The sequence below is a fragment of the Rosa rugosa genome, chromosome 6, assembly GCF_958449725.1.
Source record: "Rosa rugosa chromosome 6, drRosRugo1.1, whole genome shotgun sequence".
Classification (NCBI taxonomy): Eukaryota; Viridiplantae; Streptophyta; class Magnoliopsida; order Rosales; family Rosaceae; genus Rosa; species Rosa rugosa.
The window spans coordinates 27,886,169-27,957,550 of record NC_084825.1 but is presented as its reverse complement, the minus strand read 5'-3'; the positions used below and the strand labels follow the sequence as shown (position 1 = coordinate 27,957,550).

The 71,382-nt window shown below is 37.4% G+C and overlaps 6 protein-coding genes and 1 pseudogene across 6 annotated transcripts in view; 4 read left to right on the top strand and 3 right to left on the bottom strand.

The window, feature by feature from the left end:
* Positions 1–158, bottom strand: part of LOC133715638 (cytochrome P450 714C2-like) — a 3,691-nt gene extending 3,533 nt beyond the window's left edge. The window contains exon 1 of the mRNA XM_062142226.1: positions 1–158. This exon is cut by the window's left edge and continues 260 nt beyond it. Within this exon, the coding sequence (XP_061998210.1) occupies positions 1–44 (44 nt within the window). The 5' untranslated portion in view covers positions 45–158.
* A 430-nt stretch (positions 159–588) lies between these two features.
* On the bottom strand, positions 589–5,133 carry LOC133718043 (cytochrome P450 714C2-like; annotated as a pseudogene).
* A 15,366-nt stretch (positions 5,134–20,499) lies between these two features.
* Positions 20,500–24,967, top strand: LOC133715367 (putative casein kinase II subunit beta-4). Its single transcript, XM_062141847.1, has 5 exons — positions 20,500–20,986; positions 21,541–21,759; positions 23,364–23,473; positions 23,559–23,724; positions 24,502–24,967. The coding sequence occupies exons 1-5, from the start codon at positions 20,737–20,739 to the stop codon at positions 24,630–24,632; spliced, it is 876 nt and encodes a 291-aa protein (XP_061997831.1). The 5' UTR covers positions 20,500–20,736; the 3' UTR covers positions 24,633–24,967.
* A 4,013-nt stretch (positions 24,968–28,980) lies between these two features.
* On the top strand, positions 28,981–32,374 carry LOC133715816 (uncharacterized). The gene is made up of 3 exons (XM_062142480.1): positions 28,981–30,282; positions 31,007–31,268; positions 31,800–32,374. The coding sequence occupies exons 1-3, from the start codon at positions 29,303–29,305 to the stop codon at positions 31,977–31,979; spliced, it is 1,422 nt and encodes a 473-aa protein (XP_061998464.1). The 5' UTR covers positions 28,981–29,302; the 3' UTR covers positions 31,980–32,374.
* Positions 32,375–32,781: 407 nt separating this feature from the next.
* LOC133715576 (large ribosomal subunit protein eL43) lies at positions 32,782–34,736 on the bottom strand. The gene is made up of 5 exons (XM_062142113.1): positions 34,630–34,736; positions 33,950–33,989; positions 33,329–33,417; positions 33,118–33,200; positions 32,782–33,029 (listed from the first exon to the last, which is right to left on the bottom strand). The coding sequence occupies exons 1-5, from the start codon at positions 34,630–34,632 to the stop codon at positions 32,966–32,968; spliced, it is 279 nt and encodes a 92-aa protein (XP_061998097.1). The 5' UTR covers positions 34,633–34,736; the 3' UTR covers positions 32,782–32,965.
* A 3,628-nt stretch (positions 34,737–38,364) lies between these two features.
* Positions 38,365–44,832, top strand: LOC133713491 (metacaspase-1-like). The gene is made up of 5 exons (XM_062139530.1): positions 38,365–38,945; positions 41,748–42,078; positions 42,192–42,312; positions 42,405–42,647; positions 44,649–44,832. Exons 1-5 carry the CDS (start codon positions 38,459–38,461, stop codon positions 44,706–44,708), a joined length of 1,242 nt encoding a protein of 413 aa, XP_061995514.1. The 5' UTR covers positions 38,365–38,458; the 3' UTR covers positions 44,709–44,832.
* A 12,040-nt stretch (positions 44,833–56,872) lies between these two features.
* LOC133718094 (uncharacterized) lies at positions 56,873–61,583 on the top strand. The gene is made up of 5 exons (XM_062144901.1): positions 56,873–57,192; positions 57,826–59,148; positions 59,242–60,830; positions 60,907–60,987; positions 61,080–61,583. The coding sequence occupies exons 1-3, from the start codon at positions 57,120–57,122 to the stop codon at positions 60,015–60,017; spliced, it is 2,172 nt and encodes a 723-aa protein (XP_062000885.1). The 5' UTR covers positions 56,873–57,119; the 3' UTR covers positions 60,018–60,830; positions 60,907–60,987; positions 61,080–61,583.
* The last annotated feature ends 9,799 nt before the right edge of the window (positions 61,584–71,382 follow it).

The window sequence follows — 71,382 nt, the reverse complement described above, 5'->3', positions numbered from 1 at the left end:
ACAAACCCACCCAACAACACTGATAGTATCACCTCTGCTGCCATTGATACTTTCCAGTTTTTTGCCTCTACTCTTCCTTCTCTAATCCTTCCTCCTCTGTTTTAAAGGCCAAGTTTGGCCGTCACCATTATTATACAATGAATGTGTAGAGAAGAGTTGCTATAATTAATAGAATTAACTGGTTTTTTAAGCATGCAGTGGCGGTAATAAGGTGCTCTTTTGGCCTCTTCTGGTTTTCTTGTTCCATATGTCTGCCATTCACTGGGTATTGGATTATTATTAATCTGGGTGGGGACTGGGTATTAATCTGGTTTTTTTCTTTGTTTTTTGGACTAGGGTAATATTTGTTTTTTTTTATAATCTATTACTTATTTACTTTGCTGCATTAGATCAATCGTTGCAAAATATTGTTTTATCTATTTTTGTTTGGTCTTACTGACCTTTTAAGGTAGTTGAACAATACATGAAAGTTATGGATTCTTAGTACCATCCTAACAAACCAAAAAGATAATAAGAATAATTAATAATTTTGTACAAACAAAAAATAAAAAATGAAGATGCTCTAAAGTAAACTTTAATTCCCTGAAATCCAAGGAGAATATCGAAATGGTATGATTTAATCCCACATGAGGAAGAGTTGCCAATCCACATGCTTTGTGATACTGTTACCATCTATGACATACTATTACACCTTCAGCAAGAAAAGAAAAGAGAGAGGTTCACAATCTCCGAATATGGAGACTTACTCAATGTTCAGGTTCAATAACTAGCTTAAAAGCTGGGCAGTGTTGGTAAGTAGGAGAGAGTGAGAAAGAAAACTTGGACAAAATGAGAGACAGAATCACCTTCAACTCTGTCATGGCTAGGTGTTGGCCAACACAAATGCGAGCGCCAACTCCAAATGGCATATAAGTCTGAGGAACCTTGCAAGCCCCAAGAATTCCATGCTCGAAATCTTTTCAGATTGAACTCAAAGGCATCAGGGCCCCAAAGTTCATGTTGTTGCTGGAGTATTGAGATTGGAATCTGAAGATTCATTCCTTTTGGGTTGCCTTATGAGTTATGACATATGTTGCTGGGGGATAGAGGCGCAATGTTTCTTGAATCACCATATTCAACTGCCAACATATATATAGGATCAGTCTAGAGTGAAATTCCATTTTGGTGTAGAAAGGAAGCTAATGAATTGTTCACTAATGCATCAATCATAACTATCAGACTCCAAATTACATGTTTAGAATTCATTAGCAGAATAGTGTGCAAATGTGAAAAAAAAGATGGCAGAGTAACGTACTGTTTTCATGTTTCGAAGCATATCAGCATCGGGAACAGCAACCCGGCAAATTTCAAGCACTTCAGCACGAGCACGAGTTTGCCACTCAGGATATGCAGCCAATAACATCAAGCTCCATGATGCTCTTATTGCAGTGGTCTCATGGCCAGCAAAGTATATACTCTTGCAATTATCCACTATGAAATTATCCTTGGAGACACCTGAAAATAGACTATCTGCGTCACCATAGTTTTTGGCTCCCTCAAGGATCATTTGTAGAAGGTCTTTCTCATAAGTACTTTCAGAACTGCGTTGTTTTGCAACCCCTAATATCATCGAGTGGATCTTTTTCTCTAATCACCTTATCGCTCTATTCCTTTTTGTTGGTAAGTGTCTATCATGGTTTCGACAATAAATTAATGAACCATTAGTCAAAATATGTAGAATATACCATGAGATATGATTCATATATATAATTATATATAGTTATATACCTCCTATAATTTTATCAAGCTCATCAAAAAAGAATAATATTGTATATTTAACATTACTGATCATATTTCTCACAGAACATAGTTATGCAACTGGTTTCCACCTCTGTTAGAGATATTATCAGCAATCTGAACAGAGAAGATCCACCACAAGATACCTATTTTGATTAAATGCATACCTTAAGCCAGGAACTCCAATGTTACCCTGGGACATCACCTTTTGAAGACTTCTTAACTTTAAGAATATATCTTTCCCCTCTGAATAATTACTTCCAAAGGATGATCTAGATATTATATCTGCTGACAAGCTTCTCAAATCATCATCAATTCTAAAGACTGCAAGTTCTCCCTCCCAAGATCATAGCATCAAGTTGTAGAGTCCACCATTAATTTCACCATGTCCTTGAAAGAGAGCTTACACGCATCATCTTTTGCTGGATTGAATGCAAAACACTTTTTGTGTGTGTGTGTGTTATTAATCATTTAGTGTTGCACCTTAGACTTAAAACAAACCAAGCCTGCTTTCACATAACCAGCAAAAAGAAGCATCCTTTTGTTAACTCAGGCGATATAATACTGCTAAACAGTGAATTCTGGACCCTGGATTGAAAGGCATGCATAACAATGACAACTACTTAAAATTAAATGTTACTTAAAAGACAATTAATGATTCTTGTAAAGAGACAGTCATCTACCTTAACCTTATCAAAATAGAATTGAGGAGCAATAATCTTCCTCTGGTGAGACCAAACTGAGCCATTCGAAGCTAGAATGCCTTGGCCTAACGGTGGCCTCCAGTCCTTAGAAAGTTAAGAAGGCTTCCCTAAGCTCAAAGATCTACACAGGCAAATTTCTTTTACTCTCTATATCTGTAACGAGTACATGCTGTATGCTTCCAGTTGAATAGATAAATATTGGTCCTGCCACCAATATACATTATTTAGATAAGCCCAGCTTAAATAGCAGAAAAATGTCCAAAAGAAAAAAGGGAAAGAAGGATCAACGTGATCAGCAAGAAAAAGCTCCTGCATTCAGTTATGAAATCTATGATTTTTAATTAAGAAGGGCATAAGAACATGTAGTGTGCATTGAAATTGAAAAGGTATTTGATACTATTCTATGATCTCTTGTCGTATATCTAGCATGTTACTACTACCTGGTTCAATCTGGACTAAATATCTAACAAGAATCAACATGAGCAACAGTTCAGATTGACAATGAGAAAACATCAGTACAAGACATTCCGGAAAAAGAATATTACCATGTAATGCTACAACTTTGTTGACTGCATTTCTTTCCCAAGTGAGACCCATTATTCATGGGTAAGTTCAACAGGCATGGCAAATGAGAAATACACCAAGTCTTCAATAAATGTACGATTAAGATACATTAAATTTTTAGGGAAAGTATTATATTTCAAATTTCAGTAAAAACAAGTATGAGAGAAGAAAGGTAATCTGGCCCCTTCACAACCACTACTATGAAAGCACGTACTCGGCAAAAGTATGCCCTACTTAACTACAACTTCCTTGCATAAGCTGAAAGGAAACAAACGGAAAGACTTAATAAAGGCTTAACATCCTCAACTAGCACCAGATCCACAGAAAAACTATGATTACAGTTTGCCAAATTAACTACTGATAAACTCCAAGATCCAGATTCAAGAGGGAATTATCAGAAAACTTATAGCAATAGCTATATAAAATTTCAGTTTCCTTGGGAGCATAGAAGCATGTCAATTGTTTTGCCCCAACCCCCTCACCACATTCATTTAGTAGGAGGTTCCTCCTCTCTACCAGGTGAACCACTGTCCAAACAAGCTGTATGTACAGTTCATGTGGCTAACAGCACAAAGTGCTTTGATCAGCTAGCTCAAGTATACTACCATACAGTTGCTAGCAATAATAGTTTTTCCTTGGATTAAGATACTTTGAGTTTAGAACTTTAGATATATAAATATATCATACATTTCTTTTTGCTCTTCCTAAGTCTCAATGTAAGCTGACTTATCCTTGGCTCTCCATCTGACTCTGAACTGACTAGACCAGAAACACATTTAGAAGAGCACAACTCAACTAAACCATATTCAACCTCCCTTATAGTTCAATCACATGGTAAGCAACTAAAACAATGAAGAAGGATAATCCTAGTAGCTTACAGCGGCACGCCATGCTCAATTTTAGTAACTATGTTCATTACTTCATTTATAAGAACAACAGTAGATAACAAGATTCTCCAAGCGAAAACAGAGAAAGTAGAAATGGCATACCGTATTCATTTTGCCATTGCACCAGATGAGGAAAAATAGTTGAACGCCAATGATGAGCAATAGAAAAATGGTGGTGGTTCATTGAGGTAGTAGTAGTATTTGTTGTTTCTGTAGCTGTCGACTCCATCACCTTGACTTTGATCCTCTTCATTTCTGTGATATTGCCCAACATAAATACAGGACAAGGCCCTTTGATCCCTTGATCTTCAAGCTTTGATCTTAGCCTCTTTGACTTTAGCAACAAAACCTCATAGAGATATAACAGAAATAGTACAAACCCACCCAACAACACCGATAATATGATCTTCACTGCCATTCCTAACCCTGCTTTCAGTTTTTTGCCTCCTCTTCCTTCTTCCTTCTCCCATATCAATAAGTAATCACCATTATTGTTATTATATGGGGTGAATCACCGAAGCATTATCATTATATTATGTATTCACGAAAAATGGAATGACCAACACGTTGCTGTCTGTTTCGTCCTCTTCTGATAGATTCTCCTCCATGCTCCAAACACAGGTTCTTTGATTCTCTGTTGTACAATTTGTCAATTGGGTACTGTATTATCTATTTGTAATCTAATACTAATGTATACATCATCTTTGTAAACTTTGGAATACAACAAAACAAGCCAGAGTAGTCAATTTGGATTCTTGCAGAGAAGAGAAAAGCGAAAATGCTTCAACTCCAAGATAGTGCCCACAGCATAAAAGAAGCTAGAGAAAATGCGTCACTCAGTGAACAAATTCATGTCCTGTTTTGGATGAGCCCAATGCCATAAATGCTAGCTCAGGCATACTATCAAACATTATGACATGGACAAGTTGGTTTGAGCTTAGTTATAGACAAAACTAGTTTCATAATTGACAGATGTTTTAGACAAGTCCTGTACAATCTACATATTCCATAATTTTCTCGGCAGATCAATGGTTAGATAGAAAATAAACAAGTAAGTTTGCAAAAATTGTGTACCATATTGATTTCGCCACAACAACGTATAAGGGAAGATGGTTAAAGGCCAAGCATGGGGAAAAGAAGATATTAGACGGTGGTCCTTTGTGGACCTCATCACCTTCACTTTGATCCTCTCTTGATTTGCCCAGAACAAATGAAGGAAAAGGGCATTTGATCCCTTGCTTACAAGTTTTGATCTTAGCTAAGGATTAAAATATAGATTTTTAAACATGCATAGGAAATGTCCAGATTTGCTCACTTAAGGAACAGTTTTAAGGGACTGTAAGGGACAAATGTATCTAAACCACATGTATTAAATATAAAAGCAGAAATTATAACAACTTAAAACTGTGCATTTATTTTCAGCCGTCAGATTCACTTGTCCCTCACATTCCCTTAAAAACTGTCCCTTAGGTGAGCAAGCCTTAGGAAATGTAGGGGATACTTTGAAAAAGAATTTTTTATTATTTTTTTTTTTTTTTGTGAAAGAGTCAATTTATTGGATTTACATATAAATATATATGATTATCAACTTCATCTACATCCAAAAAGAGACTCTAGGTGGTTGAAAAGTCGCTGGCTGGTCCACAAAAGTACAATAATCAATTTAAGACATATGACCCATATAGTACGAATTGTAGTGATGAACATGAAGTTATAGATCTCTTTGGAGTTGTCGACTGTTTCTTCTATTAGGGGATAATGAGGATGAATCCAACTGGATGACTGATCATGTACTTCTCCACATTGATTATATTCATAAGCGTCATAGCCAAATTAATTGTTTCCTTCATGAGATTCATTTGAGGTCTCACTGCACTCTGTGCCTAAACAGATAGAGTCAAAATTTAAGGCAACTGAAACAACATCAAATGGGCTGATGGGGTACTTTGATCATCAGTTGCACCTTTAGTCCTCCTCCCATAAACAATCTTTTCTTGAGCACCATGACCAACTGTTCTGGCTCCGTGTTCTTCATCTTGGTGGCATGATCAAAATTACTTTCGAAGGTAAATTGGTTCGATCCTCCAGCCATAGAAGATTGTCCATATTCATACCTTTCACCTCTACCACATTTTCCACTTCCACCATCTTCATCATCATCAAAACTATCCGGTGTTGTTGTACCACTATCACACCACGCATCATCACTATCTGAATTATCTCCTAAGTTTTTGACAACTTCTTCAGATAAGACCCTCTCTACATTGATTCCATCGTTAGGGAATTACTTCTCACCTAGATTTGCCTTGAGGGGATTTCTCCTCACCCAGATTCGCCTTAAAGGAATTTCGCTGCACCCAAATCCGCCTTGAGAGGTTTCATCTCGAGCCATTTTTCCCAAACAGGGTGCGATGCCTCTCTATTAGGAACTACTTTTAAAATTTTACACCCTCACATAACCTCTATATTCCATAATGTAAGTTTCACTATGAATAATTGAGTAACATTCTTATTTTTAGTTTCTCTTGTTAGATTTTACAGATATTTCTTCATTTTATCGGCCACTCGATGAAACGGTCAAAAGATAAGATATTTTTCCTCTATGATATTGTACTTATATGAGCATTTGCCTAACCATAATTAGTTATAATGAGCCATGCTCATACTATCGCCAGCGGTACCAACAACTATCAAGGGTGTGACATACGGAAACACCGCCAAACAGGCTATCACCTGAGCTCCGGCTCAGCCCAAGATCACCGTTGATGTGCCGTCACGTGCCGCGCCAAGATCACCTCGCTGAAGCATCAAAAGCTGGGAATTGAAGCACATCAGTCCCACATCGATAACAAGGAAGAGACCAGTTTCTTCCTCACCTATAAAAGGTCCATTCCTCTCTCCTCATTAACTACGCATTTATTACTTACCTAACGTTATGCAGTTCTTGGTTTAGTTTTTAAAACAAGTTTATCAAAATCGAACAAAATAGAATCGATAAAATTAATTTTAAAATATTAAATTGAGTAACTATTTAATTGTTTTGGTAAAGTTCCGAAACATTGGATCATTTTTCAATTTAAGATTTTATTGGTGTTTAGTTTTTCATTGTCTGTTTGTGATGTTGAAGTTTGATTTGAACCATAGAACAAGGTTTATCGTCACCACCACTAACCACAATATCAATACTGTCATCGTCATTTGTAGTCCAACATGGAAGCAAGTCTAGCTACCTGTGTAGAAACTTGAAACCTAAAAACTCTACGCCTTGGGGCATCTCTAATCCCTTTAGTTAAAAGCCATAATCATTTCAAAATTTGACACCTCTAGGAAGGTGTATTGTATATGGAATTAGTAGAAGTTTTAAAGAAATCCATAAAATTTAAAAGTCTAAGTGTATTCAATATAGACTTTTAGCAGTCCATGAAAGTCTTGGGGTATTCAATTAGGATATGTAAAGACTTCATGAAATTTCCACCAAAATCTAGGGGTATTCAATTAGGATTTTTAAAAATGAATGAAAGTACAAATGTATTCAAAATATCATTCATACTTATGGAATTAGAAAATCATGGATAATTATAGACTTTGTAGTGTTAACTATACATACCAAACTCCAATAATTTTCCAGCCACCAGACCAAAGATTTCAAAAAGTCCATCAAAGTACCATTTCTTTAAAAAAAATAAAATAAATAAAATCTATCAAAGTTCTTCTTTCTATGCGCGAAGAGGTTGGTCCTCCATCATCTCTCTTTCTTGGTTTTTGTCACGCCCCGAATTTTGAATAAAGAAATTCGAATCCGAAACGCGATAACTTAATAAGCACAAGAAAACACTTAGAAAATTTTTCATTTAAACTAAGCAACAAATGTCAATACCGACTCATTTTTTAGAGTCACATATTACATTACAGAGAGTTTACAAATTAAACTGAACAACAATTCAAAATGTAAACACACCACCACTCTCACTACACAGCGGCAGATTAAAACTAAGAGTATCCTTCTAAGTCCACGCTACTGAAAGTACACCTCAGCTTCGATGATGATTACTCGATATTCTAACCTGCACAATAACCCATACATCATGGATTAGTGCACCGGGTTGAAACAACAAATCCGGTAAGCTTTTGCAAGCTCGTATGAGTAAATCAAAATAACCGCAAAACTCCTTTCCGACTCAAGGACAACAAAACAACATAATGATTAATTTCAACAATAAATCCTTTTCTTTTTCAGGAAACACATGTCACCACCATGACAAATCAATCATTCGTAACCTCGACATCAAACCAAGAAATCACTTTTCTTTCCTCTCGACCGAAAGCATTATCACGACGACGACATGATAAAACATTTCTCAACTCACTACAAGTCTCAACCACAAATGCATTCACGATTTAAAATAAATAAAACAGTAATCCCTGCATAGAAAATTTAGTTCAGGAGATCACAAAAAAACACACAATCCAAAAACGTAGTAATCCCTGCATATAGATATTGATGAGAGGAGCAACTTTCATACCTGGACCTAAGACCAATTCGGTCTAGATCAAGCCTGAACAAGCCCGAGAAATCTGGACTGTTGAACTTCAAATCGTGATTCCGGCCACCGCACTTCGAATCGTGCTTCAAGGCTGCCATATATGGTTGTGATCTAGAGGAGGAGAGTGTCACAATATGACTTGTTTGTAGCTCAGCCGCCGCTGACGGAGGCACCACCTCCGCCGCTCGATCTCTGTTTGCGGTGCTCTCCGGGAGAAGCCGTTGCCAGGGGTCAGAAGAGAATCACCGGGTGAGTCGGTCTGGGTCGGGTTCGCCACCATAGGTCACGGGAAAATGGCGTTCCGACCGGGTCGGGTCGGATGCTTGCTCGCGGGTTGGTGGTTGGCTGAGAGAGTTTCCGGAATTTTCCGAAAAGTTTCCCTTTTGGAAACTTATGAATTTTTCTGGATTTTTTTCCTATTTATACTAAAATGGAAACTTTTTCCGACGCCCATAACTTCTTCATACGAACTCCGATTTTTGCGTTCCGCATATCCACGAACTCGTATCAACACGCTCTACGACTTAATTTTTCTGGATTTTTTCCTATTTATACTAAAATGTAAACTTTTTCCGATGGCCATAACTTCTTCATATGAACTCCGATTTTTGCGTTCCGCATATCCACGAACTCGTATCGACACGCTCTACGACTTTTGTGAAGGAAGTTTTTGGAGAAACTCAAGGAATAAAAGTCAACTCTTTGACCGCTCAAAAATAAAACGTTTCGAGTAATTATTGGTCCGAAACACTTTCACTCCACCCTCGAACCATGAAATTGTACTAAAGAACACTTTATTAGTTCCCGAAAATTTGAAGAAATTAATAACGAATTTTCAGGGTATTACAGTTTTTTGTCTTTTCTTTAATCTTTTATGATATCAACATTTTTTGATACTCAATATGTTCATTCTTGTTGTTGAATGTGATTTTTTGTTTTTGTTTTTAAGTAGTGATACTTGGAACCCTGATAGCAATAAAAATGATTTATGAAACCCTAAAACCCAAATATTGTGATCTATCCCTAAAATCTTTAATAGTGTTGCTATGAAATACTAAATTTAATTAATTATTCTCATTGATTTGAATTTATATTATGGTTCAAAGAAAACTTGAACAATTGAATTTCAATGGGTCCGGATCAAGGGACACTTTTTTTACACAAATTTTGACACACATTGTGAGCCATTAGATTTTAAAATATTCAATGGTTCAGATTTATTATTTGAATGATGTCAACATACCTTGTGGTGACGTGGCAAATGACATGGCATTACAATTTTCAAATATAAAATTAAACTTTTCTCAAATAAAAGAGAAAACAAAATTACTATTTGGAAAATCAAAATCAAACAAAAACTAAAAAGAAATAAAAGAGGAAGTTGACACGCAAACATTTACTTCTGCATGTGTAAAGTGGATTATAAATTGAGAGCTTTGGAGACTCATTTTGCTTCAATTATTGTGCCAATATGGGAGAGTTCAATCACTTGGTGATAGTTAATTTTAGGGCTGGGCTCGGGTCGGGTCGGGCCCGAAATTTGGTAAAACCGAGACCGAGCCCGAAACAATTGGTTCGGGCTTTTTCAAAAATGAAAACCGACAGAAACCGATCCCAAATGAGTCGGCTCGGTCCTCGGGCTTTTCGGGCCCAAAATTCAGTTTCCCAGCTTTGCCTGTAAATCCACAACCATTTTTCTTCTTCTTTATCTCTCCCCATTCTCTCCTCTCATTCTCTCCAATGGAGGCAGTAAACGCTTGGGGGAACACCAACCTGGAGACCATGGACCCATAGATCCACGACCTGATCGAGAAGGAGAAGCGTCGCCACTGCCGCGGCATCGAGCTCATCGCCTCCAAGAACTTCACCTCCTTCGCCGTCATCGACCAGATCGAGAACCTCTGCCTCTCCCCGGCCAACTTCGCCACCTACACCGCTTTGCTCCAGCCCCACGACCGCATCATGGGCTTGGACCTCCCCTCCGGACGGGGAGAGAGAGAGAGAGAGAGAAAAAAAAGGGTGAGGGAGCGACTGAGAGGGAGATTTGAGGGATTGAGTCTTTGAACTGGGTTCGAGAGAGGGGATTAAGGGAGGCTGAGATCGGGTTTAAGGTTAGTGTCACTGGGTTTTAATCTGGGAAGCACATTAACTGGGTTTTCAGAAATTGGGGAAGAACACGAGTGTTTTCAATTTCTGAAACGGGGTTGAGAGGCTGAGATCGGGAAAATGGGTTGTGGTGAGCTCAATAATTAGAGAAACAAAGTGTTGCATATATATTATAATAGTGGGAGACAAAGTGCTGTGCAGCAGACAAAGTGGAGTGCTGCATGTGCCAATAATATATTATAATATCACCACAGAGGGAGACAAAGTGAAGTGCTGCATGTGCTAATAATATATTTATATATTATAATATCACCGGGACAAGTAGGAAATGATGGGAAATCGGGCCATTCGGGCTTTCGGTCTCATAAAATGTGAAGCCCGAGACCGAACCGATACAATGCATTCGGGTCGGGCTTTGCACCGAACCGAGTATTTTCATATCAAAACCGAACCGAATCGGGCTTTTTTTCTCGGTCCGGGTCGGGCTTTCGGTCTTTCGGGTCCAGACGCCCAGGCCTAGTTAATTTCAAGGAAGATGTGGTGATGGAGGAGATCCTCACAGGACTGGAGAAGTTGGTTGCCGAGATTGATGTTGTTAAGTCCTATCAATGGTAAGTCTTGCTCGATTAGATCTCAATTTTTTCATACTTGGACTTAATCATAAACTTTGATAAAGTATAACTGCATATATTACTGGCCATAAGAACTAAAAATGTTAACAGATGAATTGATTCTCGTTTGAAAGTGTAAATGTAGTCTAGATTGAAAGTTTCACAACATAACGTGCGATCGAGAGTATTTGACATGACCAACTTTATCATGTAACATAATCTAATAGGAAGCAGATTTAGCACCCCAAAGGCCTATGAGGCTGTACCAGCTGGGAATATCTTCTCTAAAGTTCAACACTCTTAAATTTCCCAAAGAGACCAATGTTAGCATTGAAGCCACCCTCAAGTGCAAGAGGTACAAGTTATAGAATAGGGGATTAAGTAAGGATGTCGAACCCACGAGGATTGGTAGATCCTTTCCTAGATAGGGAAAACCTAAGGAAAAACTAGAAGAATATGCAAATGTACAATCACAAACAAAGGCTCACAAGTGAACCAAAGTTCATGGTGAGTATGTGCAAGATGGTGTGTAGAGATTTGATTTTGATTTTGAGATTGGTTTCTATTCAAATTGAAACAATGAAAGCAAGTAAAATAAACTAAGCTAAACTAAACAAGTTGTTATCAAATAGATGGGAGTTAGGGCATCGGGTTTCACCTTTTGCCTCCCTTGCAAGCATTAAAGCAATTGAATATGAATGATGCAAAGCTAATTGTCCAACTACCCTCTTAGCATTCGGATAGGACTACTAAGGCTTAAACCGCTTTCATTTTATTAACTCTAACCGGATAAGTCTAGAGCTAACTACCTAGAGACAAATTCAATTACCGGATAGGTCTCAATCCTTTGCCCCTAAATGCATAAAGCTTAGAGTTTAGGTAACCAAGCAAGCAAACCAATCCTATCTCTAGGTGATTTTAGCTCACTACCCTCACATGCACACATGGTGTGCGTTCATGCTCCCTTTTTGCCTAAAGGTAATCAATCTCTAGGAAAAACTTCATGTCATGGCAAACACATAACTCAAATTGATTAGGTCTAAGTAATGCATTCAACTATTGACTTAGCATGTAAGAATGACAACATGAATTTGCATCAATTTATAAACAAAAGCATCAATACAAGCAAGTTTGGCTAGGGCTTTCAACCCTAGCCCCAACTAGTTCACTACTCACACATAGCATGATACACAAGCTTTAACATTCTATTAAACATCATGTAACGTCCCGAACCTAAATTTACCAGTTTACAAGTCTTTCGATGGGTAAACGACATTTACATTTACTTTTTGGCTCCGTTTCGACATTTTAGGGGGCCCTAAAAGTTGACTTTTTGTTCGGGTCAAAATTTGAGAAAATTTCCTTCATGAAAGTTGTAGAGGACATTATTAAACCGAACGTGTGCATATGTGGTACGTAAAAATCGGAGCTCATATGCGAAAGCTATAAGCAAAAATGTGAAAGTTACTGTTCACGGTAAGTAGTATATATTTGAATTTCTACTGTTGGCCGGTAACTTTTCTTTTCTCTCTCTCTCTCCTCTTCCCCCGCATTTTTCTCTCTCCCTTCGGCGATCTGCAGCTCCGGCACTTCCTCCTTTTCCGGCCACTTGGTGGTGCAAGGTTGGTATCAGTAGACTCGTCTCCTCCTCCTCTCGACGCTGGCAGTGGTAACTCACGGCGGTTTGGCCGGAAAACGACGCATCGAGCGTTGGAAGTTTATTGTAGCAGTTTAAGTCAACGCCGTTTTCTTCCGATTCCGGCCACCCCAGACGATAAAGTTCAGTTCTTTGGAAGCGCCTTGGGATGTAGATGCTACCCCCTGAATCTTGTGCAGCGATTTGAAGCATGGAGGAAGAACTGACGGCTGGAAGATTACGATCACTATTCACGGTTCGAGTTCAAGCTTCTCCTTAATTGTTGAGGTACTTCTACTCATTTTCTGACTTTGTCTCAGTTGAGAAAGTTGTTGGGTCTGTTGAGTAGGTGCTGCTACCAAAGTTTGGTGGCCATCGGAGTTGGTGGCGGTAGCGGCGGCGCCGCCACTGTGGGCGGCGGCTGCAGCGTGTAGGGCAGTGTTTTGATTCTAGTTTTTAGCCCATTAAATCCTATAAATGTTGTAGAGCTTGTATGTGAAGTTTGGTGAATTTTGGAGGAATTTGGAATTGTTTGTGATTTTCCGAAGTTTGGAGTTTTGTGATTGAATTGTGGGAAATTCCCTCGTTTTCGTTGTGGTATATGTAAATCGAGGAATTGGTGTTATGGGTGTGATTTGGGTTGAATCCGAGAAGTAATGGAGATAGGGATTTTCGGGTTTCGTTTAGGTTCGTAATTATTTATTCGAATTATCGTTTACGGAAGTGTACTTGTGTACAGGGCGACGTGCCGAGCTACTGCTTGACGTAGGAAACCGGTAGCGTGGTCGCCTAAATAGTACTGTGAGTGGACATTTATTTTAAATTAAATGTGCATGCAGTATATTATTATTTTCCGATTGAAGTTTATTATTTATATTATTGAGTATTATGATTTTATGAGCTTGATTTCTTGAGATTTATTATGCTCTATGAGTTACGGGATTTTTAGTGGATTTCCTTCCCGAAGGCTTTCAATAGATTTTTCAAGCTATTTATTTATGAGTTATTGAGTTGGGAAACGATTTTCGGGAAGTGACTGATTAAGAAAATATTATGAGAATTATTGTTTTCGAATAGCAGTTTTTATGAGGATTTACGAGTACAAAGGATTTAGCAAATATTTGAGCATGATTGAATTATTGAGATTTCTTTCCAAAATCATTTATTGATTTACAGAGTATTTGATTTATGCTTTCGAGGATTTATTGAGATATTGAGGTTTGAGTTAGCGGGATAATCCTGAGTTATGCTTTCAGTGGATTATTAATGATTTATTGAAGTATTATCGAGTTTATTTCCGAAAGCAGGTAATTGTAAGAGGCCGTTTCCAGTTTATCAAGGAGGCTATCTTTGGCGCATGCGTATATTACCTAGTTGGCAGTCCCTTCTAAGTAATAGTCTGGTTGGCAGTCCCTTCCAGACTATATTCCGGTTGGCAGTCCCTTCCAATGCGTCATCTGGGTGGCAGTCCCTTCCAGATGACATGAGGTAAAGATGTTGATTAAAAGTATTTTTCAAGATTGTTACTGCATGCGAGATTTTAGAGAATAACTTGGGAAAGCATTAAGTTTTACTTATTCATTCGAAATTACTTATTTTTCGTCCACTCACTCTAACGGTTTTTAAATGTTTTTCCCTGGGCCCTTCGTTTTCAAATGCCCAATTTGCAGGCCAGTTTAGCTTGTGGTCGAGCATACTTGGGGTTGAGGCATAGCTGTCATAGCTTCCGCATTATAAAAGTATTGGTCCTTTATCTTATATTTTACCATCTTGTACGCCTGTACAATAGATTGCTCTGATAACTCTTGAGATTAATATTCTTAAGTTCAGAATTGTTTGTGAAATTGGAAGGTGTTGTGATTTAGGGAGCATGGTGGCTCTAGAAGATTAAGGGTCGATTATTTTAGAAGTGTAAATGTCTTTCTACAGGTTTTTGGGTAGTCAACTTTTAGAGGGAGTTTCGCCAAATTTTTTGGTAGAATTTCTTCTAAGGTGGGCCCCGCAGGGCCACTTCGGATTTCAAGGTGAAATCCGGGGCAGGTCATGTCACATCAAATACATAAAGAGATAGAGAGTAAATGATGACTATTGATGATGCCGGAAGAGGTGGTGGAGATGGGTCTCCAAGAACATGATGTGGTGGTAGTCACCTCATTCTGCTTGCTCCAAGCTCTTGATATTTGTAAGAATAGTGAATTTTGGGATTTCTAAGGTGAGTTGTGGTGTTGAGTGGTGGAGGAAATGGAGGTTGTAATGGAGGAAAATGGAGGTTGTAGTGGTGAAAATGGTGGTTTTAGTGGTGGAAATGGTGGTGTCTTGTCTAGAGAGAAAAATGGATCTTGGATAGGATGAAGATGATTGAATGGAGTCAAGAATGCTGAAGAATTAGTCTTTGGCCTCTCTTTGATCAGCTATGTATGTCCTCTTTGGTCCCAAAGTGTGCAAGAGATGCTCTTACACCATTGTCCCCCAAATGGTCCCAAATTGGCAAGGTGACAAAAGGACAAGGTGTAGGGAGATATTTGAATTTCAAGTGATGGGAGATTCTCACAACCATGGTCCTCCTTTGCTGGAGAAAAGACCCTCCATGAGTGGCGGCTCGCCGGAAAACTTTGCCGGAAAAGTCGATTTGCAATTTTCTTCCAATCTCCGTGTCTTCTTCCCCTAGCTTCAAATCTCCGCATTTCAAGCCTCAAATAGTCGTTTTATTCTTAATGCAAGGTTTCCTACAAATAAAAGGAAATGGATTAAAAATGGTAAAATAGCACGGAAGACAAATCAATTTTCATAATTATGGGGCACAATTGCATAAGTAATTTGTGACTCAACAACCAATCTGAGAGAATGAGACCATTGTCGCCAAAGAGACCATTAGCAGCCCAGCTGTACGAGATTCAGAAGCAGAAGGGATAATTCCTATAGCATAAGATGAAGACAAATTGCGTGTTCTTGTGCTGTTTTTTTTTTCTTTTGATCGTGCACAGTCCTTATTCTGTTATTCTTCTTCCTCTTTTATTTCTTTTTAGTTTTTGTTTGATTTTGATTTTGCAAATAGTAATTTTGTTTTCTCTTTTATTTGAGAAAAGTTTAATTTTAGATCTGAAAATTGTAATGCCATGTCATTTGCCATGTCACCGCAAGGTATGTTGACATCATTCAAATAATAAATCTGAACCATTGAATATTTTAAAATCTAATGGCTCACAAGGTGTGTCAAAATTTATGTAAAACAAAGTGTCCCTTGATCCGGACCCATTGATTGATTATAGATCAAGACATTGACCAATATTGTTATGATTTATGTTAATCGGCGAAAACAAAATTGATGAGAATAAGTAACCAAAAACATCTATTGATCTATATTGTATCTTTATGTTGATTGGGAGATTAGGAATGAGAACAAACTAGTTAGACAAAATAATAATCATTCATTTGAGTCAATTTCTACTAGAAGATACTTGACCATTGAAGAGACAACGAGTTATTATCTTGTTTTGTGTTTCGGCTACATTAGTTTTGTTTTTTGTGTTTCATTTTTTTGTACTTGCTATGAAATCTATAGAAGTCATTCATAAAGTATATAGATTTTCATGAATCAATAAAAAGTCTGTTGCAAAAATCAATGGTTTTAAGAAACAAAAATGGTTTATTCAAAAAAAAAAAAAAAAAAACAAAAATGCTTGAGATCCCAAATAATTTTACCAAATATTAATGCCAAATGATGTGGCAGATGCCATATCATCAAACTATTTTTAGCATGTATTCTTATTTTATTTTTATTCTTTAAAATAAAAAGAGCAATAATTAAAAATTATTGTTGTTTAATTAGAAAAATGTATATGATAAACAACAGAAAAAAGAAGAAAGAACCCTAAACAATACCCTTCAATCATGGAGACTTTAACATGCAATTTTAGGAGAAGGCTATCAGTCAAAACATAAAAAATAGAATACGAAGTTGTGTGTGACTTAATTCATTAGTTGACCGGCAATTGAATAATGATCTATTACTATTAGTGGTGGTACGTAGTTTTCATTCTAGAAATCGAGATATGCAGTGATGGAGCAATGATGATTTTCAATTGATAACCGGATCTATCTGTACTGGGTTTCATGTTCTTACATTGTTAAAGGAAGATAGAAATAGATGTACTACTATATATATGTACAGTCTACTAGATTTGATGTAATTTCTTTGCGCTATTCTCCTCCAGATTTTTTGTTCTTTTGATTATGCATATTTGGTTGTTTTTTGGTTTAAGGAAGGGCGACAACAAATTTGGTTGTTTGGTGAACCACATTTTTTTTTTTTGCTGATTAATTAGTTTCTAAATAAAATCAATGAAATTTGTTGGAAATTATTAAATTGAATATCTTGACATGTAAGACGCCAACTCAGATGCCACATAATTTGGTATTGATTTTTGGTATAATTTTTTGGTGTCTATAGCACTGCTCTTTAAGAAATCAATAGCAATCTATCAACTTTTTAAAAAGTTTGTGAACTTTTTGAAAAGTCTGTCATTTAAAAAAAGTCTGTACAAATCCAAATACAATACACCCCCTAGTGTCATTACTATTCATTCAGATTTTGCATCTCCAACCCCTTTTAGTCAAAAACCATAGTCATTTCATAATTTTAATCACTTTAAACAATCATTTACAATATATATTTATATATCATATATAATTTATTTATATAATATATATTGTTATAATTACATTTATTTTTTTATTTTTTAGAAAATTTTCTTTTATTTTTTTCATGTGTTTTTGTATAAAAAAAAATTGTTACTTTATTAGCCATTGAATTTAGTCCATCACATTTTTATGGTCGTTTGATTAGAAATTAAGTAATTATATATTTACTTTTTTGTTTTTTGTACCAATTAATCAGGGCCCTTCATTTTGAATTGAATCAATGCAAAGTGAATATCGAACCTCCATTGTGTAGCTACCATTTGAGGCCGATCACGTGTCCCACCGAGTGAATATGGCTTTCGTCCTCTGTTTTTAATTAAGTCAAAATGACTCAAGTTTTGACTTGAGAGTCATTTTAACTCTACCAATTTTTGGGTTGGAGCAGCTGAAAAATAGCTAGGATAGCCATTTTGGCTTTTGGCATACCACGTATCTGGTAGGGCTGACCAATCAGTGCACATGCAATAGGATGTTTTGGGTATTCACATTAAAAAAGTAAGGATAGTTTTGGAACACACTTAAATTTTTTAGAGTTTTGATTGGGTAGCCCCATCGCCACTTGGTACTTTGCCCTATGTAAGAATCGCTCTTTGACTGTACGTTTGCCACACCACCAAAGAGTTGGAGTTGCCCTTATGTCACTTGTATGTCTAAAACGCAAAATAACAAATTCTGCAAATAAAAGCTTGACAACATAGGAGTATAGGAGATTCCACCCAACCACACCACTAAAAAAAGAAAGAGAACAACATTGCCAAAACGTTGTGCAACTGCAAGGTGTAGAGTATGCAAAATAAAGCCTTGAAAATATCATCAAGAAGTCGGCGCTGTCATATGTTGAAGAGGAGAAGAGGATGGTATGGAAGAGATTTTATGGACCGAGGGTATGTGACAAAAGGAGGGTAAAAGTGTTTGGCCATGGTAAAAAGAGAGATATCTGATTGCGACAGCTAAAGAGAAGAAAGCAAAACCCTAGACTTGTAGGATTATTCTACGGTACATTAAAATGTACTAATACATCAATTAGACTAGTTTTAATATTAAGGTAGACTTGTTCAATCAAGCCAAACTAGTTTACTTATGCATCGATACATTAATGTACCGTAGAACTTTTCGAGTTTGCACTAAAAGAAAAAGAAAAGAGTCTACTAATGCATCTGCATTCTCTATAGCTTCAGTGTCGTTACAACTGTAGCATATTTTACAAAGACGTGGTTTTGAGCTTGATGTTTATCGTTTCTCTCTAGAAAAACCCTAGGCTTGGTCTTCTCAGCTTTTCTTCATGCCTTGTCCGGCGGCGCGTCCTTGGGACGTCGTCGTCGGACGGGCCAAAGAGGACTTCTTGTCTGGTGGTGGCTCCTTGTGGGACAGTGGTGGTCGAAACGGTGGCCGTACGTTGAAGGTATCAAACCTTCAGGCTCGAGCCTTGTCAATGCCGCTTGGAAGTGTTGGTGAGAGGGGTGAGCAGAGGCAGAGGGGTGGTGGAAGGCAAGCGGGGCTGCGGGATCTCCCCCATCTCTGGGAATCGACGACGACGAAAGGAGATCTCGGTTTGGCTAGGTGGGCGGCGAGGAATGCTGGGGTGGTGCGATCTGATCTGACCTCAGATCGATACCGCGTACGTAGGTGGAAGGGCTCTGGCGGTGACCAGTGGTTTTCATCGTTTTCAGGGCCTCTAAGATCTACATTTGGGTGGTCGGATGTCGGAATTTGGCAGCCAGGAGGTAGGAGTGGAAGGGGTTCTGATAGAGGTACGGCGGCGAGAACATTTCCGGCGGTGGCTGACTGCGTGCGGGCCTTCAGTTGGGCCTCATGGTTCTCGGGCCCAGAGTTTCTTCCTAGGCCCATTTTTTATGTTTTTGCTTTTATGCTTATTATTTTCCTTTTAGCTTTAGGTGGCTTTATGCCCATAATAATGTCCTACTCTAGGTTAGTAGGGCGAGGTGGACGCTATCCCGGTTTGTGCACCTTGAGTGCCGTGTCTGGCCTAGGACGGCGGCGAGTTTTTGGCATCGTCAAATGGTCGCAGCCTCCTAGTGGCAGGATGAAATCAAATGTCACCGGATTTATTTTTTGGTGGCAACATAGTGGGAAAGTTGATATTATTAGTGTATTATGGCTCATCGTGAGCTTTATCTTTCCGGTATGTCGCCAAAATTGTAAAGCAAACGGAGTAGCCAGTTGTGCACTCTTTGCTAATTGGTGCGTGTTAGAATACACACGATTAGTAGAGACTTCTGATATTATTTCGGAACGTTCTCTTAAGACTTATTGTAATTTGGGGTTTAGGTATTATGTCCCCCCCCCCAGTGTATTCTATGGTTTCATTAATGGTTAAGGCTTAAGAGCAGCCGTTATGGCCCTACCTCAAAAAAAAAAAAAAAACAAAGACGTGGTTTTGACTAGAGCTGTTTGAGCAATTCCTTAAAACACATAATATAAGCAAGGCAATGGAGTTGTGCATCGCTTGGCTCGGTGTATTTTGGACAACTCTCCTTGTAATAATTTTCCTCCACCTCTAGTAGAGGGTTTACATCAGATTGTAACTAGTTTGCTCAAGTAATAAATTTTATTGCCGATGAGCTGACGTGTTATTTGGAATAATCGATATCGTGGAGGTCGCAAGTGAACATGAGATAAAAAAGAAATAAAATTTCTTGTCGCCATGTTGTGTCTTCTAAATAAAAACAGAGAATCACTAATTTAAACGCTTTTGAATTTTCAAATTAACGGTTACATATTTTAAATTTAAAAGATTTAAACTATCAACTAAAATTTAAAACTCTAATTTAACAATATTCAAAAGTCATTATCGAGTCATAGTTGAATAAGCCGTATATTGTATTTGCTCAATTTTCTTTTATTTTTACAAAATTCACACACTATGTTAACAAAATAAATTTAATTAAAAAAAAAAAAAAGGTGGAAGGGTGAGAGGCACCAAGGACAAGAAAACAAAGAAGAGACAGAGGTTCCCTAAGAGCAATTTTGCTCAACAGCTCGTGTTACCCTCTCTCTCGCCCCCCCCATCTTTTCCCTCCTTCAAACCCTAACCGATCCCCACAACCCTAATTCCACCTCCCCCTCTTCACAAAATCAACCCTTTGAATCAAACCCACCACCACCCCATGTACATAGCTTGATTGCCCTCCTCATTTTCCCAAACCCCAGAGCCCAAAATCGAAAGGGGGGTTCGAATTCTAGACCATGTATAGGGAACGCGGAGGTGGGTCGTCGAAAACAGAGCTCGTCGGTGGGCCGCTGGACCGCAAGCGCATCAACGATGCGCTGGACAAGCACCTAGAGAAGTCCTCCCCATCCACATCCAGAGCTTTGGCCAATAGTAAAGACAAAGAGAGGCTCTCTGTGCCCTCCACTTCCGCCGGAAAGTCTCAGCTCGATCACCGCGCCGCCGCCGCCGCCGCCGCCTCGCTCGCCAAGAACAAGTGCTCCGATGGTGGGTCTCATTTTCGATGGTTTTCTGTTTTGAATTGTTGGGTTTGTGAAAATTTGGCTCGGTTGTTGTGGTTAGAGTGGATTTGGAGGATTTTAGTGTAATGGGTTTTGTTTCTTAGTAGCTGTAATGTGCTTTAGGACTCGGGGTTATTAGTACACGATTCGATTTTCGCTCTTTTGTGGTGTATGATGGTAAGCAAGCATGGTGTGTGTTTGGTAAAATGTGCTTAAACTGTGTAAAGAGATGTTAGTTTTAGTTGATTTAGTAAGGCTGAGAGATGGGAAAAGTTGAAAGCCCACGCTTTTATGGAACTTTTTGTGTTCGGGAACTTTTTATGTTCGGGAACTTCGGTGGCAGAGTGATGACTTGTATTAGAAAGAAGTTCAGCTCTTCAAAGTATTAAACTTACCAATTTCAATTGTTTTCCCACTTTAAGTCTACTAATCAGGACTAAACAGTTGTCTTGAAGGACTATGCTCGAAAATGTAGTATCTTTTTTCTTTTTTTGCATGTTGATAAAGTTGGTATCGCTTAATATTATGCATTAATTGCAGAGGAATCTGAGACGGACAGTGAAGAATCAGATGTCAGTGGTTCTGATGGAGACGACACATCTTGGATTTCATGGTTCTGCAATTTGCGAGGAAACGAATTTTTTTGTGAAGTCGATGATGAATACATCCAAGATGATTTTAATCTCTGTGGTTTGAGCAGTCAAGTTCCATATTATGATTATGCTCTTGATCTGATTTTAGATGTTGAATCTTCTCATGGTAAGAGTTTCTCTGAGCTAAGTGGTTCGTGGGTTGTGATTTTTAATAAGAAAGATATATATGTATTTGCTTTGAACCATCTTTGGTTATTCCGTATTTTGTGCAACCATGGCATAAAATTAATTGTTAAACTTAGGCCACTGTCTTTTTTCCCCTTAACTTTCCTTTGAATGAAAGACTACGACACTGTATGGAAAAGAATCTATGCTCAGTGCACAAGAATCACTTGTTAGTTTGTTTACATGTGTTTAATTTCATATTCTTTTAATTTCTTGAATTGATTAAGAGCGTAACAAAGTATACAGTTTCTCAATATAGAAGCTGATTCTGTGATAAGCTAACAATACTGTTACGTAGGGAGGGGGTTTGTATGTGTTTCTTAGGTGGAATCTAGCTGCATCCTTGTATTCAAAAGTATACTTTCTGGCACATAGGCTGCAAAGTTGTACCCCCATTAGGGTTCTGAGCCTATTAATTTATGGTTTTAAACTTTTAAGATTATCTCCATCACCCATGATGATTCTCAGCCTTTGTTTTCTCTCTTAAGAATTTGACCGTGTGTTTTCTGAGCTGAGAAAAGTAGTCTGCTGAACCTCATAATGGCAAAAAGTACCAGCACATTGGTTGAAATATAACCTAAATCAATAATATAGGAAACTAGATATAAATATTATCCGTTATTGTTATTTTCTTAATTTGGTTCCCCGTTTACCACTCAATGAGAGTAATAAATTTTCCTTAATTTAGCTCTTAGCGTCATTTTAGGGACTAAGGGTATAGGTTTTTTCTATTGTTGGTTTTAAGCTCCAATTGTATGGTATTTTTCTTTTTCAAAGAAATAAGAATCAAGATTCTGATTTATGATAATTGAAGATTTCATGTGCCGCCAAAAGTTTATGAATAATTTTATTGAATGATGTTATTAGTCCAGTACATCTTGATACACAGGATTTCAGAGCTTAAAATGATGTTAGATATATCAAACGTAGTAATAAGAAACAATTAGCTAAGTTTACTGTTCACAATGTTAAGTACACTTGATAAAAATTGTTGGGAGTATCCATATAGGTACAGTACCTAGGAAGCCAGCACACACTTTACTTTTACAACTTCACTTTTGCCAAGAAAGGGGCTCATCTTGGGTAGAAACACTGGTATTGGATTAGATGAAATCAGTAACATCAGAGCTAATACATTTCCTACTCTCTCTCTCTTTCTCATTCTCTCCCTAAAATAATATTAAATTTAGGTAGCCTATGAAGTCTTCGATAATCATAGTTCAGAATCTTATTTCCATGAAAAGAAGTGTCATACAATTAGCTAAGTTACCATTCAAAATGGTTGAATACACACACTTGAACTTGATGATAAAAAAGTGTTGGCAGTATCCATATAGGTATTGGTGGTCCACACATACAGTACCTGAAAGCCGCCATACACTTCTAAAACTTTAATTTTCCCAAAAATGGGGCTCATTTTGGGTAGAAATATTGGTATGGTATTAGATAAAATCTAAAATATGAGAGCTAAAACTCCAACTCTCTCTCTTTCTCTCTCTCAGCCTTTTGTCATGGACGTACTTAATGGTTATGGATTCTGTCCAGGTGATATGTTCACTGAAGAGCAGAATGAGTTGGTTGAATCAGCAGCGGAGATGCTGTACGGTCTTATTCATGTTAGATACATATTGACAAGCAAAGGAATGTCTGCAATGGTAACATCCTGATTAATTTTTCTGTGTCCATTTTGTTTGTTATTCTATCATGCTTTTGTAGGATATTAATGTTAATGTTATACAGTTGGAGAAATACAAAAACTATGACTTTGGAAGATGTCCAAGAGTTTACTGCTGTGGACAACCCTGCCTTCCAGTTGGTCAATCTGACATTCCTCGATCAAGCACTGTAAAAATATACTGCCCCAAATGCGAAGATATATATTACCCTCGATCCAAGTACCAAGGCAGTATCCTTTTTTGCTTAGATGTTAACGTGTGCAATTAAGATTTAGCATTCTAACTGATTGATGCGTCCCTTTCTGAACTCTATCGTTTTGGTTCTTTGCAGTTTAAGTTACGGTCTTTCCATCTGCATGATTTTCTGTTCTGTTTTCCCTTTTAAATTTCATGTTAGTCTGGTTGCTTATGGTATAACGGATCTTCAGCAGATTTCTGGTCCCCTTGTTTGTGTGAGAATTAGTGCAATTGCTTGAAAATCTACTTCAACAGATAGTGAGCCCACTGTGTCAATCCATGTGTGTGGAAGCTAAGCTTTACTTTTGTTAGCAATCAGAACTGTAGCTAGAGAACAGGATGTGTTTGCCTGGGTTTGGGAATGGCCATATCTTTTATGGTAATAACATAGGCTGATCGAGAGTACTGAAATATTTGCAAGCCTACAAGAGGAACATGCAATGTGGAGAGTGATTTTCTTCACCATCACTGGGACATGTAACCGCTGGGTTTGTGGATGTGTGAATGTGTGTTGGTGGGTACAAGTGAGGTATAATAACTATATACTAAACACATAAGTGGATGTGGTTAGGATATGTGAACCCCTTGCTTATACAGTTAGACTGATTATAATTGAAAGTACAATGTGAAATGTCTATGTTTTTCCATCTTCAGTCTCTCTCTAGATGTATGGTTTCCTTTGCATCTAGAGATGCATGGTTGTTATTGGTCGTATTCTAGTTGTGTTTAGCACTTGGATTATATATTTCTGTTTCTTTAACGTTTTGAAGATATTGATGGAGCTTATTTCGGCACCACATTTCCGCACCTATTCTTGATGACGTATGGACACCTTAAACCACAAAAGGCTTCACAGAGTTATGTGCCAAGAGTTTTCGGCTTCAAGCTCCACAAACCATAGGCATGTTGCAAACTGCTAAACTTGTCATGAGATCTTCCATTGACCATCCTTGGTCCTTATCTTGCTTCATGCCTCCATTGATAAAGGCGTGGGTGTAAGAAGTGAGGTAGATGCTGTAGCTCCTAATGTACGAAGAGTGATCTACCATTGGAAATGTTTAAAGAGCAAATTGCCCTATTATAGGAGCAAACCTTGTCTTTGAATTTAATCGTGAAATTTACAGAGCACTTGTAAGATTATTTTGTATCGTTGATTGAGATTGACGTGCTTTACATTTGCACCTTCCTGGTTTTTCATTCCTTTTACTATGATTAATCATGCTTCAAATCTGTCCATTGAGTGCGTTCTTCTGCATTTTGCATTAGAGTACAGTCCGTCCCTGTTTACACAGCTTTCCCGTTCATAGATGTTGGACACTATCATTTGCTTCATAGATGCAGATATAGTGATATATGAATAGTGTGATGAACTTTGTAGTTTTACTACACTTGCAAGCATATATTTGCAATTGTGACATGAATGAGGTGTTTTTTTTTTTTCATATTACTCCAAGACATGCTACAAATCTAGTGCATCTGTTAAAATTAGGAAAAGATGAAAGCAATTTGATGAATTGTGGTTCTGAGTACAAAGCAGTCCGAGTATTTCTAGGTTTCACGACATTTTTCATCATCTATTTGCTTTGAATATGTAGCAGACTATGACCGTCTTTGTTCATGAGTAGAGGGCTATTCCAAAATTCCATTCAATTAAGATCTTTGAGTAGAGTATAGTTGCCCAACTGGCTTGTTTGTGTTGCAAATAGAGATCAAAACACAGGCATTAATTCGTTTGTCGTCGCGAGGATGAAAGAAAGGGGAATGGGAACAGAATATTTGTTGATCAAGTGATGGTTTGCAAGAAATCAGGGAGATCGAAAATTCTGAGGTTGTTGGAAGAAAGAAAAAAATTGTTTATGTTTTATGTTTCAAATGGATTTGTTTTATTTTTTGTTTATGTCCTGTGGTCCTGAATTTGTTTCAAATGGATTTGTTTAATGCTTTGTTTATGTTTAGAGAATAACGATGTTCATTTTAAAACGGCAGCAAGGGCTTTGTTTAATGTTCTGCAACCTTCCAACTAATTATTGGCCAAACCCTCCTTGGGAAAATCTGACTTTCAACGACGATATCGAAGTGGCCAAACTATTGCTGTGAACTCGGCTCTCCTGTTTGTTCTTCATTTAAACAAACAACATGATCTTTGTATTTCAACAACCATTTGTCACAAATCTTCCAAGGTTTGAACTTTGAACAAAAAATCCAATTCAATACAAACATTAGAATTTCATATCAAGACATGGGAAAGGAAAACAGAATCTGCTTTGTACAATGGCATATTACAGAAAGTTTTAAAAATTCGAGATTGAAACATTCTCTTTTCCTTTTAATTGCATAAATGCTAGTGGTCAAGCTGTATATAGCTTGAAGCTTTGACCTTTTAATGGGGAAAACAAATTCAAACAGATGTCTTAGTACAAATTTGAATTGGCATAGCACAACCTGCAGAAATTGCCTAGTCAAAACCTTAATGTAGAAGTATAGAAAGGAATTTTGCAATATATGCTCGGAAGGTTGCATGTACAAGTTTTCAAAAAATTGTGCAGATCTAATTTTTGGGTTAGAATTAAGCTAAGTTAAAGAGGCGAGTTTTCCGAATGTAACAAAACAAAATACTGACTTAATTCTTCTATTAACTTCTTAACTTGTTAGTTAAGTAAGTGGAATGCTTCAATGATATTATAGGTTCCAAGAGTGTGCTACACAATTTTGAATTTCATGAATTTGTTATAAACCTTTTGCATATCTTCTTTCATGTTGACATACACAGAATTTGATAACAACATTTTATTAATTATTGTTCAAAGAGTGTTCCACACAAGTTTGAAATCCATGAACATGTTACTATTCTATATGTGTAGGGTACAAAATTGAATTTAGCACCATAACGTTGAAATCTTTGACCAAACAGATGTCTAGTCATGTTGAGGTCTTCCAACACAGACAGATCATACTCGAAAATTTGTATGTTTTCATCAAAATTAACTGAAAAAGGAAAATGAGTATTTTTTTGGGTCAAACCAACTAGCTCTACACATTCTTCAAATTTGGACTACTAGCTTCTAAATTAGTGAGTTGAACTTGTCAAAATCATTAGAGTTCAGACAAGAAAACCATTAGAATTAATGCAGGGACAAAACCATGGGATGGGGAAACAAGAATATATGTCCTTCGTTTGTTTAAAATGAGAAGGCAAGCGTTGAAATGTGGTTGTACTTATGTTCAATAGTCTATTACTTATGTAAGTAATCACATTTTAAGCAGAATCCTAAATGCGCTATTTGTTTTTCTTTACATCAAACAACTAAGAATTGCAACAACTTTCTATGAGTCGAATTCACGATCTCTCACATATGAATGAAAGATTTAAGTCACTAAACTAAATATAATGAAATGTAGACGGAAGTATATATCTAGCTTATTTGTTTTCACAAGTTCATGTACCTATTTGATTGCTAGTTAAATTGAATTAGTGAGTTTGAAAAAGAGTCTTTTTTCCAATTTCATGAAAACAAAAATAAAGAATACGGGCCTATGGCCGAATTGAAGCTTTATTTTACCTCGCTTTGTATCTTTTTACAAACAAAAGCTGCTCAAATTGAGTGGAGCACTATGTGTCCATGGATCTTTTCTTGCCAAGAACTATGGGTCAAGCACAGGATGAGTTGGCTATTTTCCATATGTAGTGATGATTAGAAAAATCTGTAACCTCTTATCTGTAAATTTTCTATATGCAGTCGCTTTCCTTTGCCATCTCATGTCAAATTCTGGATAAGGGGGTAAGGATTTGCGTATTGCTAGCTAGGCTTCATATTATGGTGGGGAAGTCAACACTATGAAGGAGTAAATACATCTTTAATCTTACATTCCGAATCATACAAATATGTATTAAATAATTTTTTTTATTTTGCATGCTACATTAGTCACACGATGTACATTAACAATTTTCCATCAAAGTAGACTTAGATTATATGAAATCGGTAGGTTCATGATGCAATTTGAAGGAACTGAAAACACAAGTGCTTAATAAATACATGATGTAGAAGTACACCATGGAATAGTATGGCAAAAGAATTTAGATCAAAACACCAACTCTTATCCCCCATTTCCTCTCTCAACCCTATTCTCACTCTTCTTTGTTCCAACTCATACCCCTTTAAACTCACACTCCTATTCAACCTTCTTCCATCAGGGAAATAAAAAAACATTGACTATGGAGAGCATGTGAAAAGACTAGTATTATCTCTAACCGTTTTGTATGAATAAAACGGAGAAAAATTGAACTTATGAGCAAATCCCTATAACAAATGCCAAATGACAGTAAAATTAATTTTTTTGATAAGGTGCCTTATTTAAGTGATACTAACAAATCAACTCGTAATCTTTTCAAAAAAAAAAAAAAACAAATCAACACGTAATGTGTGTTGTTTTGTTTAAAGGTTGGTTCATAATTGTTATTAATAATGTCTCTATTTTTTTCTTCTATTTCAATTTCAGGTACTATAATAGGATGGAAATCATGTGGACAGTAAGATTATAAAGACTCTTTGATATTACCTAAAATAGGAGAAGAAAAAAAGTCATTATAAAAAACAATTAGGAATCAACATTTTCATAATTATATTGTACAATTCATCAACATGACAAGACTAGCATATATTGATGTAGCTTAATTCTGAATTGAATAAACTGATCCTCCTTCCTTGTTGACACATACAACCTCAAAACTATAAATCACAACCGTTTATTTTTTACTTTCTGATATGTTTAAGGTAAAAAGACATAAATCATATGGTTAGCAAACCCATTGTTAACTCTTAAGTTTCAACATCATCAACACAAACTTTAGACTTTATCAAACAATATTGACATCCATCATATCTTACTTTCCATTCACCTCATCACATACGTTAACCTAGTGATTCATCGTAAACATAATTCGTAAATATAAACACGGTAAATCAAAAAAATTACCCCTACGCGATTCTCCTAAATATGAACTCGTCAAGGTCAACAAGACAGTACCCTACACCAGTTCCCCTAAACCCAAAATAAGAACCCTCTTGTATATTTCCCATTTTAGAATCCCAAAAATAGTTTCGTTAACCTTGCAGAACACGCGTATTTACTTTCTTAGAAGTAAAAATATAAAAAGTAAAAAAAGAAAGTAAATTTACTCTTTCACCGAGTTATTTCTGTGGGGTCTGCCGCCTCTGTCTCTCTCTCGCTCCTCTCTCTGTCTGATACTTACCTCCCTTCCATTCCCTGATTTTTCAAAATTGGACAAGACGATCGTCATGATTGTATAACACTCCTCCACACTCTCTCTCTCTCTCTCTCGCTTTCAATCCAGCCATAAACTCAGCGCTTTCGTCTCCTCCATCGCCGACCCTCCAAAAAAAACCCAAACCAGAGAGAAACACTCGCCCAGCCACAAAAAAAACCAGAATTTCAAACCAAACCACAATCCCAGAATCTCAAGCTAGTTAAACCAACCTTAAAGTCTCAATCTTTGTTTCTCCTTCTTCCTCCTCGTTCGGTTTCACGTGTTGGGTCTGTTTCACATATGTAATGCATCAGAAGAAATCAGAAGCTCAGATCGGAAAAGAAAGCACCGGCCTCTCTTCCGATTTCAACCCCACCATAATCTCCGCCCCACCACCTTCATCTCTCGCTTCAATCTCCCACCAATTCTCCCATTTCGCTCACTACCCATCTCTAAATGACGCCCCGATTCCTCAGACCATACCCTACAAGCGTCCCCTTCTGACCCAAACTCACTCCTCTCTAGTCAAATCCCCGACCCTTTACAAACTCCAACCCGCTCCTCAAAACCCACCTCTCTTTTCTCCTTCCCTCGCCGCCAAGTCCGCCTTCTTCCGCCTCCTCCGCCGCGCCAACCGCCTCCGCCGCCTCTTCTTGCTCCTCTCCCTCCCCTTCTTCTACTTCCTCGTCTCTCACCCAAGTCATTCCTTCATTCTCGACTTCCTCTCAGCTTTCGCTTTCTCCTCCGCATTGCTCTTCTCCCTCAACCTCGCCCTTCCTCGGCTTCCGTCTATTCGGCTTTTTCTTGCCAGGTCGTTTCCGATCAAGCTTAAGTCCTCTGCTTCATTGTCCAGGCCGCCGCTGCCGGTGTTCTGGTCAATCGGGTCGCGGCAGAAGCCGGAGAAGGGAGGGATTTCGGGGTGTTGGGTGCAGGTTTACAGCAACGGGGACGTGTATGAGGGTGAGTTTCATAAGGGGAAGTGTTCCGGGAGCGGGGTTTATTACTATTATATGAGTGGGAGGTATGAGGGGGATTGGGTGGATGAGAAGTATGATGGATATGGTGTAGAGACTTGGGCTAGAGGGAGCCGGTACCGCGGGCAGTATAGGCAGGGGCTTAGGCATGGTTTCGGGGTGTATAGGTTTTACACCGGGGATGTTTATGCTGGGGAATGGTCTAATGGGCAGAGTCATGGGTGTGGAGTTCATACATGTGAGGATGGGAGTAGATATGTAGGGGAATTCAAGTGGGGTGTCAAGCATGGCCTTGGCCACTACCATTTCAGGTAATTTTTCGCAGCCTTTGGGATTCCTTGTTTTCGGATTTTCTGTTATGGTTTTGGTAATTTTATTTCAGTGTTATTGTAATGTTGTTAATGATGGATTTTGATGTGATGCTTATTGGTTGTTCATTATAAATTTGTGGTTTTGCAAGAATCATCAAGCATGCGTCTCATATTTCGTTAGCTATGATTCTTTTGATTGCCAAGGGTCTGTTGTGTGTGTAGTGGTAATAGGTTCTGGTGTTTGTTTACCGTTTTATGTTTTGGTTTCTCTGTATATTGTGTGTTTTGTCCGTAATGTAGGAGCTTCTTATGCTTGTAAGTCTTGCACAAGGAACAGTGTCTCTAGCACGGACTATAGAGCCTTGACAAATAAAATTGATGTCACATCGCATCAAAAGATGAATCACAAATATCAGTTTGCTTTCGCTTATATATTTTGAGTCAAGTTGTCCTGAGTAGCAAGTATGTTGGGGCTTTTGGTGCTTGGATTGTCAACTTAATGTTGGAAATGAGATTAAATGTGAACAGATATTGAACTGATATATACTGATCTTTCATTATATTGAAATATTGTGTTGTCTTGCCCTGCAATGAGTACACACACAAATATACACCCATGCATGTTTTGTTTATTTGCATCATTTGGTATGGTGGCTAAGGACACGCCCATGTATTAATGTTTGAGACTGTTCTGATAATTTGTTACTTGTTACTTTAAATTCAGAAACGGAGACACTTACGCTGGAGAGTATTTTGCGGACAAAATGCATGGGTTCGGGGTCTATCAATTTGCAAATGGGCATCGTTATGAGGGAGCCTGGCATGAGGGTAGAAGGCAAGGCCTCGGTATGTACTCGTTTAGAAATGGGGAGACTCAAGCTGGTCACTGGCAAAATGGAATTCTTGATGTTCCAAGCACACAGAATGCAAGTTTTCCTGTATCTCCTGTTGCTGTTAATCATTCCAAAGTCCTTAATGCAGTTCAGGTACTTAATATTACATAAAATCTTTCCACAAGATCTCTACTTATTTTTTATGGAAACTAATAGTTGTAGATGCATTTACAATTAAAAGACGCATAAAGAGATTAAGAATTTCCTTCTGTGGAGTAGCTTTGGAAATTTAACACTAGGATTACAGAGGAGTTGTTGGCTTGGATAAATCTTCCTTGACATGTGATTCCTTGAAGATATATGAGTCATCAGTGAAGACTCAACACATTTCTTGCTTTGTTTTCTGTGCTTGTCCTTCTCTAAAAATGTTTTACCTCTTTTTTGTCAAGCTGCAGCAACTTAGAAAAAAACTTGTAGTTAGTAGTTAGCACAGCTATTACAATACGTGTGCTTTTGGGGACATTGAATAAAATGGGAACTGATATTAATAGTACACATTTTTGTATCTGCAGATATTTGATGAATTTTCCCTGTTTACGAGTATTACTTGTTAGCCATGATAGTAAAACTTGTTAGCTAATAGAATTTGTTCTTAATTAGTTTTTGTTGTGTTGTTCTAATCAGGAAGCACGAATAGTGGTGGAGAAAGCCTATGATGTGGCCAAGGTGGATGAAAGAGTTAACAGGGCTGTTATTGCAGCCAACAGGGCAGCCAATGCAGCTAGAGTAGCAGCCGTGAAAGCTGTCCAAAAACAAATGCAGCATAATAGTAGCAGTGACAACATTCCAATTCCAGTTATCTGAAACTCCGCGGCGACAACTTATTTATTGTTGCAAGTTTCTGAGGTTAGGAGGGCGAAAATGACTTCTTTAAGTGGGGTCAAGTTTTATGTTCCATAGCGTTTTGTCTTGCCTCGAGAAGATGTTGCCTCTTTGAACTCATCTACTCTGGAGGATCAGCAAGTTACTTGTCATTGTTTATTAGGTTGTGTATACATAGAGCAGTGGGAATGCCAGAGAGCATTTGGGCGCTTTACTAATTTTCGGTTGCAATCTTAGTCCGGTTTTGTATAGATGAGATAGATGTAATATAAGTGCTGGTGCCTGGTGAAATCTTGACCCAGCCACTGTCTGTTGTATCTGAATTGACAGTTATTTAACAAGGTGAAAAGAAATCTAATAACCAATGAATATCTGCACTTGTCTATTTGCAGTCAGAATTATGAAAGCTTTCTTGGCGACTCGCAAATGAGTTGTTTTGTAGTCTTGTAGTTGCAAAACAATTTATAACTCTTAGCACACAGAAATTAAAGTAATGGAATGGACAAGCCACTCTTCTGAAGAAATACCATTTGGAAGGGTTTGCAGAACCACTAGGCGAGGTTTAAGCATAAAACCAAGTATAAGAATAAAGGCCTAAATAGTTGGTTTGACTTGCACAGATATGGCACCATGGAAGATCACATAAAAGCAGATGCATACTAGTAAAAACATGATATGTAAGAAATAAACAAACTATGAAACAAATCCGACCAATTTACCGGTGGTCAGAGCAAATAACCACCTCAATTAAGCAATTGAAATTCACAATGCCTGTATATAGAAATTCAAACCAAAGAACCACCTCAAGGGAAGCAATTATCATTTACTCAAAACCCACTATGCTTAATCAACGCTACAGCTCCGCATACAAGTACATAAGAGAATTCATCAAAACTTGATTAGGTTTTACATATCGCACCATGAAAGAAAAAGACAGATGGCTAAAAGAAAAACATAACACTGCAACTTCAACTCTCAGTCTGCTCCCTGAGCCTTCGGATGGTGCTCCTAACTGTCACGGCACTTGCAGTACTGCAATTTGATGACCAAATGGGAGGTTATAACATCAGCATAGAAAGACAATGGCATAAATAAAGCCAATTATTTGTAAAACACTTACTTGAGTGTGTAGGCACCTCCAGATTTCACTTTGCCGCAGTCTTTGCAACCCCAGATTCCAACAGCCTTTCTCTTCACCGCATACTGCAATTGGTCACTTTCATTAGGACTACATATAGAAAATCTAATTACTCTTTCCTCTTCTCACATAGTTTGCATGAATCTAAAGCAGACCCCTCATACAAAAAACCAAGACCAGTAGAATTAAATACCTTGCCGCAAAATTCACAGAAGTACTTGCTGTGCTGACTGACCTCCATCTTCTTAATCTGCTTCCTCAGACTAGCACCATATCGGGTTCCTGAATAGATGTAAAACAAGTACCACCAACTTTTAACCCACGTAAACATACTAAATACAAACTTATCATGAGTACGGAATTCAACTCTTCATGAGAAAAAAAAAATAGAATCAAGCAACAGAAAACAGAGGAACTAAAAGGGCCAATTAATGACACTGACACACCATCCCAACATAACAATTCCCCTGTAGCAACAGTTCTATCAAAGTGTGGTCCCTAGAAATAGCAGTCAAAACACTTCAACATCCACTTCTTTCCTCAAACTGCCAAGTGGTGTTACACAATTGTTCCACCAAAACCTGTAGCAGCATGGTTCTATCACTACATAATATCTAGCAATGCACTCCAACACCTATCCACTAATTTTTTTTCAGATTTCTATGTGGTGATTCACAATTATTCTGAGCCTCAATTAGCATTACCACTTAAGACTAGAGTTCCATGACTTCAACTATTCTAGTTAGATTCAAACAGAAGTTGAATGTTTCACCCATAGAATTAAAAGTACAGGAAAATTCCAGTGGGCACTTACCATACTTCCCGACAATACCAGCCTTCTTGGTTCTCTTTGTCTGTATAACATATCAGGAATCACCGCATTAGACCCAAGATCATCTCAACGGTTTAGCAAAATAAAAGCAAAAATAATAGCAGCATCGATATAAGCTGCTCCTATCCAGGATTCAGTTCGATTGAGATGTTATAATCACAGAACAAAAAACCGCCAACAGCAAAAACTAGGAGTCCACCTCCACTGTCTTTGAAGAAACCGAATAATAGAACGACAAGGCACTAATCACAGAAACTAAGAACAAATTTCAATATGCTAACCGAAAACAATAATACAGCACACACTCAAATGACAATAACAATACATCAAATTTCCCTTTTCAACTCCCTATACAAGATCTGAACTTAGTCTGAAATTACATAAAACTGAGAAAAGAACTAAAACCCTTTATAACCTACATGAAAGGACAGACAGCTCCATTTCTTAAGGTTTGCAGTAACCCAATACTTGTTTTTGCAATCCCTTTTGAACCCAAAAATCGAAAGAAACAAATGACAACTGAACAATACAGATTCGAATGTACAGCTATCAAAATCCGAAGGGAGAAAAACAGATCCATTTCGATGAAATTCGTAATCCAGAAAAAAAGCTAGAAAAGAGCTTATCAAACCAAGAGGTTTGACGCAATAGAGGAAACGTACCATCTTTTCGGGTTTGGAAGTGGAGAAGCTAAAACCCTAGAAACCTCCGTCTATCCTTCGACCTTCGTTTCGTTGGCTTTTATATGGTGGCTTCCCACGCCAGAACTTTTGGGTTTGGGCTTTTTGTTTCATTGGGCCTTTCGATTGGATCCATACTTCAGTCGTTTGTACCGGCCCATATATGAAAATGACAAATAAGGTAAAAAAAAAAAATTAATCAAAGATGAAAAATACATTACAGAAGAGAAGATTTTCCTCGGGCAACGCGTACTTAAGGCTTGGTCCTCGTACTGAGAGATATATTCGCAGCAGCCGACTAGGGTTGAAATTCTTGATCGGTAGACGGGTTTGTAGCAACCAATAATGGTAATGCATGTTCTAGTCGTGTTTGATATATTAAGAGAGAACCAAAACCTATTACAACCTAGGGTTTGCATTGAGTGGTGGCAGCGTCCGTCGTTCACGACTCAAATGACAGTTGTGTCATTATCTAGACAATAATTTTTTTTTTCATTTTCTATGTAGATCAAAAAAGTTTTCCATCTATCTTGGAAGTTTTATAAAATGTTGTGACATGTTCAAATGGCTCGAAGACGCAATTCTTTTGTAATATAATAATTTCAAGATTATCAATCAAAGAGCATGTTTCTCTCCAAAATGCATCTTATTTACTTATATGCATGAGGGACATAGACGCGTACAATGCTACATCTGGCTACAGCCCAACTCAATTTTTTTTCAAAAATATTTTATATATCATGAAATGTACCATACCTACATGATTTTCTCATAGACCAGTTGGTTAAAGCTTTGGGTTAATATAAATCAAGTCATTCGTTCAATCACCAATAGAATAGGTTTTTTTTTTTTTTTCTTTCTTTCTTTCTTCTTTTACTAATTTTCATTTTTTTTCTTTTTTGGGTCTATTCTTTTTTACTAATTATACATCAAAATATTTCTACCTTCATCTATTCTTTTTCATGATATGATTGAGTAATAATTCTCTAAATTCGTTTATTTACAGTTGTTACAATTATTGTTAATGGATAAAATGTATATCACATAGATATTAAAAATAAACTCAATCATTTTTTAAAATTTATATGCTTTTAGTAGGAAAAAAAAAAGGTTATTGTTCTAGCCCATCCGAACTTGACATCTTAGATCCGTCTCTAACTAAAATTAGCCTAACCTATTTTCAATTCCTGGCTACGTCCCTGTGCATGAGCGAAAGTAAATGCTACAAACAAGCACAGTACTGCTATATATGATGTATAATGGTCATATAGTAATTTGTCCACACATACATAAAAACAAACTATTGATCAAAATGGAAACATTTTTTTATATAGATTTATCAATATTGACAGCTTGACCATAGTAGCAATCATGAGACAACTTGACTAATCCACTTTAATGGTTCGAGATTCTTTTGGCAATGAGTAAATGTGTCATGCCCCGAATTTTGAAAAAATAAATTCAAATTCAAAACATGAAAATTTAACTAATCCATTTAATTGCTCAGAGGTTTTTCGAATAAATCACTCAACAACAAACTGAAATCCAAATCACAATTCAACTCAATCCCATAAGTCAATTATTACATCACCAAACAACCAAATCTAAATGTAAGGATCACAAGAGCATACATGAACTTCAATATAAAAACAAATAGGTATGAACCTAATACTGCTGCACTACACAACTCAATCTCCACCCTGAACGTCCTGACATGCAGGATTAACCCCTACACCATGGAATAGTGCATCGGGATTGCAAACAACAAACTCTGGTAAGCTTTTGAAGCTTGTATGAGTAAACTCAAAACAAAATAATACAACAACCTCTGCTTAATCATTTCTCAACACAACACAAAATTAAATTAAAGCATTCAACGTCAACTCCACAATTCATTCGAAATCAAAGTCCCATATGGGCGACCAAAGAAAGGACAACTGAAACTTTCTTTTATAAATATATACTCATGAGCACGATAACACAAATTATTCCCCAAGCAGTATATTGCACTTAAGAGCACGATAACTAAAAGTTATCCCCCCCAAGCAGTGCATTGGCAGACATACTAGAGCTTTAACTGAATCGTAGCATGTCACCTCGGCCAAGGTGTGAGCATACAATATAATTGCCTCGATCACCAATGTGATAAAAGATCCTCAAACCAAACATTTAAAAGTCCACGTGACTCAAAATATTTCACTCATCTCAAAATACTCTTCAGCACAATAAAATCAAACAACTTCATGATAAATTGTATTCTCGTAAGAGTTAATGCTCGAAATAACAATTCAATCAATTCTCAATCATTTCTTCATCCAATACCACACCATTCAAATGTATATTCCACGTAAATATATATACGTAGTCATCCACTCAAGGATGCCTACTAATACCAACTCTAGTTCAAACGCACCAAAAATCGAGAAATTCATTTTTATAATTAAGAGTAAATGCTCGAAATTTATTTTACTGTTGTGTAAATGACATATGGAGTTGGGCTGTCAAATTTGACAGAACACACTCAATCTGTCTTTTGTTTTTAATCATTATTTCTCTCTCCTCTCTCTCTCTCTCTCTCTCTCTCTCTCTCTCTCTCTCTCTCTCTCTCTCTCTCTCTCTCTCTCTCTCTCTCTCTCTCTCTCTCTCTCTCGCTTCTTTCCCCACAAAACTTCTTTCTCTTTCCTTCTCCAGTTCTGCATCTTCTCATCTTCTCAGGCAATTGACCCACAATAACATCGGCCGGTGTCGACTTGGACGTAGTCCTTCAAAGGGGTTTTGATTCCAAGCTTTGCGAAGGAGAGACCGACCTTGGAAGGGTGGCTGTTGCCGCCCAATTTCAGATCCACAACAGATGAAGAAACATAGAGGAGGCTCCAGCTAGCTATGGCACCGAGCGTCGTCGACTTTTAACCCTGAAGTTTGGGATTGGACCCAGAAGCAAGAAGGAGACTAAACCCCGAAGAAGAAGAATGAATGGTTTTCCAATTATGAATGGGTAGATGGGTGAGACTCGATCTTATTTGGGTGCTTTGGGTAGATGGAATAAGATTTGTTTGGGTGCTTTGGGATTGAAAAGTTATCTCATGCAATTGTTGGCTTGTTGCCCATCAAAGAAGAAAAAAGAAACAGAATGAAGAAGAAGAAAGAAGATCAGATCGAAGAAAAAAGAAACAGAAAGAAGATCAGATCGAAGAGATAATGAAGAAAGAGAAAAAAATAATTTTCTTTTTGTTATAAAAAATTTCAAAAAATAATATTTAAATATAACTACTCTATTGGACTAAAAATTTGTCAAAAATGACTACGACACGTCATCCTTCAAATTCGAATTTGACACAAGCTTTTTGACTAACCCGTTGGAGATGCTCTTACCGCTCTTAATTCTTAGCACAAAGCGATCAAATTAGGCTTTGCTACTCCCAATAACTTCTCAAAAAAAAAAAAAAACATTGAAACAAATTAACATATACAAAACAACTTCACTGAATATATTCTATCATTTTTATGCCTTGTAATGGAGCTTGATCAGTGTATAAAGAATCTCACAAGATCCAACTATTTTGGACAACCTTTGAGTAATCCAATGGTCAATATTCAAAGGTCCGCAATACAGATAAACCCCGAATCGCAGTTGTTGTCAGTTTCATTATCAAAATGAATTTGATACTTCATTATATGGAAGAATTTGATTCCCAGCACCACATACACCAGTTCAGGTCCCCAGCATCCACCTTTCTCTGTTGGTCTCAAACCTTTAATCAAATATTCACTCCCCTTCGACTCATGCATCCACTTATCCTCCAGATTCCAAATGAGCATTTATGGAGGCCAACGACAACTGGTGGTCGACTGTTGCTATTGCCAGACCCAAATCCAGCTGCCTTCTGTGAATCCGATATACCTCGTCGGCACATCCGTCCGCTGCGGCAGCTGCTATGCCAGTACCCGCGTCGCCTCTCCCGGCTCCACCCGCTCCCTCCATAGTGCTGTAGCCTACTATGTCGTCGACGTCTTATTTTCAGGTTGCACTATTGTTTCTGGTAATAAAGTTAGTGGGAACACTGGGGACCATAATGGAAGTTTTTCTGTTGGCAACACTCTCCCTCCCTCGCCCTACAACCACGCGCCGCCGGGACCTCCGCCGAACGTGCACGGCCGGAAGAAGGCTGTGATCTGCGGGATATCGTATAAATACTCGAGGCATGAGCTCAAGGGTTGCATCAATGACGCCAAATGCATGCGGTATCTCCTCATCAACAAGTTCAAGTTTCCAGATGATTCCATTCTCATGCTCACTGGTATGGAACTATGGATCATGTTGCATATGGCTTGTTATATATAATTATTATATTCAAGTTTTATATATAAGTGTTATATTGCATTGGAGTCTTTAGACCATATAAGGTTGAGACTTTTGAGAAATGGAGCTGTTTGAAGCATTTGGGGTAGTTTTTATGAGGAGAAAGTTTAGATGAGAAATATTGCAGTTGGATATAAATGTTGTATGTAGGAAGGCTAATCGGTTAGTTATCGGAGAAGATAAGAGTAGGAGTGTGATGAATTTTTGGGTGATTTTCATCATATTTGGCATGGTAAGCTAATTACCAAAGCTGACTACAGGTCATGAACTCATGATGGCTTGATTCAACCATCATTTTATACTTTTATGTCGTCTTTGAGGAAAATTAAAATACATCAGGTGATGGAAGTTTAACAGTTATATCTTCCAGCTTGTTAGATGAACGAGTTAGTTACCAATGATTAGCCTGACAGACGGTGTGGCATATGAAAATTTTGTTGGTGGTGATATATTTTGCTTGTTGATTAGATCGCAAATGGGGGTTTTCTTTATGCTGTTTGGACTCATAGGAACCTTACAGTCAAGGGTGGTCGGGTGGATCTAGAAACTTTATTGGCAAGACATATTAAATTCCATTGAAACTGCAGGGCAGCAGGGGTCAGTACTCTTTTTTTTTTTTTTTTTTTTTTTTTAGTGGAGTAGTTGTATCTGGGTCTGGGGACTGCCTGACTTCTTAATTCCATTTTTGTTCTGTTATGTTGAACTTCTACTCCCTTGTGAGGGCAATAGTCATTTCATGAACAAGACAAGGGGAATCGTTAAGCGTTGCGTACTATTGCAACAAATTATATTTGGCTTAATGCTCTCCTGCAAGGTAACTAATAGAAAAAAACTAAAGCTGGCCTAGTTTAAGTCAAGACTAGCTAGTAGGCACGCAGCTTCAGTACTTTCAGAGTTTCAGTTTCAGGATGATATTGCACCCTTGGTTATTGTCGTTTATAGTTGCAATTACTTTAATCACGATAATTAATTTTGTCTTGTTCTTCAGTCTGTCATCATCAGGAGTTGACAAAAAAGGGCTATCTTCTGTTGTGTCATTTCTTTCAAAATATGCCTTCACCTGGAAACAGAGAAGCTTCTTAATAACCTTTCCCCTTCTAGTATGAAATTATCCTTTTCTAGTAACCAAATGACACAGAAAAATTATATATCCATCTCAAAGCAAATGCTTGCAAATTTGTCTTGATGCAAATCATTTGGCAAATACGAAGCAAAAGTAAATAGCCTTTAGTGTTTAAGAACAAACATAAATTGACACAGAGAGAGAGAGAGAGAGTTTAGAGGCAGAGATTTGATGTTGTAATGTGTGTATTATTCTCCTCACATAAGAGGGTATTTATAGGAATACAAAGCTAGTGTGAATGCTCTAAGAGTGTGTTTGGATGAGGGAAAAAATGATGGAATTTAATTGAAAGTGAGGATTTCATAATTCCTACAAGCTAATTCTCTCGTTTGACATTATCAGATTGGAAATTTTAAATTTCTCTGTGGAAAAAACGAAGGAATTCATTGTTTAAATTCCCCACTTCAATTTCCACCAAAATAGGTGTCATTTACGAATTCCTTTGCAATATTCAATTTTCATTTCCAAAACAAGGTTTTTTTCTATTTTATTTATTTATTTATTTTAAACTTTCTTAATTTATTACACATTTCAAATCCTAAATAGATACAACCAAACAATAGAAATTGCAATTAATGGAATTTTAGATTGATGGAGTTAAAGATTCCATTATTTATAAATTCCTACGGATTTCATAATTTTCTCATCCAAACGCACCATAAGAGAAACTCAAAATGATAACTAAGCTCATCCTCAAACAACAGCTCATGGCTGCTTCAATTAGGGGTGGGCATTTTGCACCGAAAATGCGGTTACTGACCCGAACCGCACCGAAAAAAACGGTTCGACAACCGCACCGAACTAAAACGGTGACGTTTTATGATCACACCGCATCGAACCGTATAAAAGCGGTTCGGTTGCGGTTTCGGGTCATAACCGCCCGATTTAAACCGACCCACACCAAATTTATTTTAATTACATTTTATTTATTTATTATTTCTCTATTGATGGAAATGTTGGTTTTCAATATATAAGAAATCCATTTTTGATTAGGTTTTCAGTTTGTAATAAGTTGCTATGTTTGCTTGATCATTGATATATATATATATATATATAATAAGTTGCTATGGTCTTTCTGCAAGTTGCTTTATATTTGGGTGACATTGCCGATTTGTGTGGACTCTAAATGCATTCAAAATTTATTTATGCCTTATTGAAATTGTTAGGTAAAAATAAGCCTGATTTTGGCCCTCTCTTCCTAGTTGAAATTAATAAATCGCTCCAAACATAAACCGACCCGCACCGCACCGAAAAATGATGTAACCGAAATAATCGGTTCAGCCCTTTTGTAATGCGGTTGCGGTTTGATATATAGGCCAACCGAAAAAAGCGGTTTGGTTGCGGTTTGGGCCTCAAACCAAACCGAACCGCACCGCGCCCACCCCTAGCTTCAATGATGATATTTGCCATGCTTGTTATCTCTTTACAAGCTTTATGCCACACAAGTCTTCATACCTATGTTTATACACTCAAGTACTATGTTTATACACTCAAGTACCTATTACATGATATAGTCATCATACATTATACATTATACTACAACATTAGCAAATTGTATTTTGTATTCGTATTTTTTAACATGTATATTGTTAATTCTTTACATATTTTGTACTGCAGAAGAAGAAACTCAGCCAGCTAAGATTCCAAATAGATACAACATTAGAATGGCATTACATTGGCTTGTACAAGGATGCCAACCAGGTGACTCCCTTGTGTTTCACTACTCTGGTCATGGTTCACGGCAGAGGAATTATCATGGTGATGAAGTTGATGGATATGATGAAACCCTTTGTCCCCTTGACTTTGAAACCCAGGGTATGATTGTCGATGATGAGATAAATGCAACAATTGTTAGGCCTATTCCACATGGGGTCAAGCTTCATGCAATTATAGACTCTGGTCATAGTGGCACTGTACTGGATTTGCCATTCCTTTGCAGAATGGACAGGTTAGTGGGTGTAATATGAAGTTATGCATGTCTTGCTTCTCTTTCACCATGTTTACCTATAGTCCCTCTTCTAAAATAAGATTTGTATATGTGGATATCCCTTGTTGATTTAGGGGTGGAAAATATGTATGGGAGGATCATCGCCCTAGATCAGGCATATGGAAGGGAACTAGTGGTGGAGAAGTTATATCTATCAGTGGTTGTGATGACGATCAAACCTCTGCTGATATATCAGTAAGTTTGACAAGGAAAAAAAATGTCTCGAGTTCAGTAATGTTTATAGATTTAATTTCCACAACATCTGATTGATGCTTTTTGGGGTAAAGGCTCTATCCAAGATCACATCAACCAGTGCCATGACTTTCTGCTTCATCCAAGCAATCGAGCGTGGACAGGCAGCCACATATGGAATCATACTCAATTCTATGCGTAATACCATTCGAAGTACGGGCTCTGGTGGTGGTGGTAGTGCTGTTGCTTCTCTGCTTGGTGGTAGTGGAGGTGCTGTTACATCGCTTGTCAGCATGCTTCTAACAGGCGGAAGTGTTGGTGGTGGTGGGCTAAGACAGGTATATATTGGCTTGCACGACATTCTTTGTATTGGTATTGAAAGTTCAATGATAGTCGTTGTTATATCACTATAGGCTTTCTGTATGAAAACAAGGTTATTTTTTTTTTTTTGATAATCGAGCTAGTAGGGCGAATATATATTCATCAAAAGCCAGAATAAACCATTACATACCATTCCGCTGCCATTACATACTCTCCTGCAAATAAGGGGGCTGTGACCAGTTACCCATTTTTAGCCCAAAAAATGCCCACTTACTCCACCAAGAGTTTTTTAACCCCATTTACCCAATCTTACATCTATTGACATTTTAGCCCCTGTTAATTAAATTAAAACCCATCCATCTCTTAACAGTCTCTCTCTCCTTCCCAAACTCTCTCTCTCTCCCCCCGATCTCCACCTCCACTCTCTCTCTCTCTCTCTCTCTCTCTCTCTCTCTCTCTCTCTCTCTCTCTCTCTCTCTCTCTCTCTCTCTCTCTCTCTCTCTCTCTCTCTCTCTCTCTCTCTCCTCCCCATGATCTCCACCTCCGGTCTGTCTCTCTCTCTCTGATCGCCGCGCCGGAGATGCAGTCCAAATCTGAACACGACGATGAAGCTCCAGTCGGCGATCCAACGTTCTCGTCGCCGTTCGATTGATCGGCGATCCAGCCACTCCAACGTCCTCGTCGCAGTTCATCGGCAATGTGTCTACTGCCCCTAACGCTGCCCCTAAACCCTAAACTTAACACAAAGACATTATTTGGGGGCAGTAATGTGTCTACTGCCCCCCACTAAACCATTATTACTGCCCCCCACTAAACCATTAAAACTTGCCCCAGTTTTGTGAAGGGTTCTGACTTCGTATGAAGACATTATTTGGGGGCAGTAATGTGTCTACTGCCTCCCACTAAACCATTAAAACTTGCACCAGTTAAGTGAAGGGTTCTGACTTCGTATGAAGACATTATTTGGGGGCAGTAATGTGTCTACTGCCCCCCACTAAACCATTAAAACTTGCACCAGTTTCAAGGATTCACAGTGTATTACACTTTATCACAAACAAATCAACAAGAGATGATTACTGTCTCCTAAGAAAGACATTATTGGGTGGCACTAATGTGTCTACTGCCCCCCAATAGATCATCAAACATTACACCGCTTCCTATGTTTCGCAGATTATACAAGTTATTCACACTCAAAACAACAGATAATGTCTAAAAACCCACATTATGAGGGTCAATATTCTGTCTACTGCCCCCCACTAGACTGACACAAACAACACAATTTTTTTCATTTATCAACTACTGCAATTTAACACTACATTTACTTTGGAATAGCAGTTTTCAGTCCGTCAATAAATAAAGCAGTCATCATTGGCCCCCAATACAAAGTCTACTGGGGGGCACTAATGTTACAACTTTTATGGTTATGACTGCACAATAGCAGATAGCCATTTTCAGTCCGTCGTCGATTCCTTCAGAAGGTCAACCCCGGCCTCGCCGAGCTTCTCAGCGACGAGGACCGTCGGCTTGGCGTCGAGCCTGGCAGCGGAGAGCACGACGACGAGTTTCGGCGCGGCGATGGCTAGAGCAGGCGTCGTGGGCGACCTGCCGGAGGGATGGAGGGAGGGAGAGAGAGATCCGACGTCTTCTGGAGAGAGAGAGAGAGATAGAGAAATCGGTGAGGGGGGAGGAGAGAGAAATCGGTGAGGGGGAGAGAGAGAGAGAGAGAGAAACTGAGAGTAGAGAGATTGAAGGAGAGGGCAAAAAAGTCCCAAAAATTAATAAAAAGAATTAATTGGGTAAAGGGGAAATAATCCCTTAGAGTGTTTTGGGTAAATGGGGTTTAAAAACTCTTAGTCGGGCAAGTGGGCACATTTTAAGCTAAAATTGGGTAAATGAGCATTTTCCCTAAGTCTTATTAGTTTATAAGCATCAGGTTAAATTAAGTTCTCATATATTTATTTTAACTTAATATTGCAATTTATTGTCATTGATGTGCCGTTTTGTTTTGCTTGTTACAGGAGCCTCAATTAACTTCCTGTGAGCCGTTCGATGTGTACACGAAACCTTTCGCCCTATGATCTTTTCTGTCTACTCATATCAACACTTCATGTATTTTAGTCTCATAGATATTTGTGAAACAACTTGATGGGTAAAAAATATATTTTACATTCTTTAATGTATCCTATTGATAGGATACCCTTGTTTGTACTGCTCCTTACATTTGGTATAGTCGTCTTTTGTTCCTAAGATGTTTTTGTTGAAACAGGATATGCATCAGAAATCCCCAGTATATGAAATTGTGAAGTACCTTGTTTACTTGTTACTTTTCTTGTCTTAACAAAATGATAGAGTAGCTGACGGGGAACATACAAAGAAGAGCTTGAATGTGAAGTACATTGTTTACTTGTTACTTTTCTTGTCTTAACAAAATGATAGAGTAGCTGATGGGGAACATACAAGAAGAGCTTGAATGCTTGAAAATCCATGAAAACAAAAATTATAGTATGTTTACTTACAAATGAATGATTCTTTGAAGTGAGTTTGAACTCATTTTCACACTTTCATTCTCGAGTTGGGCCAAGTCCAATGATCAATTTACCGAGATTTGCTCATGTTTCATGTCTCTCTATTGAGTCTTTTCAGTTCAATGCCTCAATGAACCGGTAGTCTAGATTATCGATGTGGTTTCACATCGCTTTGGGAACTTTAGATTATATTGAGTTTTGAATATGTCTACTTGATCCTAAAAATATAAACTGCTCGTCAATCTTTTCTACTTGATCATGTGGTATTGGTTTTAGTGAGCTCGTCACGTCAACAATTTTGTGAAGAAATTGATGGATTAGATGAGAGTCGGCTACGATTGATTGGTTACGATTGATTAAATTAGAGTGTACAAGAGCACATATGATCCTATAAAAATTTCGGGGTACAAATGATTTTGTATTTAAGTTCGATGAACAGAATGAAGCAGAAAATGCTTATTGAGTTGATCCGACCCATCTTCAATGGACAAATACTTTCCATAAAGAAACGACTCTTGGCCGGCCATTAGTCTTGACAGCGACATATCTAATTGAACCAGGGAATTAGATGGAAGGGGATTAAAGCAATTGCCTAGAATTAAAGCCCTATAAACCCAGGAAAGAGGGCACTTGAGGCGTGTTCCCAAGGTAGACTCATTCTATAATCTGTACCAACTCACATTATTATACTATTAACTTTTTTCTTTTTTCATTTTCATTTTCCATGTAGACCAAAAAAGTTTTCAATTTTCCCTGTACCATAAGTTTCCCCTTTATAAGTGAGAGGTAGTGAGTTCAAGTCACAATAGACTACTTGTTGTGCCGGTGAGCTGTGACCTATTGGTAAATTATAATTCTAACATTGTAAAGGTCATGAGTCCGATTCTCACTAGCATATGTAAGGGTATGGTGGGCTAAGCATTTTTTTTGTTTGAAATTAAAAAAAAAAAGACCAGTTATTGTATATGAATTGTTTATTTGATAAAAAAAAATTTTCATTTAAATAAAGTTTCATAAAATATTGTGACAAGTTCAAATGGCTCGAACACGCAGTTTTTTTTAGGGGTGGGCATTTTGTACCGAAAATGCGGTTATCGACCCGAACTGCACCGAAAAAACGGTTTGGTAACCGCACAGAACTAAAACGGTTTTGTTTTATGATCACACAGCACCGAACTGTATAAAAGCGGTTCTGTTGCGGTTTCGGGACATAAACCGCCCCATTTAAACCGATCCACACCGAATTTATTTTAATTACATTTTATTTATTTATTATTTCTCTATTGATGGAAATGTTGGTTTTCAATATATAAGAAATCCATTTTTGATTAGGTTTTCAATTTGTAATAAGTTGCTATGTGATACGCTAAAAGCAAGCGCGCAATTTAACCCTGCAAAATGTAGTTGTTAGTATAGAATAAGTATGGATCATTCTAGCCGGCGATTGAGGGTACATCTGTAATTGCAAAAACAAATAAAGAATTAAAATAATAAAGTAAAAAGTATTATGTACAAAAATAAAACAAAGAATATATACAAGTTAATGTAAAAAGAGGGGATTAGGATTTTTAAAATCGAAAATTAAAATAAATAAAATAAAGAAAATCTAAAAACACATATACAAGAATGGAACGTAAGAAACAAAGATCAAAACCAATTCCATGTAATAAAATTAGATTCAAACCCTATCATTGATCATCCAAGTCATGAGAAAGATCGAAGTTGATCATGTGAAACATTCGAAGCAAATGATTTCCCATATTTTACTTTCCTTAACTAATTAATCCAAATGAAAGCACCTAGATCAATCCTATTAAACATGCAATCAAAGTCTAGAAAGCTAGCTAATCAAAACATGTTCAATGCAAGAAGCATAGAGAAATGTTATCAACTTAAGTGCACAACCTAGTTATGAATAAGTTCACCTATTTGCAATCCTCTTCAATTGAATTCGACCTTTGTCCAAAGCCTTTACTACTTGTGATTTAGGTTCACAAAACTATTAGGTGAATCGTTTACCAAAATCTAGCACCAATTATATGCAAATCCTATAAGTGTCGACCCAAATAAGATAAACATATAAAAGTTTTCTGTCAAGCAAATTCAATCGAACAAACTCACATAAGCAACTTAGAATCACAATTATGGAATTTGAAATCTTTATTTAAACATAGAAATTGGGCTTAAACTTTGCCCTAAACATTATTGTTAACTACAATTCATAGTTCTACAAATCTAAACAAAGAAAACCAAAAGAAGTTACAAAGAAAAAGATAGAATTACACCGTGAAGGGAGTGGATGATGAAGAGCTTGAGACGTTGATCTTGAATTTTGAAAGCAAGACTTCACTATCACGGCACAAGGTGGATGATGACGGCTAGGAGGCTTCATGACTTCTTCTTCTCCTTGCTTGAAAATGCAGAAACTTGAAACTAGAGGATGGAGAGGAAAATGGAAAGGAAATGGAGAGACAAAGAAGATGGAATGGATGAAGGAATGTTTAAAGGAAAGTGGAGAGAAAATGGAGAGGAAATGGAGAGACAAAGAAGATGAAATGGATGAAGGAATGTGTTTTTCTTCTTTGTTGTAGCCTCTATTTATAGGCTACCAAGCAAAACTATTTGGCCTTAAACAAATGATGATGGGTTAGGTTTGTGCATTTAAACATTAATGGAATTTGTTAGGTTTGAATATTTAAACACTAATGGAATTTGTTAGGTTTGAATACTTAAACACTTACTGGAATTTATTAGGTTTGAGTCACTTTTTGCTCATTTTTCCTTCAATTAATTCTCCACCAAGACTTCAGATTTTGCCTGTGACTTCTTCATATGAAATGATCCATCATGAGTTTAGATCATTTTATCAAATTTTCAGAATTTATTTCCATGCCATTGGGCCGAAATCGCTGCTGGACTCCTTACAGGTCCAGTTTTCCAGTTTTGCTTCTGCAGAAAATTGGGTTGACTGTTTGAAGGCCTTCCACTTCTATTTGTGTCACGCCCCGAATTTTGAATAATAAATTCAAATCCGAAACATGAATTAAACCACTTAATTAAATAAACGTTCTGAATTTTTTTCTCAAAACAACCTCACCACACGATACACAAACTCCAAATCTTGAAACCTCGAGTTCATTATTACAATTCACTCTCACAAGCAATATTGTAAAGCTCTAAATGAGCATAACACACCTCATAGGCTCACAAAGTAATTCAGATTGACACAATTGCAGCTATTCTACGCAGCTCGATCTCCGTCTTGATTCTCTTGACCTGTAGGATTACCCGCTACACAATTTGAATAGTGTACCGGGATTGCAACAACACAAACCCGGTAAGCTTTTGACAGCCCGTATGAGTAAACAAGGAATTGCACGACTTTTAAGAACAAATCAATTTAAGTAATTCTTAGCATAAAAATTGAAGTGCACAACGTCACTTCAAGCATCAATCAACTCACATCTTACCATGACCACCCAAAACAACTAAACTTTCCCTTTCCAATATATACTCAAGGGTATATGATAGTTATAATATCCCCTCCACGCAGCATGTCATACTCAAAGACACATAAAAACTTGAGGTTATCCCTCAAACAGTATGATGGCAGACATACTTGAGGTTATAACTGAATCGTAACCTGTCACCTTGGCCAAGGTTTAATCTTACGATAATACTTGTCATAATCATCGACACACGATGAAGACACCTGCCACTATCATCGACACACAATGAAAACACTTGCCACAATCATCGACACACGATGAAAATACTTGCCACTTTCATCGACACACTATGAGAACACTTGCCACAATCATCGACACACGATGAGAATACTTGGCACTTTCATCGACACACGATGAGAATACTTGGCACTTTCATCGACACACGATGAGAACACTTGCCACAATCATCGACACACGATGAGAATACTTGGCACCATCATCGACACACGATGAGAACACTTGACACCAACATATAATTCGTCTACACATTTTCAACTATCGCACTTTACTCAACTACTCTTTATCACGAACAACTCAATACATCACACAATGTCATAACTTTCAATATATATTTCACGTAAATATATATATACGTAATCACCTACACAAGAGTGACTACTAATACCATCTATAGTTCACATGCAATAAAAACAAGAAATTCATTTTTATACTTAAAATTCATTTTCCTTACCTGTGAGCAGTAGCCCTATGAACCGTAGTCGATCAAGTTCATATTATTTCAAAACAAATCTTTATTTTCTTAAAACAATTTCCACACCTTTATAATTCAATATAAATCACTAATTTCAATTCGTGAATGAACCATGTGCGATTTTACTCACCTCTAATCCAGCTGCGTCTTCTTAACAACTCAACAACAATTTCACAAATTGTCCGCCAAATCGATCCATCAATCACCTAGAACAGTTGAGGTGGCCGGAAAATTTCCAGAATCCGGCGAAAATTTGCAGAATCCGTCAAGGCTTGATTTCGACATCAAAACTTCAATTTCAGGCTTCGATCCCTTCTGGAGAGTTGTTAAGAAACTCAAGGCGAACTCACTGGTTCAAGAATCACAGAAAAATAGGGTCTGTAGCTCGAGATATACCGATCGAAAGCTTCGGTGGTCGGAAAAATTCCAGAATCCGGCGAGCTTGAGTTTCGACGTAAAAACTTCAATGAAACGCTTCGATTCCTTCTGGAGATTTGTTCAGAAACTCAAGGCGAGTTCTTCAAGCCAAGAATCATAAAGAATGGTGGTCTGTAACTCGAGATATTCGGATCAAAAGGTGATTTTCGATTTAAACTGAGGCGAGCTCCGACGAACGTGAAATCGTTCTACCCAGGTCCGGTCCTTCTTGGTGGTTGTTCAGAACGTGGAGGCGAGTCCAATGAGCCAAAAATCAAAAGAATTGGTGGCCTGTAGCTCAAGATATCGAGATTGAACCAAAACGAGCTCAAAACGGAACCGTGTCCTCCGCCGCCGCTGTCGGCCGTGTTGTGGTGCAAGGCTGACACTGGCGGCTACAGAAGGACGAGGCGAAGGCGTGGGATGTGGTCTGGTGCCTTGAGGTGGGAGAGGTGAGTTGATGATGATTTGCTCTGTTTTTGGTTCGGTTCGGCCGAGAGAGAGAGAGAGAGAGAGAGAGAGAGAGAGAGAGAGATTTTTGCTGTGTTGCACTGTTGCCTACCACCTTCCACTAAATTCATACTATATGAAAGAAATAAAGCAGAAGTATTGCTTTTCCCTTGTTGCTCAAAACACGGTTTGTACATTTTAATTAAAAGAAAACTCCACTACCATCCATAGTGCCATATAGAAAAAGAGGTTATTACAATTTGGCTCTTGCACTCTTCATAAGAAATGTTTATTAGGATGTCTAGAATGGATCTGGAAGATTTCAGCTCATTTGAAGTTCATTTGGTCAGGTGGTCGCTCCTTCTTCCTTGCTTGGCTTGGTTTCTCCTAGCCGGAGTAGGAAAATGTGTAAAGTTGACATTTTTAGTGCATTTCCATTTTTCTCCATCATTTTATGGACCTAACACTTATTTCATCATCATCTACTCCAATGTACCTAAAAAATAGAAATTGAGTTAAAAAACGATTCGTTAAAGAATTAACGAAGCAAAATATGAGGAATTAACTATTAAAATACCACATTAAAATGCTCCTATCAAATTCCCCCACACTTAGCTTTTGCTAGTCCCTTAGCAAAATCAAAACACAGACACAACTAAGACTCAATGAAATTTTAAAGAAAGAAAGAGTCAAACGTTATGACATACAAAGACTTTATTGCCCTTCAACATTTTGTCTCAGAAATCTCTTACTTTCACAATATCAAGATTAACACTCAACCAAGAATCAATGTTTAGGCATTCGAGAGTTAATTAAAACACATAATCCACACATACACAAGTAGGACTTGGTTGTAACAATGGTGATGGGGTGGAGCTCAGCATGTTTCAGATAAGTATGATTCATATCCTCACAAGGTATATCCACTCTTTCTTCTCTTAGATCAAGGCAATGCTTAAAAGCTTATAATCACTCAATTATATGTGAGAGAAAATATTTTGAGGCAACAAACAGCTTGCATATTTCATCAATAAAAGCATTTTGTGAAGAATTTTTAAAAACCTCAAGAAATGACTAAGTGCACAAATGGACCTAAACCATAAGCTTGACTTTGTACCTGACTCCACTAACCAAATGCTGCCCATCTCAAGGATCAAGTAAGGACTTGAAACAGGTTGTAATGGGGCTAAGCTAGGGTTTTCGAAATGAAGATTAAGGATACAAAAATCCTAAGGACCTAGCAGAGCATATATGGATCACTTTATATCACCATTTTTGTGAGCCAATTATCATTGTACGTTTTGGGCTCAACCTTCACTCTAACCAACATGAGAATGGACAAAGGCTTAATTTTCAACTTTGAGCCTTCTACAAATTTGAAAGTCCAAAACCACATTTAACAATTTCCCAAGAGTTTTCTTTTCAAATTTTCTTTCATTTTTTTTTTCTTTGCATTTTTTTTTCTTGGTTTTTCCCCACCCGACATTTGTCTTTCATTGTCACCCCTACACAATATGTCATGCTCTACTAAGTCCCTAGTACAAGGGTAAAGGTGTCATGTACTAAGCTCATGGTAGGGTAGTGAGGGTGATGAAACAAAGGTTTTCAACATAGGCTCAAAGGGGTTCATTCTAAAGAGTCCCACGATGGGCACAATTGGGGACACATGCTTGTTTGGTTATGGTGGTTACCCTAATGCCTTCTATCCTATCCAAGATCAGGGCATATTATGGCATACAAGTTTTGACAGTCACAAAAGTCGAGTTCTAGTATTCTCTAGTCCATTAAAATCTATGGCACATGATCATTGGATTTTCAAAGAATGATGAGGTTTTGCAAATACAACCATGAAATTGTGGACTTATCAATTAAGCACTCAAAAAGAATGTATTTTAGCTCAACAGCTCACTTAGGGTCAAATGAATTAGACTTAATCCTAGCATGCTTTATGAACCAAGTTACAATCCTAACTCAAATCTTCATACAAGTATCACAACGTCGATTAACCACAGAATTCAGTTAAGTCTTATTTCGATTGCGAAAACCTTCAGCCATGAATTCAGAGACATGTTCATCGTAGACGTTAGGAGCATCCTAAGACTCAAGCAAACAAAAAGATTCTATAAAACCAACGTAATATGTATAGTTTTTTTTTTAATTGAAAATATTCTGAAATAAAGGTGTAAACCCACCCCACACTTAGAATCTACATTGTCCGCAATGTAGGCAAAAAAAAAATGGTATATAGACCCTAAATATGGGGGGCTACGAAAATAAGGGTAAAAGAAACAATCAAACAAAGACACTACAAGTACAATTCAATTCAACCTAAGCAAGTGAAATGATAGAAATGTCAAACTCTCGTTGATGGTTCCTCCATAGCTTCGGTTGAAATGGGTTGCCTCCCATGCAGCGCTTAATATTTATAGTCCTTCAGCCTGGACTCTTCTCCTTGTATACACGTCTTGGGGTGCCTCCTGAAGGAATGGATGAATTTCAAAACTTTTTAATTAGTGCGGAATAAGTTTAACAATTAAACTACTAACTAAACATAAAATCAATTCCTTTAACCCATGATCTTGGCTTATTGTGATATGTATATAAACAAAGCATGCATAGTAAGGAAGAACAAAGAGGGAGTTTATGTTCTACTCACCCTTGGAGCGTGATTTTAATCCGATCCAAGTGAACTACCAAAGTTCCTCTCCTTGATCTCTCCTTGTGTGTGTTTCCTCCACCTTGAAGCACCTTGAATTAAGAACTCATTCTTGTACTCCTTCTTGTGCTTGTAATCTCCTCCTTGATGTAACAAGTAAAGCCACAAAAATATATGGCCTCTAAGGATCTTCACCAAGTGAATCAAGAGATGAAGAAAGATGAAAGAAAAGAAGAAATTATGCAAGTGTTCTTCTTTCCTTTAATTTCTGAAAAATGGACCAAGAGAGAACTCTCTTTCTCTCTCTCTAATCTAAAAATAATAGTGTGGAGACACACCATTATTATGTCTATGCTTTCACTTTTATATAATAGGAAATAACTCCAATTACTAAAAGAAAATATTGACTTTCATAAAGCCAATATTTTGGCTGGTCCATACATGTTATTGGGCACTAAAAATGTGTCTTGGGCTTTTATTTAAATCTCATTTAGTGAAGCCCAAGTCCACACCAAAATCAGACAATCGTTTAGGCCCAATAGGTTCGGGTTTTACCCGAAAATTCTAATTATGTCCAAATAATAAATCTAATTAATTATTTGCTCATAACCAACTCTTGTTTAATCTTCTTCATATACAATCTCAAGGATCCACTTATATGGTGTGCGATCTCTTAGGTTCTAATTAACAAGGCAGTGAAGTTTATAGAAACCATTCTATTTTGTTTACGAATCAAAAACTCCATTTTGATTCTCCCTTGTTATTAGGATAATAAATGTTTATTAATCATTGGGGACTTCACAAGTCATGAGTGACGTCTTGCAACATATCATGACTACCCTAGTTAATGTAGAATGACAAAGAACCTATTCAATTGGAATTACAATACAATACGGTCCTTCTCTAACACGATGTTCTAAATCGCATCATCGGGGTATGGAATTGATATGTCAATCCCCTAATGTGATTTTCATTCTTATGTGATTCTTAGAATGTGACTAAAAAATCCTTTTTAAATCTCATTCAATGCTTTGGCCAAAGACTCATTGAATCACATCTTTGAACATACACCTTATTTACTTAAGGATAGAGATTCCTTGTTGTACACTCACATGTCTTCATGACCGAATTGATTATACCAATGAATGCATCTATTATATCCATTAAGGGACACAATATTATTGCATCATCAAGAGATAATCCATTCACTCATAAGACAACTATGGTGTCTCAGGTCAAAGGACTAATTTGTATTATTGCAATTTAGAGTTCAAGTTTGACATGTAAGTAAGACTCCATACAAGAACTCTAATGATCGCGTTCAGTGTACTCTTTAAGTTAAGAGCACCCACATATATACTTGTATTAGTGTCTCTACACAAATGACAAGAGACATATCATCCTCCGTATTGAGCATACATAGTATGTGCTAGTCTTTCCGGATTATCAATGTCCAAGTGATAATCCTATGACTAGGAACCTTTTAGGATAAGAGTGTGAAAGAGTAAAGGTCTCACACATCTAACTCTTTAGATTACTTTCTCTTTAACTCATATTCCTTGGACCTTGTTCAATCAAATATTAAATATAAGCAATGAACAATAAACTTGCCCTTTTGGTTGGGCTTCTGCTACGCTAAAAGTAGCATGTGTCAATCCCCGGCAACGGCGCCAAAAATTGACACGCTAAAAGAAAACGCTCAATTTAACCCTGCAAAATGTAGTTGTTAGTATAGAATAAGTAGGGATCGTTCTAGCCGAGGATTGAAGGTACACCTGTAATTGCAAAAACAAATAAAGAATTAAATTAAGTAAAAAGTATAATATTTCCAGAAAATAAAACAAATGATATATACAAAGTAACAAACAAAGGGGGTTTAGGATTAGGGTTTCGAAAATTAAAATAAATAAAATAAAGAAAATACAAAAACACCTATACAAGAATGGAATGTAAGAAACAAAGATAAAAACCAATTCCATGTAATCAAATTCGATTCAAACCCTATAATTGATCATTCAAGTCATGAGAAAGAAGTTGATCATGTGAAACATTCGAAACAAATGATTTCCCATATTTTACTTTCCTTAACTAATTAATCCAAATGAAAACACCTAGATCAATCCTATTAAACATGAAATCAAAGTCTAGAAAGCTAGCTAATCAAAACATGTTCAACGCAAGAAGCATAGAGAAAGGTTATCAACTTAAGTGCACAACCTAGCTAGTTATTTGCAATCCTCTTCAATTGAATTCGACCTTTGTCCAAAGCCTTTACTACTTGTGATTTAGGTTCACAAAACTATTAGGTGAATCGTTTACCAAAATCTAGCACCAATTACATGCAAATCCTATAAGTGTCGACCCAAATAAGATAAACATATAAAAGTTTTCTGTCAAGCAAATTCAATCGAACAAACTCACATAAGCAACTTAGAATCACAATTATGGAATTCGAAATCTTTATTCAAATATAGAAATTGGGCTTAAACTTTTCCCTAAACGTTATTGTTAACTATAAACAAATTCCTACGAAATCAAACAAGGAAATCAAAAGATTACAAGGAAAAAGAATGAATTACACCGTGAGTTGGGGATGGAGATGGAGAGCTTGAAACGTTGGAATCTTGAATCTTGGAAGCAAGCCTTCAAGGTGGACGATGGAGGATATGATCTTCACGGCTCCTTCTTCTTCTTCCTCTCCTTGCTTGAAAACGCGGAATTTTGCAACTAGAAAATGGAGAGACAAAGAAGATGAAATGGATGAAGGAATGTGTAAAGGAAAATGGAAAGGAAATGGAGAGACAAAGAAGATGAAATGGATGAAGGAATGTCTTAGGAAAATGGAGAGAAAATGGAGAGGAAATGGAGAGACAAAGAAGATGGAATGGATGAAGGAATGTGTTTTTCTTCTTTGTTGTAGCCTCTATTTATAGGCTACCAAGCAAAACTATTTGGCCTTAAACAAATGATGATGGATTAGGTTTGAGCATTTAAACATTAATGGAATTTGTTAGGTTTGAATATTTAAACACTAATGGAATTTGTTAGGTTTGAATACTTAAACACTTAATGGAATTTGTTAGGTTTGAGTCACTTTTTGCTCATTTTTCCTTCAATTAATTCTCCACCAAGACTTACGATTTTGCCAGTGACTTCTTCATATGAAATGATCCACCGTGAGTTTAAATCATTGTGTCAAATTTTCAGAATTTATTTCCATGCCATTGGGCCGGAATCGCTGCTGGACTCCTTACAGGTCAAGTTTTCCAGTTTTGCTTCTGCATAAAATTGGGCTGACTGTTTGAATGCCTTCCACTTCTATTTGGCTCTTGCACTCTTCATAAGAAATGTTTCTTAGGATGTCTATAATGGATCTGGAAGGTTTCAGATCATTTGAAGTTCATTTGGTCAGGTGGTCGCTCCTTCTTCCTTGCTTGGCTTGGTTTCTCCTAGCCGGAGTAGGAAAATGTGTAAAGTTGACATTTTTAGTGCATTTCCATTTTTCTCCATCATTTTATGGACCTAACACTTATTTCATCATCATCTACTCCAATGTACCTAAAAAATAGAAATTGAGTTAAAAAAACGATTCGTTAAGGAATTAACTAAGCAAAATATGAGGAATTAACTATTAAAATACCACATTAAAATGCTCCTATCACCATGTTTGCTTGATCATTGATATATATATATATATAGGAAAAAATTCTGTTTACTACCCTGTACTTTTGGGGGTTCGTCAATTTAGTCCCTGCACTTCTAATTTAATCAGAAAAATCCTCACACTCTCCAATTTGATCAAATCGAGCCATTTCCTCACCATTCCGTCAATTTCCACTGTTTAGGTTGCTGACGTGTCCATACGCCGTGTGACATGTCAGATTTGTGGGACCTTCCCACATGCAAAATTCCCAGGGTACCCCTCTCATATATCTCCCTTCCTTTCCCACTCGAGTAGCCTAAATCCTCAGAACCCCGTTTTCAATCGCTGAAGAACCCAAAATTAGAACCCTAAATAGAAGCCGTCATCCCAAAACGAGACACCGTAATAGGGGTTGTGTGAAGCGCTAATCTGATTCCCGTTTCCAATCTCGCAGCCAAGAACCCTAGAATCCTAAATCTCTCAAACCCAGAAGCACGAAACCGGGAAACCCAAAGCTGAATCCTCTTCCATTGGAGTCGAAGTTTCGAATCGAAGCTTCGATTGAAGACGTGGCCTCATGGTAGGCAACGACCTTGACCTATGGATTCCAAGGGGAGCCGATATCGAAGCAGATGAGGTTCCCGATTATGGTGAGTTCTTTTTTAGGGTTTCGAAGCTTCACGGGTTTATGTGAACTGTTTAGGGGGGAAGCTATTTAAGCTTTCACGAGTTCAGGATCTACGGTTTCCATAAAAAATTTGGGTTATGGGTAAGGTTTTTCGATTTTGGGTTTAGGGCTTTGAAAATATAGCTTCTGGTGTTTGTTTATATGGTTTCATGCTTTTGAAATTGCTGAATTGTATGTGCTCTCAGTTGGGGACAAATAAAGAAATAAGTTTGGTCTGCCATGTGCAAGGTGGTAGTAAAGAAATAGGGTTGGTCTGCCATGTGCTTTCAAATTTGACATTACTTTCTGTGTTGTGGTCCTAATGGGACCTAATATGCAAAGGAGGATGACTGTTTTGGCTTTATTCTGTTAACTTTGGTTGTTGTCGAGTTTATGGCGATACAATGGTTGGTTAGGTTGTGTTTCTTTTTTTTTTTTTAATTTTTTTTTATTACTAGTTGGTTAGCTTTTGTAAAGGGACCTTTGCAGAGGAAATTGGTTGTTGTAGACTTTATGGTGATTACGTTGTAGACTTGATGGTGCTTACTAGTTGGTGTAATGCTTTTGTAAAGGGATGTTTGAAGCTAAATTGTTTTGCCCCTTGACTTTTTTGCAGGGCAGCCGGATTATTTTACAATAAAGGTGTTTCATGGGGGCTGTATAAGGGATAACAAGTATGTGGGAGGAAAGGTGAATTTTTTTGACTATGTGGATAAGGACAAGATGTCCCTCGTAGAGGTAGACAATATGGTGAGGCAATTGGATCCAACATATGAAGGGCAGAGAATAGATTATTGGTATAGGATTGGTTCCGAGGATCAAACATTGACGAAGCTAAGTACTGATCTGGATGCCATTACAATGTGTTGCTGTGTACCTTCAATTAGGTTGGTGTTACTGTATTTAGATCATATGGAGCTGCATGGTGTGTATGGGGACAGCTTGGATGAAGTGTATGAAATGGAGGTCATCTTTTTTAGCCAAGCAGAATCTGGTGGGGTAGTTATAGAGGAACTGCCAGATAGCCCAAGAGAAATACCTCCTAGACCAGCAAAGAGAAACGCTGGGATAGTTATAAGAGAAGTCCAGGATATTGTGCCATTTCAACAGATGAAGGCTGCTAGTATTGGTCCGAATGACAAGGGTAAAGAAAAGGTTGATGAAAGGAGCAACCAAAACTCTAGCGGTATCGACTTTGATGATCTGCACGATATAGACATCCTAGATTTCATGCAAAGTTATGGTGGACAAGGGTTTGAAGATAATGAAGAGGATGAAGAAGATGATGGATCTGATGGGAATAATGATGATGACTATAACCCTGAGTTGGATGATGAAGATTATGACCCTTATGGTATAGATGATGATGATGATGATGATGATGTTGAGGGTATGGAAGGAAGTCAAGGAGCAGATGGTGGAAAGCAAACTGAAGATGGTGTAGGAACAAGCAGTCAATTACTTGTATTGGGGAGCAGAAATGCATATGCTGATTTGGAAGACAATGAGGACATGTTTGCTAATGTGGATTCGGATGAAGAGAGAATGGGACCTGCCGTAAACTCTGATGGGGAGCCTGAAGATGAATTCCCAGAATTTAACCCGAAGACAGACATGAAGAAACCTGAGTTCTGCAAAGGGATGAAATTTGCTAATGTAAGGATATTAAGAGCTGCATTGAGGGAGAAAGCAATTCAAGGTGGCTGGGAATACGTGTACCTCAAAAATGACAAGCAAAGATTAAGAGTGATATGCAAGGAGGATGACTGCCCCTTCGAGCTTTATGCATCAAAAATGCAACATGAGAACACACTCATGATCAAGACATATGAAAGTGAGCACAAGTGCACAAGAAAGTGGAACAACACAATGGTAAGGTCTAGATACTTGACTGCAAAATTCAAGGACAAGATTCAGCTTAATGAAAACTGGAACACAGGTGACTGCAATTACATGTTTTTGAATTTGAATTGTAATGGTTTAATTGTGTACCAAACTGACTGCAATTATGTTTGGTGTGTTTGATATGCAGGTTCTCTTGCCCAGACCATGTCTACGAAGATCAAGGCAAGGGTATCAAAGCAAATGGCCTATCGGGCTAAAAGGGCAGCTTTGTTGGAATTGGAGGGCTCTATTAGGGAACAATTTGCAAGGCTGGCAGACTATGGCAAAGAGCTGCAGCGGGTTGACCCAGCAACCACGATAGATATCAAGTGTGATTTCTCACACTCAAGCAGCCAGCCCATTTTCAAGAGAATGTACATATGTCTGGGGGCCCTTAAGAATGGATTCAAGGCAGGTTGTAGGGCTGTTATAGGATTAGATGGTGCTCATCTAAAGAGTGCTTTTGGAGGGCAACTCTTGACAGCGGTTGGGATCGATGCCAACAACACCACATGGGTCATAGCATATGCAATGGTGGAGAATGAGACTAAAGATTCGTGGATTTGGTTTCTGCAGTTATTGGGAAAGGATTTGGATATGAATGATGGTGGAGCCGGGTGGACATTTATAAGTGACAAACAGAAGGGATTGATGCCTGCTTTTGATGAGGTGGTCCCCTTAGCACATATCAGATTCTGTGAGAGACATATGTGGACTAACTTCACAAAGTTATTTCCGGGGAAAGAGATGAAGGACCAGATGTGGAAGTGTGCTAAAGCAACCACAATGCCTTTCTATTTAAAAGAAATGGAAGATATGAAACAGTTGAATGAGAAGGCATATGATTGGATGAAAGGTATATGCAGTTTTGGCTTCTTATTTGTATTCAGCTTATGTATGCAGGAATGTTTATTGACACAATGACTTGCTAACTGTTTTGCAGAACCTGAAAGGCCCCCAAAACATTGGTGCATGGCTTTCTTTAACACTGCACAGCTGTGTGACATTCTAATCAATAACTTGTGCGAGAGTTTTAATGGATGGATAAGAGACGCTAGGGGTAAGCCACCTCTGTCCATGTTTGAAGAAATCCGGGTGAAGCTAATGACAAGGATTCAGCTTAGAAGGGAAAAAATGCAAGCTTACCATGGCAACATTTGCCCCAAGGCAAGGAAAACACTTGAAAAGAATAAGTTGAAAGCAGCTACAGACTGTATTTCTACCTTCAATGGAGGTCACCAAGCTGAAGTTGAGAACTTTGGTGGCTCTAAGAATACTGTGGACCTGAATCTAAGGACATGTTCTTGTCGAATGTGGGACTTGTTGGGAATTCCTTGCAAACATGCAGTCTCGGCTATTTTCCTGAAGAGGGAGGACCCGGATGATTACGTTGCTGAATGCTACCTCAAGAAGACCTATATGGCAATATACAGCAACCTCATAATGCCTGTTAATGGTATGGATCTTTGGTTAAGAGGTGAAGGACCAGCAATGTTACCTCCCCAATATACAAGACAGCCGGGCCGACCAAAAACAAAGAGGATTAAAGACTCTTCAGAGAAAGCTCAGGGATCTGGTACTAAACTAGGAAGAGTACAGAAATCACTAAAGTGTGGCAATTGTGGGGTCCTAGGTCACAATATTAAGACATGCCATCGGCATCTGCCACCAAAGGAGAAGAGTTCTGCCCTTAATAAAAGGAGGAAGCTAAACAACGGGGAGGGTTCTGAAACTCAGGTAATTGTATAACCTAAATGTTGTTTTCGATGATTTTGAAGTGTGAGATTATGCAAACACTTATTGTTACTTTCAGCAGACCAAGAAGGAAAAAAAAACAACCTTGACAAAGAATGAATTGAGGAAGAAAGCCAAAGAAACAGCCGAGTATCAAAGGGTATGATTAGCTCATTTTTTTCACTGTGTTTGTGTGTACTTGACTCATTTTAGCTTAACTCAATTACTTGCAATGAATTACCACATGTGTAGAAGAAGATGGCTTCCATGAAGGCCTCAAGAGCAGCAGGAACCAAATCTGCCCCATCAAGCTCAAGGAGTGTACCACCACCACCTGCCCCAACAAGGCCACCTGCCCCAACAAGGCCAGCAACATCAGCAACTGCCAGTTCAAGGCCTGTACAAAGTTCTCAAGCATCCAGCACCAAGGCTGCAAACTCAACTAGAACCTCGCAAAGAATTAGACAAAACTCAGGTAGAGGAGGTGGGAAATAGTTGAACTCCAATTTCACATTAGCAAGCCTTGCAATTCTATTTTGTACCCCCTTTTCGTGCAATCTGTTGGTATTTGCAAACTGATGACATCTTTTTGTTAGATATGGTGTTTGAACAGATTATGCGGATATATTGTTGTAAGGCTCTGTGTTTTTTTGCTTTTGTCAAGTTAGAGCTGCATTGTAGTGTTGTGTTCATGGGTTTGCTATTAGATAAAATTGGATGGAGGACTTGGATGTATCTTTTGGTTATATATGAACATCAGTGGATGCTTTTGAATCTATCAATCTATGAATTTATGTTGTTGTTTTTTTTTCTTTTGGCTGCCAAAATTTATGTTGTTATGACCTTTATGTTATGAACCCGTGCTTCTTGTTGTTAGGATGTCTTTTTCAAAACATGTTCAGGTTCAGACTAAGCTCAATGTCATGACTTAGTCCTTTTTGGCAACTTAATAATGTTGCCCAATCATGATGTGACACGTGGACCTTTGGGTTTTGTTAGAGGAAACTGATGTTCAAGAATTGGAGGGAAACTTTGGTCAGTTGGGTTCTAAGCGGGAAAGGAAGGGAGATATATGAGAGGGGTACCTTGGGAATTTTGCATGTGGGAAGGTCCCACAAATCTGACATGTCAAATGGCGTATGGACACGTCAGCAACCTAAACAGTGGAAATTGACGGAATGGTGAGGAAATGGCTCGATTTGATCAAATTGGAGAGTGTGAGGATTTTTTTTGATTAAATTAGAAGTGCAGGGACTAAATTGACGAACCCCTAAAAGTATAGGGTAGTAAACAGAATTTTTTCCATATATATATATGTGTGTGTGTGTAATAAGTTGCTATGGTCTTTCTGCAAGTTGCTTGATATTTGGGTGACATTTGCCGATTTGTGTGGACTCTAAATGCATTCAAAATTTATTTATGCCTTATTGAAATTGTTAGGTAAAAATAAGCTTGATTTTGGCCCTCTCTTTCTAATTGAAATTAATAAATCGCTCCAAACCGAAACCGACCCGCACCGCACCGAAAAATGGTGTAACCTAAATAATCGGTTTAGCCATTTTGTAATGCGGTTGCGGTTTGATATATAGGCCAACCGAAAAAAGCGGTTTGGACCTCAAACCGCACCGCGCCCACCCCTAGTTTTTTTTTGCAATATAATAATTTTAAGATTTCAATATCTTTTCCTTGAAGATGTATTAGTTTTTTGTCAAGTATTTTGTAAATTGAAAATGTGGATCCAATCGGCTCTCATATATGATGATGATTCACTAATGTGGCATACAAAATATATTGTATGTTACACTTACAATTTCATAATACATCACACAATGGTTAGAAAGAAAGCCAAGGGTTAGACAAGATTGATTAAAATTGGTAAGCACAGGGGGCACCCATGATGAAATTAAAAGTGCAGAAGCATAAATGATTTAGGGTGTAAAGATCAGGGAAATAAAATGAAATTTGCTCTTTTATTTACATAGATGCATGAGCCAAAGTAAATGCTACAAGCAAGTACTACTATGATGTATGATGATCATCTAGTAATTTGTCTGCACAGACATAACAATAAATTATTGATCAAAATGTGAACACTTTTTTTATATAGAATTATCAATATTGACCGGTAGCAGTCATGAGACAACTTGACTAATCCACTATATTAAACACGATTTAGTCATAAAATTGACACACTAATACACACACACACATAGCCCTTCTAGTGAGGGATCCATTTTTTTGGTCATTTTAAGGGATAGCTTATTAGACCCACTTTTCTATCACATATTCACATCTCCACCATTCAGTTTTTAGGTCTATATGAGTAGATTACCTCTGCGAATTTTCAGCCAAAATTGTGATTTACAATTATGAACACGAACGGTTCAAGTTAGACAGATTTGGTTCGTCTATTGATTTAAACTAGTTCGATACTGTAACGATCATCAATTTGGCTGAAAACTTGCATAAATGATCTGTACATTAGGACAAAAAAATTGAATGGTCGAGATGCCGAAAAGTGATCGAAAAGTGTTTCCCACAAGGGATCCCTTAAAATGGCCAAAGAAGGGATCCCTTAGTGGAAGTTTTTCGCTTCTTCTCGATCCATTTTTGGTCTGTTCTCTTTTCAGATTCTATGTTAGATGCTAGACCATTAAGAAGACCAGCAAAATGGAAATATCGCGCCTACAAAGAAGAAAAGCCAGGCAACATAGCATATAAGAAAACTAAGAGGGCATCCTTTCCCTAAACGTAGTTTTCCTTATTATAGAGACCTCAGCCAAGGGGTGAGTATGGCATATTTAAAGTGGGAGGTTGATGATGAAGACCACCTCATTTCAATCTTTACTGAAATTGGGCACAAGTCTGTATCTCATGCCAACTACACCTGTTATGTAGTTGGCTTCACTGCAATTGTACGTAGAAATATGAAAGAACAATGCCAAAGGTGCGATTTACATGAGTCTAGTTCGGACCATCAGTATCCAGTTAGAACTCAGGAAATTCTACAACATTCATTGGATGAAACTCATTTGTGATGCTAAATCAATAATTTTATTTGCATATGTATGAGTTTAGAAGACCTGTACGTATGATCAAAAAAGAAACATCTAATAGTTCATTTATCAGTGGTCCAATGTTCTTACAGTTTCTGTTTAAATAATGATCTTAAAAAAACTTCAATAATATTTTATTGTTCAAAAGCACGATAAATGTTGCTGTGACGTGATGAATTTTGAGTTTTGATATATGCTGGTAATTTGATGTTCTCTATGAACCTTCATATAGGGATAGCTTCATTATGTGTTTCATTACTCATATTCATAAACTCTTTTCTGTAATCAACTGAGGCAAGCTTAACCCGTAAGAGGGACCTTTCTTAAACCATATCTTGCAGTCTTCCACTTTCAGATACCAAACTTCATTATGTTCATGTCTCTAAGATAAATTTGACCTCCTAAGCTACTTAACTTATATCCCCATATCTTGCTTCTTTTTAAATTTTGTAGTCTGATTTATTTTTTCTCTCATCTTACTGCCCAACATTTTAGTGGCAGTTCATCACATTCACAGCAAATAAAGCTTCCACTAACACAGAAGAGAACTTCCAAGCAAATGAACCAAAATAGATGATACCACTGAAGACCTCATGTAAATTGATTGGTTCGAACTTAGAATTAAGGTAGAATATGTTGCTAATTAAGGACTAACCATTTTTGTAAGTTGTATATAAACAACATTTCGGTTAGCTCCAGACAAAAAAAAAAAAGACACATCTTCGGTTAACAATTTGTTTTTTGGTCGATAGAATAGGAATTTTTTTTAAACTGTAAAATAGTAAATAGACAAGTTAGGTTAAAGCGCCCGCTCATGCTCAAAACTTCTGTTTTATGAATTTTGGATATAGAATTCACTATTCCACTATGTATTAAAATGGAAGTGGAAATTGCGTATGGACGAATAAAACATGATGGTTTGGGTTTCCATAAAAAAGACTTTTTTTACAATTCTGCAAAATGTAGTATGTAAAACAATAACATTTTTAGTTTACATTTACTATATATAAAAAAAACTCTTTCCCACAGCATCGTGTGGGTTTGTTTTTTCGAATGGGATGGACGAACCAGCGCTACATGAGCCATTTGAAATCGAGAATAAAAGTAAAAGCCACCAGTATTGTTTGACAAAGAAAACCATTAATAGCATTTATTGATGTGTTTCAAAACCTTATACTTTCACTTTATAATAGATTTGGAGTGTAATTGTTTTATCTTTTCATTTTCAATTAAAATAATTCTTTTTAGAAAATTATTAGTAAGCATAATTCGGTCAAACAACTCCTATTTTTCTTTAATTCTCAAAAAAAAAAAAAAACTCCTATTTTTCTTTTAGTTAAACAAAAAAAACAAATACTAAAGAAAAATTATCCAAAAATAAATACTAGACAGCTGATTATCTTAACATTATTAGCTGGAGTGAGCTCCACAGTAATAAAAGCAAATTGGCAATTATAACTAATATTAATTCTTAACGTTATAAGGACAAGTCAGTCCTTTCACAAAACGGAAAGTCTATAAATAGAGCTGGCAGAGACCCACGACAACCACAGTGCTTCTATTCTCAACACAAACCGATCGAATCATTCTGGAAACAAAGGAATTAGGGTTTGCAATTCTCCGATCCAGCTTTCTATTTTTCGATATCGATTTCTCTCCCTTTCTTTTCAGTCGCTATGTCAATCAAACCGATCGACATGGAGCCGTCCGTTGGGGACGCTGATATGGTTGTCGACGATGGTGCTGCTCCGATGGACATCCAACTCAGTGTGGTCGATCTCTTACCGAATGGGTATTTGGACGGCGAGGATGTTGATGAGCGATTTGAGTTTGTTTGGATTGAAAACGAGGAGATTGGATCTGATGATGATGATGATGGTGATGAATTGTGGGATCTGTTTATTGATCTACTTACTAATTGAGTCGACGGAAGAGTGAACTGAGACTCTGAGAGGGAAGAATTTGGGGATTAGGGATTGGGTTTGGAAATGTCTACTGTGATTAAGAAGGGGTGGGTAATTGTGATTAGTTAGGGTTTTGGCTGATTAATTAGGTTTTAGGGATTGGGGATGATTAATTAGGGATCCTTAGTGGAACAATTGGGTTTGGGATCGAATGTGAATAGTCATGATTTTAGGGTGGGTGACTGTGATTAGATTAGTTAGAGTTTTGGGATGATTATAGAGTCTGATCATCCACATAATGATGTTTCGTTTAAAAAAAAAACAAAAACAAAAAAGATAAAACAAAGACAAGATCATGCATGGTTTTGGGTTTGAGGTGTCTTACTGTGATTAATTAAGGGTGAGTAATTGTGATTAGTTAGGCTGATTAATTAGGGTTCTGGGATTGGAGGATGATTAATTAGGGATTAAGGATTGTGGTGAAGAATTGAGTTTGGGATCGAATGTGAATAATGACGAATTTAGGCTGACTGTGATTTAGTTAGAGTTTTGGGATGATTATGAAGTCTGATTTTTATTTTTTAAGGTCTCATCATCAATATATAAAAAAAATATAAAAAAAACCCTTTCAAAAAAATAAATAAATAAAACAGACTCACAAGTCAAGATGTGTTCATAACAGAACACAATATCCAAGTTTGCAATTGCAAGTATCAGAACGTTGGGTTTGCATTCTCAAAAAACAAAACGTTGGGTTTGAGATATATGATTAGCATGGCATATATGTACCATGATGACTTGATTTTCAATAGTATAAATATTTTCGAAGTCTTGTGTATTTGGGAACGGGGTTGCTGTGTGCATTTACATATGTTGAGTTTGAGGGATTTGAATGACATCAAATCTCAAAATCTATCTCAATTCTAACTCACTTTCACACACTACTAGAAAAAGGGCCCAAGGATGAAGGATGTATGTCTTTAAGTGATCAATAGGCACAAAAGATGATATGTGTGCCTTTAGTTAGAAGAGAGACATATGAAGTGTCCCCATTTCATAAAAATACCACATGCACACTGCAAATAGCTTAAATACGTATTTTTATCTCCACATTCTCTCTCCCCTTTGAAAAGGGATAGATGAAGTGTCCTTATTTGATAAAAATATCATACCACATGCCTGCAGTGAAATATGTATTTTATCTCACATTCTCTCTCTCTCTTGAGAAATTCTTGCTTAGGGATTGCCGCACCACATAGCGGTGCGACCCTCCAATCAAAAACTAAATTTTTTTCCCCTTTCTCGAAATTGCCTCTGCTTTTTAAATGTATAATACTCAAAAGACTCATTGCTGGACAGTGATTGGTTTGCCGCACCACGTGGCGGTGGGTGCCCCACGCATGTCTTTCTCCTCTTGTTTCTTTGCAATGTGTATTATTACGAGGTGTGTTGACAGCAACCCATCTGTTCCCAAACCCTCTCCACTTCTGTTCCCAGCGCCACACATCTCTCTTTGACAAACCCCGATCAAAGCCATCTCTCAAAAATGAACCCCGACCAAAACCATCTCTGCCTCTAGCTAGGTTATTCGATTTGTAGCTTATGAGTTAGGGGTGAGAAGATCGGAGACCGTAGTAGCCGGTGGTTGTTTTGGTTTAGTAGAGAGAGCATGGGCGACGGCAACCAAGGCCTCTTGGCTAATTCTAATTCAAATTCAAACCACGGTAGCAACAAGCAACACCTTCTACAACAACAAGGAGATTTTCCTTCGCTAACTCATAAGCAATTCCTCATATGTAATTGCTCTCTCTTTCTCTCTCTATTACATAATTTGGCTTTCTCAATTTGTAATCTCCGATTATAATTGCATTAATCCTAGAGTTGTTTTTAGATTATTGGTGTAATATCCTGAAAATTTGTTATTAATTCCTAAATGCTTCGGGAATTATTAAAGTGTTCATTGGTATGATTTTGAGGATCATGAATGGGCAGAAGTGTTTCGGACGATTCATTATTCAAAAAATATGGTTTTAGGATTCTGTGAAACCTTCATTCACAAAAGTCGTAGAGCGTGTCGATACGAGTTCGTAGACATGTGGAACGCAGAAATCGGAGTTCGTATGAGAAAGTTATGAGTGATTGAAATTTGGAGAAATTTCTATAAATAGGAAAAAAATCCGGATTATTTCATAAATCCCAAATTTTTTCCTTTTTATATTTTCCTCCCTCGAACTCTCCGTTCTCTCTCCTCTATGCAACCCTCAGACCCGACGGGTCTCGTTCGACCCAACCTGGGCGAAACGCCCTCCTCCGGCGTCCTTGAGCCCCGGACCCGGTGCCTCCCGAGGTCGCCTCACCGAGCCCAGCCGACCCCCGAGGTTGCCTTTCCCAGCCGCTGCCCCTGTCGCGAGATCGAAGCCACCTAGCCATCGATCGGCTGACCCGGACGAATTTCTGACTTCAGATGACCTCCCAGCGAATTTCTTCCAGTTTTTGGGATCTTCTCTTCCTCCTGATCATCCCCATATAAGCCTTGAAGGACAATTCAAAGTGTAGAGTGAAAGATCAAGATTTGAAGATTTAGATGGCTCTGGTTGAATCTGGAAACGTGATCAAACGACCGAGATTGATCCAACTTCCAGACTTGATTTAGGACGATCTACTAGGGGTGGGCACTTTGTACCGAAAATGCGGTTACCGACCCGAACCGCACCGAAAAAGCGGTTCGGTAACCGCACCGAACTAAAACGGTGTCGTTTCATGATCACACCGCACCGAACCGCCTAAAAGCGGTTCGGTTGCGGTTTCGGGTCATAAACCGCCCGATTTAAACCGACCCGCACCGAATTTGTTTTAATTACATTTTATTTATTTATTATTTCTCTATTGATGGAAATGTTGGTTTTTAATATATAAGAAATCCATTTTTGTTTAGGTTTTCAGTTTGTAATAAGTTGTTATGTTGGCTTGATCATTGATATATATATATATATATATATATATATATATATATATATATATATATATATATATATATATATATATATATGGGTTTGTTAAGTGTTCAAATATGGTCTTTCTGCAAGTTGCTTGATATTTGGGTGACATTTGCCAATTTGTGTGGACTTTAAATACATTCAAAATTTATTTATGCCTTATTGAAACTGTTAGATAAAAATAAGCATGATTTTGGCCTTCTCTTTTTAGTTGAAATTAATAAATCGGTCCAAACCGAAACCGACTCGCACCGAAAAATGGTGTAACCGAAATAATCGGTTTATCTATTTTGTAATGCGGTTGCGGTTTGATATATAGGCCAACCGAAAAAAGCGGTTTGGTTGCGGTTTGGGCCTTAAACCGAACCGAACCGCACCGCGCCCACCCCTACGATCTAGACCTCTTCTCGCTTAGCTCAAGGTATGAAAGTTGCTCAAATATTCAATATGAACAAGTTTGTAGTTGGTCACTTTGCCATTGGAGGTGGTTGACTTGGCGTTGACCGCCACCGTTGACCACAGGCTGACCCGCCGCTTGTGGTGGCCCGTCTGGCCTTATTTTTGTGTGTTTTTAGTTTATTCATCTACACATCGATACGGTCGTTTTGATATATTATAGGGTCATTTTGGAGAAAGTTGATGCATGCTAGGGTTTCGGTTTTATGCATTATCTTTGGTTTGTAATCCGCGAGGATCCCAACGTTGGATCTTTGTATAATATTTATAGGATGATCCCAAGGGTGATCCGTGAGAATTAGACCGTTGGATCGTCTTTTAAGTGTGTTATGAACTAATTGCTAAGTTAGGGTCGTATTTGGTTAGGTGATTGACGGTTTGAGTTGGCGGACGGTTACATTGTGATTTTGAGCTGTATAGAAGACGCAGCGGGAATTTAGAGGTGAGTAAATCTCACGAGGTTCATTTACGAACCGAGTTACATTATTGTCCTGTTTAATCATTAATTGTGAAATCGTTTTCATAAATAAATATTTGTTTTAAAATTATATGAACTTGATCGTCAACGGTTCATAGGTAAGTAAAATGAAGTTTTATGTAAAAATGATTTTTCATGGGTTTTGTATTTGTGAACTATAGTTGGTATTAGTAGTATTCCTGAGCGGATGACTACGTATATATATATATTGACGTGGAATATATATATTGGTGCAGTTGTGTAATGAGGTGGAATTAATATATTTTGTGAATTCGATGTGGCTATTGTTGTGATTTATTTTTCCATGGAAATGAATGAGTTTTGGTTCTTTTTGAATGGAAACAATTATATTATTGACGTTTCGTAATTTAGAGTATTACTTGTTAAATTGTGTTGGTGGTTTGTAGTGTGAAAACAATATTTCGAAATTGATTTCTATATTGTTTTGAAATGGGAGTTGAGCTTTGAAAACAATATTTGTTGCAGTCAATTATATTGTTTTGGAAAGTGTTGAGGTGGTGTAATATTTTGAGTCTTGTGTGACTTTTTTAAATGTTTTGGTCTACGGATTGAGGGTCACAGTAGTGACCGAGGATGGTTATCGGAATCATGCCCTTGGCCGGGGTATGGTTACGACTCAGTTAGAGCTCTAGTCTCTCCGCCATTGTATGTCATGATGGGTAACAAGCAAGTTACTTGCAACTCATGGGTATGTGTTTTTAAAAGAGAATTTGGGGTGTATTCTTCTTTTAATTGTCCAATGAGGGACGTGAATTTCATATTAAAATGGGGAGTTGAAAATAATATGATTTTGTCACTTTGGTGATGTATGTTACCCTTAAGAGGTAAGGATGTCGAGTTTTGAAATTGAGTCATTTTGTGTGATTTGGTTATTTGGAGTTGAAGGGTGATTTCTTGGTTTTGACAGAAGTTGTTTGATTTCTTGATTTATTTTCCTTTTTCATTTCTATTGTTTTAATGTAATCTCCTGAACTAAACCATAAGCAGGGATTACTATGGGTTCTTTGTTTGATTTTAATGTAATCTCCTGAACTAAATTTCTATACAGGGATTACTATGATTTTATCGATCGTTTTAATGTAATCTCCTGAACTAAGTTATATGCAGGGATTACTGCCTTTTTGAATTGTTTGTTTTAATGTAAATTCCTGAACTAAACTCTCTATGCAGTGATTTATATGATTTCTATTGTTTGTTTTTAATGTGATCTTCTGAACTAAGTTTCTATGCAGGGATTACTGATTTTACGTAATTCAATTGTAAGTGCGGTTGTGGTTTGAGATTTGTAGTGAGTTGTGAAATGAGTGGTGAGGTCATCATTTTGACAAATGCCTTATGTTGAAGGGAAATAAGTATGATTTTGTGGTTGTGCCATTGAGGCAAATGAATGGTGATCTGATAGATTGTGGGGACGTGAAATGTTTAAAATATTTGAAGTTGATTTTATAATTGAAGATTGTGGGAAATGAGATAAAATGAATCGAGAGACAGAGCATGTGGGTTTTAGTTGAGTTAATTTAATTGAGCATGATATTGATGGATATGAACTTGACTTTTTTGTTGTGATAATTGCATATTGATTTTGTTAGACTAAGATGGTGAAACCATGTATTTTGTGAAATTAAATATTGTTGCTTCAATTTG

Excerpts from the sequence above, each read along its gene's own strand:
- LOC133715367 (XM_062141847.1), top strand. The coding sequence starts at position 20,737 with ATGTATAGGGAACGCGGAGGTGGGTCGTCGAAAACAGAGCTCGTCGGT. Across the intron at positions 21,760-23,363 it reads AGATGTTGAATCTTCTCATG|GTGATATGTTCACTGAAGAG; the intron begins GTAAGAGTTTCT and ends GATTCTGTCCAG. Across the intron at positions 23,474-23,558 it reads GCAAAGGAATGTCTGCAATG|TTGGAGAAATACAAAAACTA; the intron begins GTAACATCCTGA and ends AATGTTATACAG.
- LOC133715816 (XM_062142480.1), top strand. The coding sequence starts at position 29,303 with ATGCATCAGAAGAAATCAGAAGCTCAGATCGGAAAAGAAAGCACCGGC. Across the intron at positions 30,283-31,006 it reads CTTGGCCACTACCATTTCAG|AAACGGAGACACTTACGCTG; the intron begins GTAATTTTTCGC and ends CTTTAAATTCAG. Across the intron at positions 31,269-31,799 it reads AAGTCCTTAATGCAGTTCAG|GAAGCACGAATAGTGGTGGA; the intron begins GTACTTAATATT and ends TGTTCTAATCAG.
- LOC133715576 (XM_062142113.1), bottom strand. Across the intron at positions 33,418-33,949 it reads TGGTATTGTCGGGAAGTATG|GAACCCGATATGGTGCTAGT; the intron begins GTAAGTGCCCAC and ends ACATCTATTCAG. Across the intron at positions 33,201-33,328 it reads TCTGTGAATTTTGCGGCAAG|TATGCGGTGAAGAGAAAGGC; the intron begins GTATTTAATTCT and ends GACCAATTGCAG.
- LOC133713491 (XM_062139530.1), top strand. The coding sequence starts at position 38,459 with ATGAGCATTTATGGAGGCCAACGACAACTGGTGGTCGACTGTTGCTAT. Across the intron at positions 42,313-42,404 it reads AAACCTCTGCTGATATATCA|GCTCTATCCAAGATCACATC; the intron begins GTAAGTTTGACA and ends TTTGGGGTAAAG. Across the intron at positions 42,648-44,648 it reads GTGGTGGTGGGCTAAGACAG|GAGCCTCAATTAACTTCCTG; the intron begins GTATATATTGGC and ends TGCTTGTTACAG.
- LOC133718094 (XM_062144901.1), top strand. The coding sequence starts at position 57,120 with ATGGTAGGCAACGACCTTGACCTATGGATTCCAAGGGGAGCCGATATC. Across the intron at positions 57,193-57,825 it reads AGATGAGGTTCCCGATTATG|GGCAGCCGGATTATTTTACA; the intron begins GTGAGTTCTTTT and ends ACTTTTTTGCAG. Across the intron at positions 59,149-59,241 it reads TAATGAAAACTGGAACACAG|GTTCTCTTGCCCAGACCATG; the intron begins GTGACTGCAATT and ends TTTGATATGCAG.